We start from the raw sequence: 72,089 nt of genomic DNA, 5'->3' as shown, positions 1-72,089 counted from the left end.
ATGCAATAATATCAGAGATTTCCTTCCCTTAGATGTCTTGCTCCCCCTGAATCTAACATGAGATATTGGAAGAAGATAGGGAACAGAAAATCAGAGCAATAGAAAATAAATAGCAGAGCTTGAGCTAAAGCAAGCAAACAAGTAAACATGTCTTTCCCCTCTTAAAGACATGTGACATCTTCTCTCCTCTTGAACACCAAGCATCTGGGGTCATTGATGATATTACTTCCTCTCCCCCTGAGTATTCTCTTTTTCTCCCCCTATAGGAAAGATTAAGCTTTGAGGTGATCTCTCTCTCCCCCTTTGACATCAATTTCCAAGAAGGGTCTTCTGGACATGTGATACAAATGGGTTGGTCCTTGAGTCACAGAGCAAAGCAGCATGTGTAACATGATGCTGGTAGAGGACAAGAATCATTGAGTGGAGCTGGAGCAAAACAGAAATCAGGAATGAGTGGCAAGTTGGTTTTCCTGTGATGAAATCAGTGACTCCAAGTTGTGTGCTTCGGTTGCACCGAAAGATTTCGGTTAGACCGAAGGAAACAAACCGGTGTGACCGAGTTCATCAGAGTGGAACCACTTGTCCTCTCACCTCACTAGACAAGTAAGATCTCACAAGGATTTGCAAGGAATTAACTGAAAGATTTGCAATGAATTGGATGCAGAAAATGCAGAACAAAAAGAAAAGAAAAGAAAAGAAACTTAAAGATCTAGATGAAGTTTTTTGTTTTTTTGTTTGAAAAGGGGAAACAAATATGCAAGGGAGAAATGCAATAACACAGAAAAGAACACAAGAGAACTTCATCTAGAATTGGGCGGCGACAAAGTCACCTATGTTAGAGTATATTGACTTAGGAGTCAAGTGAGAGCACTTGATCATAGGTCATACTCATCGTTTAAGCTCAAAATGGGATTACCAATTTTCGTTTAAGAATCTTGATGTATTCACATCTAGTCGAGTTGCTTTGGCTCATGACTTGGAGTAAAGCTTCTCTAAGATGGAATAACATACCTTGGGTGGTGGTATCGATCTTGCTCATGTAGTTGAACTTGTGTGGGTAGCTCAAGGTTGATGTAGTTCATCAAGAGTTGGGAGCACCACTTGGAGTTTGAGTTCATCTACCTACATGGGTTAGTCTTGCAAGGAAGAACACTTGTGTATCCAAAATGACAATTATAGGATTTAACATAGAATTTGTCAAAGGATATGTTTGAATGGCTTCGTGCTTCCTTGTCTTCAACCACCATTGAGTAGAGACTTGGTGATGTAGAGATTGCTCAAGATGTGAATGAGTTGCAATCTCATAGATTTAGATTCAACCAAGTACCTACACGGGTTAGATAACATGCAAGGTACAAATATATCCAAGACATAGGAATAGCATCATAAGAGCAATATCGAGGATTAGTCATAGGCTCATGCCTCACATGTATCAAATGGAGTTCCTACTCCAAGTTTGAAGCATCAATGGTGTTCAATTCACCTCTTAACCTGCAAAACACTTTCTCATCAAGTGGTTTAGTGAATATATCCGCCAATTGCTTATCGGTGCGAACATGCTTAACGTTAATGTCCCCTTTGGCAACATGATCTCGAATGAAATGATGACGAACTTCAGTGTGCTTAGATCGAGAGTGTTGCACGGGATTGTGAGCAATCTTAATAGCACTTTCATTGTCACATAGCAATGGAACATGTTTCACATATATCCCATAATCTTTAAGAGTTTGGGTCATCCAAAGTAATTTAGCACAACATGAACCAGCGGCAATGTATTCCACTTCGGCGGTGGATAAGGATACCGAGTTTTGTTTCTTGGAAGACCAAGACACTAGAGATCTACCAAGGAATTGACAAGTACCCGAAGAGGAATTTATATCAACCTTGTCTCCGGCATAGTCTGAATCGGAGTAGCCAACAAGATCAAAAGAGGACCTCTTAGGATACCAAATGCCAAAATTTGGTGTATGGATTAAGTATCTCACTATCCTTTTCACAACCTTAAGATGACATTCTTTAGGAGCATCTTGATATCATGCACACATGCACACACTTAGCATAATATCAGGACGAGAGGCACATAGATATAACAATGAACCAATCATAGAGCGATAAACTTTTTGATCAACCGGTTCACCATCATTGGTTAAATCAAGATGTCCACTAGTAGGCATGGGTGTAGTCATACCTTTGCATTCCTGCATATTGAACTTCTTGAATAAGTCTTTGGTGTACTTCATTTGTGAGACAAATGTACCTTCCTTAGTTTGCTTGATTTGCAAACCGAGAAAGAATTTGAGTTCACTCATCATAGACATCTCAAACTTCTCCGACATTAGCTTTCCAAACTTCTCACTAAAATGAGGGTTAGTTGAACCAAATATGATATCATCAACATAAATTTGGCACACAAATAGTTCTCCATCGACCCTTTTAGTAAAAAGAGTAGAATCAATTTTACCAATTTCAAAGCCTTTTTCAGTAAGGAACTCGGTCAAGCATTTAAACCATGCTCTAGGAGCTTGTTTAAGACCATAAAGGGCTTTGTGAAGTCTATAAACATGATTAGGTTTCTTAGGATTGACAAAGCCGACATCATGGTGTTTAAGACCATAAAGGGCTTTGTGAAGTTTGTAAACATGATTAGGTTTCTTAGGATTGACAAAGCCGGGGGGTTGCTTAACATAAACATCCTCCTCAATTTTGCCATTTAGAAAAGCACTTTTAATGTCCATTTGGTACAAGGTGACATCATGGTGATTAGCATAGGCAAGTAAGATGCGAATGGACTCAAGTCTAGCAATGGGAGCATATGTCTTACCATAGTCCATACCTTCAACTTGTGTATAGCCTTGGGCGACGAGATGTGCTTTGGTGTGAACCACTTGTCCATCTTCATCTTGCTTGTTGCGAAACACCCATTTGGTACCAATGATGTTGTGATTGTTGTCGGGCTTCTCGACCAATGTCCATACTTGATTTCTCTCAAAGTTGTGTAGCTCTTCATGCATAGTGTTTATCCAATCTGGATCCTTCAATGCTTCTTCAACCTTCATGGGTTCAATTTTAGAAATGAATGAGTAATGTTCACAAAAGTTAGCTAAGCGAGTTTTAGAGCGAGTAATTCTCCCGGTTTGGATATCATTGTAGATTTGTTTGACGGGGTGATCTTTGGAAATTCTTGCTCGAACTCGTGAAAGCTTTTGCTTGGGTCGGGGTGGAACATCCTCTTAATATTGCTCTTCTTCTTGGCCTTCTTCATTGTTGACGTTGTCGTTCTCTTGTCGTGGTGGAGAAGGAGGTTGTTGATGTTCATCTTGGTGTACTTCCTTGTTTTCTTCATCTTGGTGTGTCCCACTTGTGGATGCTTCCGTATCAATTCTTGGTTCACCTTGTCGTGAGGTAGAAGCTTCCACTTGGATGGACGAGGTACTCTCCTTCATTTCCGTTGGACGAATCTTGCCAATGGACAAGTATTGAATTGCTTCCGAAGGGTCTTTGTCTCCTACATCAATTGGCAATTTATCTATTTGCGAGCCGTTAGATTCATCAAACTTCACATCTACCGTCTCTTCAACCTTTCGGGTGAAATTGTTGTAGACACGGTAAGTGTGAGAGTTTGAGCCATAACCAAGTAGGAAACCTTCATGAGATTTAGGAGCAAATTTAGAACGATGATGCTTATCAAGAATTTAGCAATTTGAGCCGAATACTCGAAAGTATCCAACTTGGGGTTTGTTACCGGTGAGGAGCTCGTATGCCGTCTTGCCGAGTAGCTTGTGAAGATACAAGCGATTGCATGACAAGCTGTCTCAACCACTTCTACCCAAAAGTGATTTGGCGTTTTGTACTCATCAAGCATCGTTCTTGCCATCGCGATAAGAGTCCGGTTCTTCCTCTCAATAACTCCATTTTGTTGAGGTGTATACGTAGCCGAGAACTCGTGTGAAATCCCTTCTTCGTCAAGAAAGGTCTCCACATTTCCGTTCTTGAACTCCGTTCCGTTGTCGCTCCGAACCTTCTTGATCTTCACGTCAAACTGATTTTGGGCCTTCCTAGCGAAGTTTTTGAAGATATTTTGGACCTGCGACTTGTCATCAAGAAAGAACACCCACGTAAATCTTGAAAAATCATCAACTATGACTAGCCAAATGAGTTACCACCGAGACTCATGTATGCATTTGGACCAAAGAGATCCATGTGAAGTAGCTCGAGTGGTCTTCTTGTGGTCATGATGTTCTTTGCGCGGTGACTTCCTCCAACTTGTTTCCCTGATTGACAAGCATTGCAGAGTCTATCCTTGTCAAATACGACATCTTTTATTCCAAGGATATGATCACCTTTAATAAGCTTATCAAGATTTCGCATTCCAACATGACCTAGTCTTCTATGCCACAACCAGCCTTTAGAAGATTTAACAATTAAGCAAGTTTTAGGTTGAGCCCTTATTGTGAAATCAACAATGTAAAGATATCCTCTACGTATACCGGTAAAGACCATTTTATGATTGTCTCTATGAAACACTTGGCAATCTACTTCAGTGAATAGGACATTGAAACCAAAATCCGCAAGTCTAGAAACTAAAAGTAAATTGTATCCAAGGGATTCAACGAGCATGACATTTTGTATGGAGCTATCGTGTGAGATGGCCACCTTACCAAGGCCAACCACCTTACCCTTTGAATTATCACCAAAGGTGACATATTTTCGAGGGCCGTCATTTTCAGCAAGCTCACGGAACATCTCTTCATCTCCGGTCATATGATCAGTACATCCACTATCAAGGACCCATTCCTTTCCTCCAGCCATGTAGCCACGAAGATTTGCCATAAGACAAAAATGCCTCATTGCATCATCAAGATCATAGTCACTATCGTCATCTTCATCATAGTATCCATGTTCAACATCATCTTGTGACTGATCAATTCCTAGAGAGGGTAATTCATTAGATAAATGATCATCACAATGGTTACCTTTATGAATTCTAATAGCTTCGGATATGATATCGCTAATGATTCCAACGTTTCCTTTAGCATGCATGAGATTGGTAAGCTGAAACAGACAATCACCAAAATTAGGATCACTAGAGTTCATCTTACTCAAAGCAATAGACTTACGGAGAATTTCGTCTAAATTCTTTAGGGAATAATCGGGAAGTCGATCCTCAAGAAATTTCCATATAGTATAGGCACAATTAAGAGTAGGCAAACTAGCAATCAAATTTTTGGGCAATCCTCTAATGATGAGCTCAACAGTTCTAAAATTGCGAATCATGTCAATATCTTCATCTAGGGTAGGGTGCAAAGGATCAATATGAGGTGCACAAGGACTAGCAATGTACTTGTTCAAATGATATTCATTGAAAATCTCAAGCATTTCATTTTTCCACTCATGAAAATACTCTCCATCAAGAATGGGCACTCTATGTATAAGACTCCCTAAAGTAGACACATCCATCTTCCTCCAAAGATGTTTAAACCAAGGCAATGGAGACCAAAGCTCTGATACCAATTGAAAGGATCGAGAAGTGGTGTCTAGAGGGGGGGTGATTAGACACTAAGTGCCAAAAGTTGCAGTTTTTAATATTCTTAAGTTTAGGTGGAGTTTAGGCACAAATTTAACAAATACAATACATATCAAGCAAGCATGCAATTGGAGACACGGATGAGCAGCGGAAAGTAAAGCATGCAACTTGCAAGAATGTAAAGGGAAGGGTTTGGAGTATTCAAACACAATTGGAGACACGGATGTTTTGGCGTGGTTCCGATAGGTGGTGCTATCGTACACCCACGTTGATGGAGACTTCAACCCACGGAGGGTAACGGTTGCGCGAGTCCACGGAGGGCTCCACCCACGAAGGGTCCACAAAGAAGCAACCTTGTCTATTCCATCACGGCTGTCACCCACGAAGGACTTGCCTCACTAGCGGTAGATCTTCACGAAGTAGGTGATCGCCTTGCCCTTACAAACTCCTTGGTTCAACTCCACAATCTTGTCGGAGGCTCCCAAGTGACACCTAGCCAATCTAGGAGACACCACTCTCCAAGAAGTAACAAATGGTGTGTTGATGATGAACTCCTTGCTCTTGTGCTTCAAATGATAGTCTTCCCAACACTCAACTCTCTCTCACAGGATTTGGATATGGTGGAAAGAATATTCGAGTGTAAAGCAACTTGGGGAAGGCTAGAGATCAAGATTCATATGGTAGGAATGGAATATCTTGAGCTCAACACAAGTGTAGGTGGTTCTCTCTTAGAAAATAGGTATTGGAAGTGTAGATGTGTTCTGATGGCTCTCTCCACGAATGAAGAGTGGGTGGAGGGGTATAGATAGCCTCCACATAAAATCTAACCGTTACACACAATCTGCCAAACTCGGTGGGACCAAATCGTTAAACTCGGTCGGACCGATTTTAGCAAACCTAGTGACCGTTAGGATTTTCGGTGGGACTGAGATGCAACTCGGTAGGACCGATATGGTTAGGGTTAGGGCATAACGTAATCTCGGTGTGACCGATTACACAAACTCGGGGGGACCAATTTTGGAAATTAGCTAACCAGAGAGTTGGTCAGGCAAACTTGGTGAGACTGATTACACAAACTCCGTGGGACCGATTTTGGTAACAAGATGACCAGAGAGTTTGCATTGTAATCTCGGTAGTACCGATTGCGCAAACTCGAGGAGACCGATTTTGGCAATGGACATACACAGTGAGATTACAATCCCATCTCGGTGAGACCGAGATCCCTATCGGTGAAACCGACTTGCTAGGGTTTGTGGCAGTGGCTATGACAAGTGAAACTCGGTGGCGCCGGATAGAAAAAATCGGTGGGGCCGTGTTTGACTTTTGGTTGTAGGTCATATGTGGATGTGGGAAGATAGTTGAGGGTTTTGGAGCATATCACTAAGCACATGAAGCAAGAGGCTCATTAAGCAACACCTCATCCTTCCTTGATAGTATTGGCTTTTCCTATAGACTCAATGTGATCTTGGATCACTAAAATATAAAATGTAGAGTCTTGATCTTGAAGCTTGAGCCAATCCTATGTCCTTAGCATCTTGAAGGAGTTCCACATCCTTTAGTCCATGCCACTTCATTGTTGAACTTATCTGAAACATACTAGGTAAAAGTGTTAGTCCAACAAGACATATGTTGACATTAATTACCAAAACCACCCAGGGAGCACTTGTGCTTTCAGCAGGTATGAAAGAGAATACTACTGCCATGTGCCATCCAGCTTCATGGATAGCCCAAGATACAAAGCATAAAACTACCAAGATGCTATGGCAATATGTTAGTGGGATGGATACGCATACCTATTTGTGACATTCATGTTGAACACAGCTTGGCCGGAGATACAGTCTATGCTACGTGAAGTAGGCCAAGCTGCATCAGAAAAACCTGATATTGTTGACCGAGTGTTCCACATAGTTCATGAGTGACATAAGAGAAAGGGGGTACTCAAAACACTTGCATGTAATATCATGCTGACTTGATCAGACCTGTTATTTTCTTTTCTATAGCAAATGAACTAATAACAAGGATAACCATAAGTAGATGGAAAATTAGTACAGTGCGAACTATCCTCAAAATAAAAATTGAATTTTCTATGCTAACATGATATGGCAGAACAAATATGATCACCTACTCCTAGAAGTATTGGAAACATGCATCAACATTCGATCGAAATAGCTCAATAATACCAATTGTCGACTCTATATATTATCTAATATTTAAACCTTATTCTATTGTACAAGTCAATAGCAACAACATCCACAGATCGTTATAGTTTATATGTAAAATGCAATAGCACCCATTTTCATATTCACTTATTAAAATTAATTCTATCTTTGGAAAATAGTAAAACTATACCTAATTACAAATAAACATATTAATTTCTTAATTTTTTTAAATATGAATGGGGACAAGGGGCCTAACACTTCATATGCCACTCCCAAGTACGGAAAAAGTGTATGGGGGCATAAATAGATTTACATATTTCACTAACAAGTCGTACCTTAATGTACATTATATGAAACAAGAAAAAAAATATACGAGTATGAGATAGGCTGGAAAGGAAGAAGGGGGGACCTGCAGGTGAAAAATGAGCCGCCGAAGTAGGATGAAGATGACCTGCTAGGGCGCCTCGCTCCGGGACGGCCACGATGTGATGGAAGACACGCCGCCAGCATCCTCACAATTGAGGTGGATTCAAGCTGGATGTGCGAGACGAAATCAACGCCCACGTCGCCTCCAAGGACGCCGACGACCGCGGCACTTCAAGATCGACAAGCTCGCCTCCTCCATTGCACAGTTTCTCATCGAGCCCTGCTAACCCTCCATCGCCGTTCGGCTTAGCAGATCGAGGAGGCGTACAGGGAGCCAAATTAGGCACACGAGATGGCCACCCCGTGCGTGCAGGTGTGTAAGAGCAATGTCACGGCAAGGAATCAAGAGGGGAAACCGTGGTGGTGTTCGGAATTAAATCCGTAGCGCTCGGGTGGAACAAAATTTTTACAGAGGGGATAGAACAAGATGAAAAGGGGATCAGGCAAGAGCACCGTGTGAGACTCATTTTTTTCTTGAGCGGTGAGACTGAATTTTTTTAGGAATGGTGAGACTGTGAGGTGTGTGATGTGTGAGTGCGAGAGAAGTGATCTTATTGGGCTTCCACCAGAAACAATGCGTGCACGCTGTCTAAACTTGAAACACCCACTTGGGCTTCCACCAGAAAAAATCATTTTTTCTAAAAAAACCAAAATTTCCAACTATTAAACAGTGATTGCGTACAGTATTGTACACCCCTAAAAACAGGTGGAGTTCACATAAGTGCGCTCAAACTAAATACTAAATTATAGTCTAATTTTCTATGCTGCAAAATGTTCTGAACAAATCAAAATATATATTACATGATCATAAAGAAAACATATTAAACCTGTACCAATCATTGATATTTGAAGTATGCATATGAAAGTACAATTTCATGTCAAGTCGGTACAAACTATCAACAAGATCCTACGGCCACATCCGGCAAACCCACGGGCTGAGGAGGTGCTCCCAAAAAAATTCGATGAGAAAGTCTTCACCCAATATTTCCAAAAAATGAAAGAGAAATTATTCTCATCTTATCATGAAAAAATACCAAACATATGTCTAAGGGTAATCATGTTTACAATCATCCTTGCCAAACAAACGATAATAATGACAAATGATTATAAATGTCATCACACTTGGTTCCAAATTTTCTTTACACAAATAAAATAATTTGTTTTAATTATTAAACTTCAAAGAATTCTAGCCCGCACATCGAGCGGGCCACTTTGCTAGTTGAACTCAAAAAGAAGTAACTTCATGTCAGGATGCAGTTCCTGCGAGGAGGGAAGTATGGTAAACCTCGAGATCATGTTTCCAAAATGAGGCTGGATTACACACAAGGTTCCAGTTCCCTAATGATGCTGGATTAGACACAAGGTGCAAATTCGCAGATGATGCTGGATTACACACAAGCCAGGTGGAGTCGTCAGATGTTCGTGTTCTCGTGGCATTAGTAAAGGCTGAAAGAAAGCGTGCAGCAACCCTTGAGAATGTAGTTGAGTTCCTGAAGAAGCGAAAAGAGCAATCAGATGCTCTCTTCACCCAAGCCAAAGAAGAGATGGAAGAAGCCAGAAATAAGCTAGCAGAGGCAGAGCAGGCTAGGCGTCTCCTGCTATCTAAAACTGTTGTCAATACAAAATTTCCTTCATAATAGCTAGGTTCAAATGTTTATCCAGTCAGCATGCCTGTTTTGATGTCCGTGCATCTACTGATGTGGCACAAAGTGTTTTTTTTCAGGTCATGTAATAACAGCAATTACTTTCCAAACAATAACAGACGAAGCATTGGACATGGTATAGTTCACGCGCAAGCCCGACGTTCCAAGTTCAACTTCCACATCAAACTCATGTTCACAGATATCTGCACATTCATACATAATGTCCACAACAGTGATTCACTTCAAAGCCAAAACAAATGTGAGTAGAGTTATAAATAAAGAAAATCCTCTACTAGTTCCTGCTACCAGTGCGAGCACAACAAGTTAAGACCATGCGTAAATTAATTATATTTTAGTCACTTTTTACGTTCTAAAATGCCTGTCGGCTCATGGAAGGACGTGTTGCCGGCACACGCGTGGATTCAATGAAGGCAGGCGGGGCAGTCTTAAGTTGGTTGCACGCGGCGAGGAGGCGTGCTCAGCGGGGCCTGCAGCGAGTGCGGCCCTCTTGGCCGGCGCGTCGGTTCAATGCCTGCGCTATGAGAGGTCGCGTCCGTGTCAGAGCAATCACTCCCTCCAGTCCTTTTTTGTTTGGGTATAACAAAATCTCGTTTTCCATTCACATTTTACAAGTAAAAGTCGTCGACAAACTTTGACCCAAAGTATGATGGGGACTAGTAAACCAGAATGGAGGTAGTAGTTTTTTTAATCAAAGAAGGGTTTCCCCTTCCGATTTTCATTACTGAAAACCAGCATCTAAATCTAAACCATAGTATTTGCCCTAGAACTACCAGGTTGAACATCTCGCAACATAAACCCATACAACCTCCATTGCAAAAAAAAACCATACAACCATACGCCAAGGAGGTACGTAGTACTATGGATTCCATTTTCGCTCCATACCAATCGTTCTAAAAACTACTTACTACTTATAATGCGCCATTGAAAATCGGAACTCTTAACCCCGCTAAAAAACGATATTTTAAACATGGCTACTCGATCTGTGGCAACTGGCGAGCCACCGCGCTCCAAGTCGTTCACCTGTGGTCCCGACCATCAACTCCTACGGATCAAATTATCACGCGAGCTGACTATTCCTACAAAGGTGCTCCAGCATGTACCCGGTACCCACGAATGCAGCAATCGTGCACCTAGGGTTTTAGGTTTTATTTCTTAAGGTCGCCTTTACGTAACACTCATGTGTGCGAGAGAGCGAGAGGCCGACTACGTGCGTGCGCCTCTTCTCTTCGTATATGTACTCCACCGTTTGTCTGGTGTCCAAAAAATTATAATAACTACTAGCAATGTGCCAATGCGTTGCCACACGATCAAAGTAGATTAATACATATTCACCGATTTGTTAGAAAAAAAGTCTAGTTTTGAAATACGTATATCACTAAAAATATGTTATGTTTCACTCAAAATATATTCCTTTGGCGGTTTTGATGAGATAAGGGAGGAACGTTGTTGGTTTCAAGATTCGAGAAGTGGTATATGTATAATTTCTACTCTTACTAGCAAGATGCCCGTGCGTTGCACGGAACATCAAGATCTTGTGGGAGAAAAGGATGAACGAGGGAAGGCCTTATCTGCAAATGTGGTGAAGAGTGCGGGTAAATTGCCATATTTTCCTTCCTATCCGTCAGATATAAATCGGACGACCTACATTGCAGGATGGCAGGCCCACCATCGTCACCAACTCTATTTTTTATCCCTACTCTTATCAAAAGCATTGTCGGTGATGATCGTGTGCCTGCCATCCTGCAATATAGGTCGTCCGATCTATATCTGACGGATAGGAAGGAAACTATGGCAATTTTGCAAAAAGATACCCACACCCCTCTCCACATTTGCAAATAAGGACTTCCCTCATTCATCGTTTTCCCCCACAAGATAAACAACTCATACAAATGCATCTTGATGTTCCATGCAATGCATGGGCATCTTGCTAGTTGTTGCAAAAAGCCCATGTGTGTGTGAGAGAGAGGGAGAGTGGAGGAGGACGGAGTGCATGTGTGACAAAGACACAAGGAGTGTGTGTGCGATAGGTATCAGCTTAAAATGAGACGATAGTGTGTGTGTGTGCACGATCAAGAGGGCGTGTCTCAAGAAGGGAAGAAAAATCTACATAGATACAAGGAGCGGGAGAGAGACATGTATGCGATGGTGGAAGCACGAGTGTGCGGGTGTATAAACCTATCTAGAGGCTAGCTAGTCGATAAATGTTTGTGAGAGAAATACGAGTCGGGGTGCGAAAGCGAGAGTTTTGTGTGTGTGAGAGAGAGACGGTAGTCGGAAAGGGGAGTGGAAGCAGGAGTTGTGTGTGTGTGTGTCTGTGAGAGAGAGAGAGGAGACGATAGTCGGGGTTGTCTGATCGGTAAACAAATGAATAATGTCAGTCTGGGATGGAGACGAAAAGGAGACCACAACAAATGTTGTGTCTACAGGAGAGAGAGAAGAGAGAGAGAGTAATTTTAGTGGTATGAGTCATATGTAGAGACGTATAGGGTGTGTGAGAGAATCCCATAGAGAGAAAGACAAAGTGAAAGACGAGTGGAGACTGTGTGTGTGGCGGTGAAAAAGAAAGCTTAGGTACTGAGTGATACCAGAGAACAGTAGAGACGTGAGAGATAATGAAAACCGTGTAATGTATAATGATAGGGAGAGTGTGACACTTCTCAAGGGAGACGTCGAGAGACCATGTTTGCGAGGATAGGAGAAACATGAAGTGAGCATGCGGGTGAGCTGGAGAAAAGAGAGTGATAGCTACCTGAAGGAGCATGCATGCGAGAGAGATGGGCATGAAAGGAGTGAACAAAAAAGGGATTCAAATATTTCAATTCGAGATGATGATACATGTAATCCATACTCGAACCAAAATTGATCTATCAAACATGCATACTCATATGAATTCACGCACATCTATGTTATTTAATATGTAGATATTACTGATCCATACATTTTAGTAGAACATAATTTGGTTAATTTTTTTCGATTTCAACCTTAAGATTTCGAGATCGCTGTATTCGTAAATCATATTATACATATAAAGAAGCAGAATTCTTTGTTGTGCTTTTGAAAGTATATAAAAAAATGATGTATATAGAATGTAATTCCAATTGAAAATGGATCCCGCCCGAGAAAAAATAGAATACAAACGGGATTCGAATTGAGTTGGCACGGTAAACGTGCACTCTGCAAAATTTGAACGAAGCGGGGAAAGTCGCAGTAACCGTCCGAAACCAAAATCTGCGAGATGGAAATCACTACTTCCTATCCCTGTCACGCAAAGCCTATCTACTGGATTTCTATAGGTTTCGATAGGGGTAGGTTTGTAATTTCACCCAAACGTGACGTAACCGCCTCTCACCTGGATTCATACACGGTGGGCGCCAAAACACATTGTGTCCTCGGCCGAAATTGACTCCCTGCCCGATTCATATTCATACACGTTGGGCGCCAAAAACAAACTCTCGTCCGCAAATATTCGGTGTATGCGAGATTACCGTCCTATCCCCAACCGACTAATGTTGCTGTGATGTAGTAGAAATTTGAAACGGGGGCTAAGTTTGTAAATTTCCTCGGATTTGAGACAAGCGCGCTCTGAATACATCGTTCCCCCCTCGTCTCTACCTCCCTTTTGCCCATTCGTACTCCGTGGGCGCCAAAACACCCTCTCCACCCCACCCTCCTCCGTCCGCCGCCGTCCGCCACCCCATCCACCGCCGTCCTCCTCCACCATGCCGGAGCTGATACCCCGACGCCGCTGTCCATTACAAGAGATCAACCTCTCTCATCCACGGCTTCAGACCAGGATCCTTGCATCCCGTCCTCTCGGTTCATCCCCGTCGTCGTCCACCTTGCCGGCGCCGCTCCTACGACCGTCTCGTCCACCGCGCCCTGCCGCCACTGTCTACCCTCCTAGATATGCTTCCACGCTGCCGACAGCCATCACTACCGCAGCACCGTCAAATTCTCAGAAGATGCCTACACGGTGCCGCACCAGAGGCGGTATTCTTTCGTATCTGCTCAACTTATTTATCACAGCAAGAAAATAGATCGCCACTGCTTTACTCCGATTTCTTGTCTTGGTTGCGAAGTTGCCTTTGTCCGGTTTGCACCTTCAAATCCGCCATGGCACGCTCAACACTATACTCCCAATGCTTATGGTTTTCCCCTTTTATATTCCACACTAGTTAAATCACAGTAGACTAAATTTCAAAATTGGGTCAGTCGATGTTTCAGAGCTCGCCGGAGTTCGCCGGTGCGATCGAAGGGGCTCGGGTGGTTGTGGGGCCTCGCTGAACGAAGAAAACTCGACGCGGGTGGGGGCTGGGGCGGGGGTGGGGGTGGGGGTGGCGGAGGAACACAGGCGGTGGGGGCCGGTGGTCCGGCCGGCAGCCCGTGCGGTGTTCTGTATGGGAAGAATCAGAGACAAGTAAGAAGAAGGGTTAGGAGACGTAGGATCTTCATCCAACCGCCTGAAATGGTCGAGAGACAGCTGGCAGTTGCATTCTTAATGCGCTCTGGTTCATCATGTGTGGGCTCTGCGCAACCAACATTTTATTATCCAAAATCTTCTTGCTCTTCTTTACCATGTTCCTCTTCCATTCTTCTTTAATATGTACTCTCTCTATTCCTAAATACAATTCTTTGTATAGATTCCACCATGGACTACATATGGAGCAAAATGAGTGAATCTACACTCTAAAATGTATCTGGATACATTTGTATGTGATCCATAGTGGAAATCTCTACCAAGACTTATATTTTGGAACGGAGGGAGTATGATAGTAGTACAGTATGTTCCTTGTACTGAAGATGAGCAGGGACATTTGCAGTGTAGAGGTCTATACGGTCGGTTGTGATGGACACTTTGAGCCTATTTGATTCGTAGGATCTTGTAAACATAGGAATAGGATTTGTAGTGGCGTGCCCACTTGAATCCTATAAGGATAGCAAGGAAATGCGGGGAGCTGTGTCGCCTTTGAGAGTTACACTGATATTAACAGTATCGCACCTTCACTTGAAGAGAGCTGGTATCCGAAGCCATTCTAGCCGTACCGGCAATACTAGCACATATATTCCAGCAAGTTCCACTTTGCTGATTTTACTCTGATGCTTAAGGTTTTCCCATTATATCTACACTATGATCTGTGTAGCTGCTTTGTGTCGCACTAGCAGCAGTCCACTCTTGAAGCTAAACACTGGAATGACTTACAAAATTGGCACCAAGGCATTGAGTGCCATTCTGGATGCAATGAAACTCATACGCTCCCCACCTATTGATTCTTGTTCAGAATATGATCCTAATAACTATTCTAACCTCGAGGAGTCAAAGGCAGATGGCCTGTCCTGTTCACCCATCAAGGTGACTGTTCTAATTTGGCAATGTTTTATTGATTGCGGGTATCTTGCATATGTTGTCTTGCATTTCTTCTACTTTGTTGCACCGCCATCTGCTTAGTTTACTCATCATATATGTCGAGATGCCATGCCCATCCATTATCAATACATATTCCATCTGTCATCATACCATGTTTTTCCACTCAAATGCTGTTCTTGTGCATCAGACATCAAAACACTACTAGAAAAAGGGCTATAGATGGGATTGATACTGAAGGCGCACCAGACAAGCGGTGCGCCATTAGTATATACTAATGGCGCACCACCTACTGATACGCCATTAGAGTTGAAACTACTAAAGGCGCACCTGGCCCCGGGTGCGCCATTAGTATCAAAAAAAAATTTAACTAGTGCGCCTGTCCAAACATACTAATGGCGCATCCAGACACAATGCGCCATTACTAGTTGTAACTAGTAACGGCGCACCAGTCGGAAAGTGCGCCACTAATGTTGTTTTTTTATTATATTTTTTATTCCCTTTTTTGCAAAACTACTAATGGCGCACTGTTCCACCGTGCGCCATTACTATTTTTTTTGCAAAACTACTAATGGCGCACAGTATTTTTTTTGCAAAACTACTAATGGCGCACCACCAGGAGGTGCGCCATTAGTAACCTGGATAACTAATGGCGCATTTAGAGTTGGTGCGCCATTAGTAAGTGGGCAGCAACAAGATATTTTGGACAGCCTCTCCTACCCACACTCACTTTCTCCCCACTTCATTCTCTCCACCTCCTCCTTGTCTCGGGTGCCTCCTCTTTTTCACCTCATTTCCACCATAGATTCATTCAATTTAAGTGGTTAAATTACCTTGTTTTGATAGGTAAGTAAGGGGGAAGCTATATTTATGTTGTTCTCCCTACAACAATGTGCACATGCACTTTTTATGGCCTAGCTAGATCTATGTATGTTCGTGGTGTTGCATATGTTTGTGGTGTTGCATATGTGTTTGTGTTTGGAGGTGTACCGGTATTTGAAATTCGATAGTTGCCAATATTTTGCCGGAATGTTGATTCATTTCCGTTTCGGCGAGAATTTTGGCATTAAGCATTCTTTTTGGTCCTATTTTTAGGGAAAGTCATGCCAAATTTTTTCTTGGTTCTAAAATATCGTTTTGCTCTACCCCGCAGGCGACCATGGTCCGCATGATGACCGAAGGCATCGTGAATAGGTTTTTGAGGTCCGCGAAGGCCGAGATGCTTCAAAAGAACGAGACGGGGATAAGATGTCCGTGTCGAAGATGCAAGCTGAAGAGCCTTATTGCGGACCCGGAATCCGGGCAGGTGCGGGACCACCTGCTCTTGCATGGTTTCATGGATGGCTATCGGTGGCAAGGTGATGAAGATGACTACGAAGTCGTCCATGGGGGCCGGGCAAGAAATGAGGAAGGGCAGCAAGACAACCACCGGGGCTCGGGCGGGCGAGAAGACGAAGAATCCCCATGAGATGATCACAACGGTGATGCTGTACACAGTCATCATGTAGAAGATGCAGGACATGATGATGAGGAAGATGCCGGAGCAGTCGACGGGCATGATCATGAAGATGATGATGCTAGCGGAGCAGACGACGCTGGACCATCGATGGGCTGGGTGCAGGACCCTCATATTCAAGAGCTGCTTCTCAAGCAGACGGATAACGCAAGAGCAGCCGCCCGAGAGAAAGCCAAGATGGATCAACTTGAGTTAGACGCGGTTACTCCATTGTATGAAGGATGCAGGCCCGAGGATACCCTCCTGAAAGGAATGCTCATGGCTCAGGAGATGAAGGTAAAACACAAAATGACCGACGCATGCTTCGACGAGAACATGTCATTCTGGCACGAACGTCTTTCCGAGGGGAACAAGTGCCCGACCAGTTTGGAGGAGGCGAAGAAAATCGTGTGTCCTCTGGATTTACCGCACGTGAAATACCATGTGTGCAAGAACAATTGCATCATTTATCGGGACGAGCACGCGGAATCTACCATATGTCCGGTGTGCGGCGTCACTCGATACAAGAAGAGGAAGAAAGCTCCTCGAAAAGTGGTGTGGTACTTTCTGATCACTCCTCGTCTGCAGCGGTATTTCGCGGACCCTAAGGTAGCAAAGCTCCTGCGTTGGCACGCGGATAGGGAGGAGAAGAAGCGAGAAGATGACGCAAATGATCCGGAGATAGATAAAAAAGACAAGATGCTGAGTCACCCTAAGGATGCGAGCCAGTGGAAAGCGTTGAACTTCGAAGACCCAGAATTTGGGAATGATCCAAGGAACATCGTGCTGGGCGCGAGCACCGATGGAGTCAATCCGTTTGGCAGCCAGAGAAGCACACATAGCACCTGGCCTGTGTTTGTGTGGATGTACAACCTTCCGCCCTAGTTGTGCATGAAGAGGAAGTACATTCACATGAGTATGCTAATTGAAGGACCGAAACAACCAGGGAACGACATCAATATGTATCTGGGGCTGCTGAAAGAGGAGCTTGACACGCTGTGGAAAACGCCAGGCAATACGTGGGACGCCGCAGAGAAAGAATATTTCCCTATGAGAGCCGCGCTGCTCACGACGGTGCACGACTATCTTGGTTACGGATATGTCGCGGGGCAGGTGGTCCACGGATTTTCTGGATGCGTCAGGTGCATGGATGAGACAACGTATCGCCAGCTAGATAGAGATCCCGGGTCTTTGAAAACCGTGTTCGTGGGACATCGAAGGTGGCTTCGCGACGATGACCCGTGGAGAAAACGCAAGGATCTGTTCGATGGTGAAACCGAACCCCGAGGATGCCCGCGTACGAGGAGCGGCGAGGAAATAGACGAGCTGTTGAAAAATTGGAAAGACTGCCCACTGCCGGGAAAGAAGCAAAAGGTGCCAGAGCCGGGAAAGAAGCGAAAGGCGCCAGAGCCGCTGCTGAAGGTATGGAAAACGAGGTCTGTTTTCTGGGACTTGCCGTACTGGAAGATCCACCGTGTGCCTCACAGCCTTGATATCATGCATATCACGAAGAACGTGTGCGAGAGTCTGCTTGGTACCCTGCTCAACATGCCAGAGAGGACCAAAGATGGGCCGAAAGCAAGGGCAGACTTGAAATCAATGGGCATCAGGCAGGAGCTTCACGCTATATATGATGATGATGATGATGATGATGATGATGAGGCGAAGCAGGACACGGAAAGTCGTCACAAAGGCAAAAAGGCCAAGAAGACCAGAAATGACTACCCTCCCGCGTGCTTCACTCTAAGTCAGGAGGAGATCGAGCAGTTTTTCACCTGCCTCGTAGGAGTAAAACTTCCTTACGGTTACGCGGGGAAGATAAGCAGATACCTAGACCCAGCGAAGCTGAAGTTCAGCGGGATGAAGTCTCACGACTGTCACATGTTGATGACGCAGATACTTCCAGTTGCAATCCGTGGGATCATAGACGTGCACGTCAGTGAAACCCTATTTGGCCTATGCAACTTTTTCGACGTCATCTCTCGGAAGTCTGTTGGCGTGAGGCAACTCAGAAGGCTACAGGAAGAGATCATGGTGATACCATGCGAGCTTGAGATGTACATCCCGCCCGCATTCTTCGACGTTATGGTGCATCTGCTGGTCCATATCATGGACGATATCATCCAACTCGGGCCGACGTTCCTGCACAGCATGATGCCGTTCGAAAGGATGAATGGTGTCATCAAAGGATACGTTCGCAACATGTCACATCCAGAGGGAAGCATAGCCAGGGGCTTTTTGACCGAAGAGTGCATCTCCTACTGCACGAACTATCTAGGCATCGAGAACCCCGTTGGTCTGCCCGTCAACAGGCACCTCGGCAGGCTCGCTGGATGGGGTCACCGTGAGGGTCATCGCGAAATGCATGTCGACTTCGAGGGTCGACTCGCCGACTTTGAAAGAGCAAACCTAGTCGCGCTACAACACATAGACGTGGTCGATCCTTGGGTGGTACAGCACAAAACCTTTATTAAGAAGACGTACAATGACCGAGGCCAACAGAGGACGGACGGAGATATACTCAAAGAGCACAACTCATGTTTCACGCGTTGGTTCAAGCAGAAGCTTCTGTCGTACCCTTTACATGAGGATTCTTCCGCGGAAGAACAACTCATATTCGCCTTGTCATAGGGCGCCGAGCACAACCTGATGACCTATGAGGCGTATGATATCAACGGCTACACATTCTACACCGAGGCCAAGGACATGAAGAGCGATGGTTATCAGAACTCCGGGGTAACGATGGAATCCTACACTGGTAACGACAAGGACAGATACTACGGAAGGATCGAGGAGATCTGGGAGCTGAGCTACGCTGGAGAGAAGGTCCCGATGTTCCGTGTCAGATGGGCCAAGAGCGTCCTAAAAGAAGACCGGTATTTCACCACCATGGTTATACCCGAAGCCAAATCCAAGACCGCGGGCGCAAACGTCACGGCGAAAAATGAGCCATGGGTACTGGCTTCCCAAGTGGACCAATGCTTCTTCATTACCGACCCGTCAAATCCCAGTCGTGTTGTCGTGAGGAGAGGCAAATTAAAGGAAGATCATCGGAATGGATGGAGTAGCCAATGAGCAAGACTTCGACAAGTACGGCGACCCGAGGATCGAACATGACGACGATGATGAAGTAGCAGCATACACCACAAGAAGAAGCAGGACCACCCTACCTAAAGGACACCCGTTCCACAGAAGAACTCCATTTGCGAAAAAGAAGGGCAAGAAGATTGTGAACAGATAGCTAGCTAAGATCGATTGTATTTAAATCGTAGCCTTCATTTCTCGATTGTATTTCATGGGCACTTTTTGAACTATCATGAATATTTTTAAATTTCATGGACACTCGATCTCGATCCCCCTCCATCTCGATCGCTATCCCACCTCGCCAGATCCGGTCCCCCTCGCCGCCGAGCACCCCCGGTCCACCGGCCGCCGCCGCCGACCCTCCGCACCCTCGATTCCCCTACTCAACCGCCGCCGCTGACCCCCCGCACCCCGCGCACCCTCCCCCGCTCCACCGGCATTACTGTTTGATGATATTTTTTTAAAAATTATTACTGTCTTATAAAAAATATTACTGTTATGATTTAAACAAGTTTGAACATATTTAAACACAAATAAGTATCAAACAGCATTTTAAATGCATAAAAAAAATTTGTGGAGCCTGGGAATCGAACCCAGGACCTCCTAGTGTGAGAACTGGCTGCTGACTAGTCGAGCTAGTAGAGGGAACTTGGTGTGGATCAGGTCAGGTGGAAGATAACCTGTTGGCTCGAGCAGAAATAAAAAAAATACTAATGGCGCACCACAGTGGGGTGCGCCATTAGTATGGATGTACTTATGGTGCACCGAGGGGTGGTGCGCCATTAGTATTGTGCCATTGGTAACAAAAAAGGTCAGCGCCCACGCCATCCTCTTTCTCTCCCCTCTGTCTCTCTCCCCTCACTGCGCCGTCCCCGTGCCCGAGCCGCCCCCGTTGCCGCCGACCCCCACCGCCCTCGCTGCCTCCCCACTTGCCCCCTCGCGCTTCCCCTCGCCCTTCCCCTTGCCCTCTCGCCTTCTCCTCTCCCCTAGATCCGCATCGGCAACCCGCGCGCGACGCGCCCGTCACCGGCCACCTCGCACCACCGTGGCAACCGTCGACCTCATGCCACACTGACGTGCCCAAGCACTCCACCTCCCTCGACTACGTCTCCCCGGACAAGACGCAGGACTCCGGACACCCCCGCGACACCTTCCCCGCCACCGGCTTCCTCTTCGGCCCGGCGGACTCCGTCGACAATTCGCTCGGGCGAGATCTCCCCCGAGCCCGCTTTGCTCACCTGCAGGTGACGGTGAGCTCCTCTGTCGATCCCCTCCCTTTCCCCTTCGGTTCGTCGGGAGTACAGCTTAAGTGATGCTTGGATGTGTAATCTGCTCTAGTGAGTTCCTGTTTGTGATGTGTAATCTTCTCTAGTGACCACTCCATCTGGTGGTGGTCAGCTACTTGTCCAAAGATCCGAGGAGTAGGCTGTCATCACTTAATCTGCTCTAGTGACCCGCGATGTGTAATCTGCTCGATGTTGTTGCTGCTGCTGCTTAAGTGATGCCGGTGCTTGTTCTTGTAGTTGCACTCTAGTGATGCTGCTCTAGCTCTAACTTCTAAGTCCACTGAATTTTGTCAACTTGTGATGCTGCTGCTACTGTAGATCTTGTGAACTTGTGATCTTCTGAACTTGTGAATTTTGCTTAGAAACATCAATGAATTTGGTGATGGAGTACAATTTTGTATAAAATGAAATGCAAGGTTGCTCATACTGTAACCCAGATCACACAGATCAAATTTTTTTCAATTTATGTAACTGTAAGTGTACCAACCAGATTACACAAATCATTTTTGATCTGCAAGGCTGTTGTTGCTGTGATGGAGTAACTCTGTAAGATGGAGTACATGAGTACTGTAGTAGTAACTCTTGATTAATTATGGCATTGTGTGTCATAATTTAAAATTGCCATGTTTATTAGAAGTGTTAACCATCACTTCTGGGTTGTAACCTTAGCTGTGTTTCAATGCTTAAAGACTATTAGCTGCATAGTAATTTCCCTGTCCTAATTGTTGTTTTTCCATGCATAGATGAACATTCTATAATTTCCAAGGATCAATTAGACCAGATTGGGCTCTCCTTTTTATTGTTGTTTTGACCTTTCTGTTGTGAAAAATAAAGCAGGATTTTAGACTAATGTGGGCCTATGGCTACACCAGCATGGTGTTTTGATTCAGAAGTGATGATTTGCTACAACCAGTGCATGCATGCCTTTTTTCTTCTTCATTTTTAGTAAAGTGCTCTGTTCTGGGGAATGGACTTTGTGCCATGGACCAGTGCATGCATGCTGCTGCTGCTGTACTACTTGTCAAGTGATGCTGCTGCTGCTATCTGCGAGTTGCTGCTGCTAGTTGTGATTTTGTCAAGTGATGCTGCTGCTACTTGTGATCTTCTAAAATGACCCCTTTCTCCTGAAACGTTGATTAATTTCCGTTTCGGTTGAGAAATGGGGCACTCCAAGGTCAAGAAAATTGGCAAAGGTCATGCCCAATTTTCTTGACCTAGAAGGTGCCCGATTCTCAACCGAAATAAAAATTAATTTGCTTTAGTGGTTGGATTAGTTTAGTATTTTTTTCACACACTCAGACACCCTTGCTTGCCATGTGTGTGAGAGAGATAGTGAGAGGAGACAAGAAGAAGGGGGTTAGGAAGATGTTGCCTGCTCATCAAAGCTAACCATCTCCCCCTTTTCACCCCTTTTCCTTTGTCTTTTGTGGGTTGCAAGGAAGCTACTGTCTTAGCTAGCTTAGCTTGTGCACAAACCCAGTGTTACAATCTAGAAAATTAGCCTGCAAAGATGAGGTCCCATACTGCCTGTACCACTGCATCATGCAACAGTGCCTTCAAGATCCAAGGCAATATCACAAACATCATAGGCAATTTGACCAAACTCACAATGGCTAGCAACTCGCAGAACGCAATGGCGGGGCCATTGGTGTCTCCGGCGGAGGCGGCATTGGTGTCTCCGACGCCGGCATGGGAGCTTAATGCACCCGGGTGTACGTCGTCTGGCACCTCTGCAGCAAGCGGCCCCTCCGTCAACTGCACGCCCGCCGTTGGCGGTGCCTCGACATTAGCCGAGCTCGACGCCATCATCACGGTAACTAATTAAGCCTCTCTCGGCCGAGGACTTCATCTCCTTGCCTTTGACTGGGCAAACCCTGACGCCCTACATGTTTTCGCAGGGCGCCGCCGACGTTCCGTGCACTCTCCTGCACTTCGTGAACAACGAGTTGGTCGATGTCGCCAAGGGCAAAATTGTTCAACCGGGCAACCCCTTGTTCCAAGGTACCCAGATGCCACCCAACTTGTTTAGGGTTCAACTGGTTCGGGTGCTGCCAGGCTACGACGAGTTGTTACCTCCGATTCGACCCGTCGGGGCCGACGATGATGACGTGATGAACCTCAGCACCTGCCTGAGCTGGCCCCTACTTTGGCCGAAGAGCCAGATTCGTTTGGGGGCGGGGGACACCACCCCAAAGACAACACCGCCAGTCGTGCCAGCGCCAAGTCAGCCCCATGGCAAGACCGCCGCAACGGTGCCGGACATCCCTATGCCACTGGATCCAAACATGCATATGGCACAGGATCAGAACGACGACAACGACGATACATTTGCCAACGTCGATCAGTACTTTGCCGATCATGGGTACGGTGGCGACTTCATGGGGCCTCCTTCTCAAGAACCCAACCCAACAAAAGACGTGCGCGATCTAGCTGGTACCGCGGAGAAGCCAAGTTGCAACAGGCGTCGTCTGTAGTTCAGCTCTCAGGAGACGCCTCCAGCTGCCGACTTCACGGAGCCTCAGATAGGCGAGGTGCGAAATATGATCAGCCCCAACACACTCAAGAAGGCGGTCTGTGAGCAGAACTCGGTCCCATTACAGGAGAAGAAGAAGGCACGCAAAAGAAAGACTAACAAGGGTGCGGGCCAGCCGGCACCGAGTACGATCCGTGCTCAGGACGGGCCACCTTCACCTGAGGATATCTCAAGGAGGGTGCATGTGGCGGGTAGGCCGATGCTACTGAGAAATATGCTCGATGCTGCAACCGGTGCTATGCGGAGTGTGCATGACAGTGTTCTTTCTTTGGAGAAGCGGCGTCTCGGAGAGAAGGATGTGGCATACCCGGTTTTCGCGGCCCAGGTGCCAGAGGGTAAGGGCTTTGTGTATAACTCGATCGGGGGTACAATCGTCCTGCGGTTTGATGACATCCACGCTATGTTGAACCTTCATCCTCTGCACTACACCTTCGTTCGGCTATTTTCGCTGAGTATGGAGATGCGGATCATTCGCAACAAGACCCCGGACATCGTGATAGTCGACCCCTTCTACATGCGTTCCAAGATCTTGGGCAGCGCTGGGGACCGGCAAGTCGCGAGTTCTTACCTCGAAGGCATCATTCTGGCAAACCAAGATAAGGATAACTTCCTCGTGCCTTACTTTCCCAAGTAAGTCCTCCCCTCAACCGCCCCGTAACATATGAATTCTTAGATTTCGATCGTTTTTCTTTTAACATTCCGTGTTTTCTGCAGTGACACACGTTGCACGCTCATCCTCCTAAGCCCCAAATATTCCATGGCCACGTATTTCGACCCGGACCGTCAGTCGAACGTAGACTACACAAATGTCAAGAAGGTTCTTGATGATGTTCTCCCCGGCTACGTCAAATCTGGAGGCACCTTCACCAGGCCTATTCGTAAGTACGGCAAGCACATGTTCTCCCACAATACGATGTTCTGCTGCGTCAAGCAGCCGCCTGGCGGTCAGAAGGGTGCCTACTACGCCATCCATCACATGCGGGCGATCGTACGGGACCATCATCAACTTCTGCTACTGAGTAGACTCAAAGATTGGGCCGCGAGCGTGTCGGCAATCCAAGATGCGGACATCAGACAAGAATTCTTTCGCATCCAGTCGGAGTTTGCGGAAATCATCCATCAAGATGTCCTTCGTACCGCGGGGCAGTTCTACCTCAAAAATCAACTGTCCAACAGTGACATCGACACAATCCTACAAATGCAGGCTGACAACGCCCGTTCTTTCATGACTCCCACGATAGACAGCGGCTTCATCCACGCTCCGGTCCCTTGAGTCTCATGTTGTAATTAAACTTTAATGAACTTGTAGTATGTCTCTTTGGTTTCGAGAGTCGTTCAACTCAAGGTGTAATCGATGCTATTAATGTCTTGCTTTTCTCTTCCGATCGTTCTGTTGCATACTTATATATTACTTATGTATTGTCTGTGAATTGGTACTAACATTTCGTTTGGCTACTGCATAGCGATGCCGTGGTATGTCGTGTACAAGGGTAAGGTTCCCGGAGTCTACGACGACTGGGAGGAGTGTCGGAGACAGGTTCACCGATTCAGCGGTAACAGTTACAAAGGGTACGCCACTAGGGCCGAGGCCAAATCTAGATACGCCCGCTATCTAGCGGGAGAGGGGAGGGAGTGTTGGAGGAACCGGATGAAGACGAGTTTCATCGTGATGATGCTTATCGTGATGACCGCAGCTCTCTTCTATGTGATGGTAGTTTAGATGATCGATATCGACTTGTAATGTGAAGACAAACTCGCGGTCTCGAGACTTGTAATATAATGTTCTATCTTTGTTCGGTCTTTTCAATTCGGAGACTAATATGATGACTTGTATTCGGAGACTTAAATGATGAATTGTATTCAGAGACTAATCTTATATTGTATTCGATGAATCTGTTGTTGATGTGTGTTGTCTATATTTTGTCCAATTATACATTTTGTAACCTGTGCAAAAAACAGAAAATTAAAAAATAAAAAAACCTAATATTCATACTAAAGGCGCATCACATCATAGTGCGCCATTAGTATGCCAAAGGATACTAATGGCGCATCATTAAAGAGTGCGCCATTAGTATGCCGAAGTTACTAATGGCGCATCTTGCTGTCGTGCGCCATTAGTATGCCAAAGCACCTGGGTATACATGGCCCCTTGGGAGGCATACTAATGGCGCACTGTTGTATATACTAATGGCGCATCTGGGGTGCGCCATTAGTATACCATATACTAATGGCACACCTGTGGTGCGCCATTAGTAAAATATACTAATGGCGTGCTACTAATGGCGCACCACTAATGCACCATTAATGGCCAAATTAGGTGCGCCATTGGTAGGCCTTTTCCTAGTAGTGAAAAGGAAGAGGGTGATTGCCGAACCTAAAGGAGCACCAGCAAAGTCCTTGAAAAACATGGTGGTGCCGGAGAAATCAGACAGCACCCCACTTATATTGGTTGTACAGCCAGTGACACAAAACGTAGGACCGACTCAAGCAGACTGTACCCTTACTTCACTGGCCACACCACACTACTAGGAAAACGGCTATAGATGAAATGGACACTAATGGCGCATCACGTGTGTGGTGCGCCATTAGAATATAGCAATGGCGCACCACATACAGGTACGCCATTAGTAATATATTACTAATGGCGCACCTGGTGTGCGGTGCGCCATTAGAAGTTTTGAAAAAAAAATAAAAACAAAATTTGTTACTAATGGCGCACCGTGGGTGTGGTGGGCCATTACTAGTGACATAGTAATGGCGCACAACACCCACGGTGCGCCATTAGAAGTTTTTGAAAAAAAAAGTAAAAAAAAAATTGTTAGTAATGGCGCACTGTCCACTGGTGCGCCATTACTAAGTTTTTTTCAAAAAAAAATTTAAAAAAAATTCAATTTTTTTTTTCAAAACTAGTAAATGGCGCACCGTGGGTGTGGTGCGCCATTACCAGTTTAACTACTAATGGCGCACCACCCCACGGTGCGCCATTACTAGTTTGCCCGGCTTCCACCGAATGCACCCCCCGCCCCTCGTGGACCGCCTTTTCAGTTTTAAAAAAAATAAAAAAATGATAAAAATGTCAAAAAAATAAAAGAAAATAAGTTTGCCATGTGATATGTGGTCTAGTTGTTGAGAAAATTTACAAATATAAATTTCGACTTTATTTGCAAAATCTCTCTGGAAATTTGTAAAATGGGCATAACTTTTGCATACGAACTCGGATTAAAAAGTTTTATATATGAAAAATCATCTACTGGAAATTTGTAAAATGGGCATAACTTTTGCATACGAACCCCGTTAAACATTTTCAAAATCCCAAAAAACCTAACACAAAAAAAGTTACGGGGCTTTCAAGATCTAGAGGCAAAAAAATTCAAAAAAAAAGGTTTTGAAATTTTTTTTAATTTTTTTTCAAAAAATGATACGTAATATGACCGGGCAGTTTGAAATATTTTTCAAAATTTCATCATAGTCATGAACATGAACAAAGTCCTAGACATCAACAAGGTATAATAGGATTGATATGCTAGATATATCAACAAGTGCTTGTGAAGTGAGCTGTTGTTGGGGTTGGATAGAACTTTGAAGTTAAGCGTGCTTGGGTTGGAGTAGTGTGAGGATGGGTGACCTTTCGGGAAGTTTTACCATGGAGTGCGATTTGACCTGAGATTAAGCATATTAACCTGAGATTAAGAAAAAAACGAAAAAAATTGAAATTTTTAAAAAAAAATTTGAAAAAAATTTTTGAAAAAAATTGTTACTAATGGCGCACTTCTATGTGCTGCGCCATTAGTATACCAGATACTAATGGCGCACCATGGGCCATACTAATGGTGCGCCATTAGAAAAAAAATTCTAATGGCGTGATGCTAGTGGCGCACCAGTAGTGCGCCATTAGTAGCGAAAATAGGTGCGCCACTAGCAGCCCTTTTTCTAGTAGTGCCACTAGCCCCACCGCACAGGACCTGCACTCCAGCAAAAGGCATACCGATTTCATTTTCCATAGCACCAGCTGTACCACAGAAAAATCCCACTCCAGCAAAAAGTAGAGCAAGTCCACCGGCCGAAGACCTATCCCAACTGCAGAGACGGCCAATTCCTGCAGATTGGAACCCCATTCCATTTATTCCCAGTTTAAAAGACAATGCTTTCAATGTTGTTAAGGACTATGTGCATATATTCCCATCATGGGAAGATTATTGTGAAGACAAACACTATTTTCACATCTTCTTGTACAACTTACGTGTAAGTGCTATTATTCATGGTTATTATTTTCCTGTTTTCTGCTGATTGAACACATCAATGATTTACATTACATTGTTGTAACTAGGTGAGGGTCAATATGGATAGTCATGACGAGCAAAGCTTGCTTGTGCTTTTCAAGGAAGCATTGCAGCAGTATCGGTGTTACCTGAGGAAATCACACTTTGATGGCAAGTCTATAAACGAATTTCCGGTGAAGTCTCCTGTGCTAAATTTCGATGACATTGAATGGAAAAACCTTGTTATGCACCGGTCTCGTTCCCAGTATGAGGTACTGCCTATGAAATCACATGACAATTTGAACTTCTACTTTTTCGCATGTGCCTTACGGATCTTTTTTGCAGGAAATCTGCTCGAAGAAGAATTCCGATTTGACAAGAACGACAAGATATCGCAAATATGCTGCCCGCTGCTTTGTTTTTGTTAGTACCTGTTGTCCTGTATCACTATACTTGCATACATACCTAGTTCATTATATGACAACAATATGCATGATAGCTTGCTTATCAATTGTTCGCTCCAAATTATCTCATCTGTATGAATGGTTACATTAGTGTAGAATATATCCAATGCCAATGTTTTCTTAGCTCTGCATTGTTCTTGTAAGTACATGTTGTCCTTTATCAGTGTACTTATAATGACAGGTAGTTATCCATGTACCATCACTCTGCAGCTTATTTTCCTTTACCCTCCATTTTCTACACATCAGATCTATATTCACTCTTACCATAAGGTTGATACTGAAGAAGTTTAGCTGTGCATTGCTCTTGGCTGTACCTTTTGCCTATATCACTTCACTTACATTTATAGCTACTTGGTTATGTAGCATCACTCTTCATCTTATCTTAAATATTCTCCATTTTTTCGTATATTATCACATCTATATTTACTCTTAACAAAATGTAGAATAAAGGCAATTCTTTTGAAGAAGATTCTGTGGTAAACTTCTTGAATTGCCCCCCCCCCCATCAGCATGGACAAGGCCTTTATAGAGCCTGTCTTCACCAATAATGTAAGTTTGTCCATCTCAAGCCTTCAAACTTTGTTGTATATATTTGGTTAGGCATGACTGCAACAGCTGTTTATTTTTGGTGTTTGCATGAAATTGCTTGTTTAAAGTTTATTATGTAGTTCATAAATAGAAGTTTGTCCTTTCTCAATTTAAGTTTTTAGTTGTACAACCAAGTTCCTTCTTCATACCATGTAAATTAAACTATACAGAGCAAGTGATCTTCTTTTGCACTGCATGTATGCTTTTGTTCTTCATCTGTAATCCAGTGGTGTGGTGAACCTACCCACTACAGCACAATGTCATATTCTTCAATGTCTTAACTATGAACAATGTGATATCATTCTAATATTATTTAAACCGTCTCTTTATTTGCTAATCTGAAATGGTATAAATTCACAGCACACTAACCATTGATACTTATGAGTTCTTGATCTGTAATCCAGTGGTGTCATGAAGCTGGCAACTCCTTCACAATGTCATTTCCTGCCATGTCTTGACCTGAACAATACCATATTGTGTTAATGCAATTTTAAATTGTGTCACTTTATTCGTCAATAAGAAATGTGATGAATTGTCATCACTGATACTTTTATGTGCAAAACCTGTCATCTGTCTGCTTGTTTATCTTTCAGAGTGAGGAATATATAAGTGGTGAACAAGCGCAGTCTCATCATCTTTCTCAGTTGCTTGCGCTGTAGCTCCCCAGCAGGGCTAACCTTTCTTGAACTCTATTGAAGTGCTGTCGGTTTTGTATATTATTTTGTCGGCGTGTTTATTTGCACTGGTGGCGATCTTAGTGTATGTAATCTGCTGTCTGCTTGTGCTTTATTATCATAGTGGCGAACTTTGATGCCCAGTGGATGTAATATGCCGTAATTTCTTTATTGTATAGTCTAGGTTTTTTCTTATTCCCGATGCTGCAGTTATTTTACTGTATATATATCCTGTCTTCGTAGTAAACCGGCCAAACCGTAAAATTACGGTACATAATCAGGCCGTCATGTAATCACGATGTAGGTTGGTGTAACACCCCAAAAATTTAACCATGATTTATTAATTAAAATTTTGCCATGGTAAATTTAATTTTTATTCTCTGGATTTTCTTTTGATCCAGAACCACTCTTTTCTTCTGAATTGTAGAGTTTTCCCTCCAAAAAGGAAACTTCTCAAAAATGTTGTTGGACTTGTATACCCTCTCAAGAAATATTTCTTTTTATCAGTGGAATTATTTCTATGATTATTTTTCTGAACTTTACGTCTTTTAAAATAATTTTTCATAAGTTTTAGAGCCTCTTTTTCACTACAACCCTTTGATAAATTTATTAAAAATTCCCACCAAAATTTGGGGACGTTATGTGAAGTTCCTACATCACTTTTATGCAAAAATATCTTTTAGTCATTTGGAGATTTTGAGCTTCACCCCAAATTTTCAAATCTGGTCCAGTTTGCAATTTTGCACTACAACCTATTTAAATATTTCTTTAAAACTTCCACCAAAATTAGGGGATGTTAGTAGTAGTGTATAATTCAACTTTATGCAAAAACCCACTGGTGTTCTTTGAATTTTTTTGAGCAAATCATCCTCTTTTGCTCTCTGGCCCAGTTTGGTATTTTCTACTACCACCCTATTTTGTTTTGCTCTAGTGCCCTTGAGATCTTTCCTGCTTATAGTCCACCCTGCCAAATCCTTAAGTCCAGGAGATTGGACCCATTGGAATATTTTTGGTCTATGCAATAATAGCCTTCATTTTCTGTCCAGATTTGGTTTTCTCAAAATTTTGCACTAACAAGTTTCTGTTTTTGTCAAACTAACCTTACCACCCTCTTTATCATCTAAAGAGTCTATGATCTGGAGTTTTTGGCCATCCCAAGAGATGCCTAGATGACCATAGAATTCTGTCAAACACCTTGAGTGCATGAACAGATTTGGCATGAACCCCGGTTTGATTTTGAACCTGCTTGCTTTGCCAAACCAGCATGTCTATTAGCTCTCTTATAATCATTAGCCTAGTCATGTGTAGTTGCAGAGGCATCCGAGAGGCCTAGAACGCGTTGGCATTTTGTTGAACGCCTAGCGTGCGTGCTCTGGGCGCGGCCAGAGCACACGTTTCGCATGTGTGTCCGCCCGAGTCGCCGCGTCCCGCTGCCGCCTCCCCGCGTCCGTTCTGGTTCCTTCCCACTCACAGCCAATGCACACCGACTCCACCCACATCACAGAGCCGCCCTTGCCAACTCCTGGCGCCCACAGCACCACCACCGCAAGCCGCCATGGCCGCAGCAGGCTCGTGCCATGGACGACACCGCCCGAACCACAGCCGCGTGCCAGCTCGCCCCTGAACAGCTCGAGCTCATCCCCTCGCCCTACCAGACCCCGCCAGCCATCGCCACGCGCCCCTGGCTACAGAACAGCGGTTCGCCGTTCCTATCCACTCCCGCCGCGGGGACCGACCTCGACCGCCTATAAAAGGAGCCCCCGAGCTCGTCCTGACCCTCAGGCGACCTCATGCCATCCCCCTAGTGCTCCCTTAGCCGGCAATCAATGGAGGGAAGTCGTCTTCCCCGTCTCCGGTCAGCTCGGCCGCCGCCACGTTCCGGTCCCGTTCGTCGCAAGCAGGGCCTCCCCAGTCCATCCAGTGCCACCATCCTCTTCCCCTCGACCTTGCGGAGCCACCCCACCTCTCAAACCTGATCGGGAGCCACCGTAGCTCGAAGCCCCAATCCTCCTGAAGCCACCGTCCGCCGCGGAGCTCGCCGCCGGCGACTCCCTTCATCCCCGCCAGCCTTTCGACCACTTGGAGGACCGCCCGGGACTGGCGGATCCATCCCTGCCCTCGGAATCCCGTGGGGAGCCGTGGTTCATCGACGGCGATCGCCGGAGCCCCGCCACTGCTCGGACAGAGGAGGAAGGAGGCGTTGGCGACTGGTCAAACCTGACCAGTGGGCCCAAGGGACCCACTGTCAGTGACCCAGCCCCGCCAAAACGTGTTTTAAGGGGAAGCGTATTCCACCAAATACGCTTTCGCTAGAGGAAAATGTAAGTGTTGCTGAACCGTTTTCTTTTTCTGATTTTTATAAAAAATAGATTTTTGACTAATCTTTGACTAGCTGTAACTCTTTAAATATAAGTCCAATTGATTTGATTCTTTTTCTATTGTTTCTCAAATTTTGTCTAGTTTATTTTCATATTTATTTGAAAATTTTCCAAACAACTTTGTTGTACTGTTTTGAAAGTGTGTGTTAATTTAAATTTTTGTAAAATAGGATTTTGAAGAAGAAGGCAACTTTCAAAAGGTGCACCCCCACTTGCATACTCTTGAAGGCAAGCATTATGAACCCTGGCATAATATTGTTGTGTGTTGTTTTACAATGGTTATAACACCACCTTGACACAGAGTATTCGTTATTTTATGTGATGATATGATCATACTCATGAGCGCATATTTGATGATTTCGTACTGTTGGATGTGGATACGATTGTGATAGTAATCACCCTCGTATGACTCTCATGCCTAACGGAAGGAATCCGAGAAAGCCTCTGTCTTGGGTAGACACGAGCTTATCTCTAGATCCTCGTCGAGACGGTTGTGTCCGGTATGGCATGGCAAGGTATGATGAGTGGTGATTCAGTCTGATTGGTCTGAAATATGTTCCAACGCTAATCATGCAGGAAATGCTTAAACCTCCTGAGTCGGCCGCAGATCGAGTCTTGTTCCAGTAACCCCCATACTTATTTCGTACTACCACTTGTCCCTGCCACAGGTAGGGTACGGTTCAGTAAGTTGTCAACCCCTCCCTTAGCACACACCGTACAGAGAGGCCATGGTGGAAGATACCGGCGGCATCCGGTAGGCATGCCACCTGGTCCGGGGGCATGGGTGTTTTCGGTTGGAGCCGAAGGGGTAGCTCCCCTAGTTTGCGCGCGTTATAAATTTTGTGATCCCATGCTATTCGAGGTTGTAGCCTGCCCACTTAGAGTTTGGCTTAACGGGTGTCGTGGGTGATTCCAGACACTGGTAAGTTAGGCTGGTGTGTGCAGTCAGGTGTGTTTTCAATTAGAAGACCATAGACGGAATTAGTCCCGATGGACTAAAGGAATCCGTTACTCGTGGGTAAAGAGTACACCCTCTGTAGAGATTATATCTATTCGAATAGCCGTGTCCATGGTTAAGGACTACAGTCTGGGATGGGTCAAGTGTTGGTCTTGGTGTCGGTCTTTGGAGGAAAAACTGCTAAACCAGAACATTGATCATGACCTGTGACATATGATGATTATGATTATTATTATTGTGGACTAAACATTTGTATTGTTTATTGAGTATCCCTGGAACAGTTCTCCCTCCTGGATATTTACTGTGTTTATTCTTATGTAAGCCCTTTATGTGGTGTCGCTCAGACGCCCGACTGTGGCATGCTTGTTATTTAAACTATTTATAAGCCCTTTTTGTGGTGTCGCACAGACACCCGACTGTGGCATGCTTGTTATATCTTTTATTTATAAGCCCTTTATGTGGCGTCGCTCAGACGCCCGACTGAGGCATTCTTATACTATTATCCTTTCGAGGCGTCGCTTCAGACACCCGATCGGCGCATTCTATCTTTGCTCTCTGATGGCATATTCATATTTGACATGAATAACCTGCTTGCGTGCATCATGGATTGCTATTTCGTGACTGACATTGTGATCATGGAATATTTTAGAGCATGATTATCATTTGTTATATTATACTTGTGTTCATGATGTTTGCGAGTACGTTCAAAGTACTCACTGGCTTGTCCCTGGCTATTGTCTTGGACAGATTTCTTGCATGGAGAGGAGCATTGCGATGACAGCCCCGGAATCTATGCAATGGTGATAGCAGCCTCGTGTAGATAGGAGTTATCTAGGTCAGCTGTTCCTGTGGGAAATGGAGTCCCATAGACACTGATGAACCACAAACCGCTTCCGCCAGCAGCCACTAGACACCTTGTGTTGTACTCATAGGCCAGAATGGTCTTGTACTCTATATTTTGTATTTTTGCTTGGAATTTCTGTATCAATTTGGTGCCTCATCATCTAACAGAAATCCTGGGGCTGGTGAGCACAAGGGCCATTTTATGGGAAATTGATATCCTGAAAATCCGGTCCTGACAACCTTGGTATCAGAGCCAGGCTGACCATTGGCTAATCCTATCTTAGCTAGGTCGAAAAAACCTAGGTTAACCAACCCACCAGACCTTAACCTAACCCCGGCCAAGCTTCTCGTGTAAGATAGCCACACAATGACCCGACACCTTTTGGCAGTCGATGCCCAACCTATCAGTCTAGCCTGTCGATCACGCGCCAGTGACCGGCACCTAAATTGTCTCTTTCGCAAGCGTGCAAAGGAAGACATCGTCCCCTTTTTCTATAAAAAGGGCACGCTAGCCTCAACCCAGCACAATACAGCCTCTACCCCAAACCAAGCCAAGATGCCTGGACCCATTGTGCACAATGAGACCACAGCAACCAACCTTGGAGGTTTTGTGACCGTGCTAGCAAACCTCACCCGTCATGCCTTTGCATTAGAAGAGCCCCCAGAGTATGTTGTGTACCAAGGGCACATGAGCAATGAGAGCCGTCAGTTCTGGGCCACTGTGCACGTCTATGGCAGGGGTCTATCGCCAGAACACCCCTACAGGTTCACCAGAAGGACTACTTCCTTTGAGCCACAAGCCATCCAACTAGCTTCTCGAGAGGCTATAGTTCAACTCCGGCACTTGTCGCCCAGAGTTAACTGTCGCTCATTCTACTACTACCCCAGCCGTGACGGGTATGGTAGGCCACCCCAAGTTGCCAACAGAGATCATGAGACGAATCCTGCATTGTTGCATCTGGTGCGCTATGTAAGTGCACTAGAGGAATTATTCGATCAAATCACCCTTGATCTGATCGTAGCTCGTGGAGAACTGGTTCGCCGAGCCCCAACAAGAGGAGAAGATGAGCCCGACGACGACAACCCAGTCATGCTATTCGGACAACCGATCGAGTCCTTGAGGTCTGCCCCAGCCATCGACCAAAATGTGTTGGTGTCTCCAGAAGTGCTTTATTGCCTTTTGGGAACACGCTCCAACGGGATTGTGGCCAACAACCCCCGCGATGGTCATCATCGCTACCCCGACCCTGCAGCCCCTCAACCCTCTCCAGGTAACCCCGACGGTGAAACCTGTGGAGAAGCCTCGACGTCCATAAGGCACGCCCACTTAGATATAAACGAGGTAGACTAAGTCACTCGAGTAGTACCGAGTCTTAGTATGTCCACACCCTGTAATTGTGAGATCTTGTGTCGCCATAATTAAATGCTGGCTGCTTGTACACCCCTATTTTAAACAGTAGCTATGCATAAGTATGTGGGTGTACGGTTGCATTTTTAATTCCGGGCGTAGCTACCAAAAACCACCCCGACGACACCCACATAATACATCACTTTTGTGAGATATGTGTATCTGTGGCATTGACCCCAACCCCATAGGGAAAACCGACAAACTAGTTGCCGCTCACCGTAATAAATAACCAAGCCCAGTTGCTATATAAAAGGCCACCTCGTGACCTTGCCAAGTAACCCTCACCTTGTGCACAACTCTCACAGCCATTCCTTGCCATGCCGAGCCCTAGTATTTATCTGAGAACCCCAGATGCCACCCCGAGTAGTTTTGTTAAAATATTGTGGGACTTTACCTGGAGTACCATGAGTTCTATCTATCCACCCCAGTATGAGTTGCTCAAATCGAGGATCACCCCTTCCACCTCGAAATATTGGGTAGTGGTGCACATTCCTCCCGCAAACCCAAACCAAGACCCAACAGAAGTCTCCTTCGTGGGGAAACCTATGCCGACTCCGCAAATGGCCGTGGAAGCTGCTGTGTATGAAACACTTTCTCGCCTTTGATTCACGGTATCCTATGCCAGCGAACGAGGGTATTATTACTTCCCGAGTCGTGCAGCACCCGGAGAAGTAGCAACTTTTCCCGGTGGACGAATTGAGAGAGACCTAGTACTGGCCAACCTTGCCTAGTATGTTATCACTCAAGAGCGTTTGACTCAGCGGGTAATGGGTTATCTCCAGAGCCCCGCTGATTTAAATCCTCAGATCGCCATCGGCAGACCATTGAGGCCCGACCAGGAGAGACGCATTCATCAACTAGTCAATCTGCTTCCCCCGATAGAAGAAGAGTGTGCCCCAGTGCCAGAGACGTTTTCTCAGGACCCTGTCTATTTACCGTTTTCATTGTAGACGTCACTGCTATGTTTATTGTCCCAGCATTTATTTATGTGTTGCAACTTATGCATGGTATCCTAAATTTGTGCGATGAATTAAATGTTTGGTTTTCAATTGATGTGAGTAGTTTTTACTACTGTTAATTTTCATTAACTAAATTAGCTCTTGGTAATTTCTGAAGTGAGATTTTCCCCTGAGTTGTTGCAGCATATATCTCTTCACGACATAGATTTTGATTCACGCAGCACCACGACAGCAGACTCACAACTCCAACCACTCGACCACGTGCACTAATTGCAAAAGCACGTACCCATGTTGCATCTAACTGATCACCTCCCTAACACACCATAGTCTCTGAAGGAGAGATTTGTGGGTAATTATTCGGGTGCAAGTTGCCTACAGCACACTGACAACAGTTAGCACCCGGCACCAGCACCTAATCCTCATGATCGCCGCCACCGCGAAGAGCTAACACTCAAGCAGCAGCATCACGACGATCATCGAGGATCATCGCGCACAAGAGCACGGAGAACCCCCAACAATGCCGCCAACCCTACGCACACCAGGATCATGCACCAGTCCGGCATCACCTCCGCCATTAGAGCCTCGTCTCGAGCTCCTGCAAACAGAAATGGAGGAGAAGGAAGGAGAAGGAGAAGCAAGGCTAGGTGTGAGGAAGAAGAAAGGAGCACCTCGGTCATTTTATAGCTTGAGATCGGTGTACGATGGGCGAAGTCTGCCAGCGCCGCTCGTCGCTCGATCATCGGTGTTCGAAGGCAAATCCGCGAGCAGTGCCGACAGCGCACTGGCCTGGGAGGAGAGTGCACGCTGCACCGGCAGCTAGCACGCCGCGCACTACCGCAGTACGGCCTAGATGCCCTACGCGCTAGATGTCGCCGGTGGAGAAAGCGCGGGAAAGCACGCGAGAGAGAGGAAGAAGAGAGAGCCAGAGGTAGAAGAAGAGACTGACAGTGGGCCCCGGGTCCACCTGTCAGCCAGATAGAGCATTGTGCTCTCGGGTGCGACCAGCGTATTTTAGAGTTTAGAATTTTATTCTAAATTCACTGTAACCAAAAGTAGAAATTTCTCGTTTTCCCCAACCATAGATTTTTTCACGCAGCGCCAATTTTCTACACTGTAGTTTTACACCACTTATTTGCCCTCTCACTGTAGCCACATTTTATTGCATGAATAGGATGGTTATTTTTGTGATTTTACTTTGTGATAGTAGGAGTAATTTTTTTTTCAAAGCATCCCTTAGCAAATCTCGAGGACGAGATTTTTCCTAAGGGAGGTAGTGTTGTAACACCCCAAAAATTTAACCATGATTTATTAATTAAAATTTTGCCATGGTAAATTTAATTTTTATTCTATGGATTTTCTTTTGATTCAGAACCACTCTTTTCTTCTGAATTGTGGAGTTTTCCCTCCAAAAAGAAAACTTCTCAAAAATGTTGTTGGACTTGTATACCCTCTCAAGAAACATTTCTTTTATTAGTGGAATTATTTCTATGATTGTTTTTCCTGAACTTTACTTCTTTTAAAATGATTTTTCATAAGTTTTAGAGCCTCTTTTGCACTACAACCCTTTGATAAATTTATTAAAAATTCCCACCAAAATTTGGGGACATTATGTGAAGTTCCTACATCACTTTTATGAAAAAATATCTTTTAGTCATTTGGAGATTTTGAGCTTTACCCCAAGTTTTCAAATCTGGTCCAGTTTGCAATTTTGCACTACAAACTATTTAAATATTTCTTTAAAACTTCCACCAAAATTAGGGGATGTTAGTAGTAGTGTATAATTCAACTTTATGCAAAAACCCACTGGTGTGCTTTGAAAAATTTGAGCAGATCATCCTCTTTTGCTCTTTGGCCCAGTTTGGTATTTTCTACTGCAACCCTATTTTGTTTTGCTCCAGTGCCCTTGAGATCTTTCCTGCTTATAGTCCACCCTGCCAAACCCTTAAGTCCAGGAGATTGGACCCATTGGAATATTTTTGGTCCATGCAATAATAGCCTTTATTTTCTGCCCAGATTTGGTTTTCTCAAAATTTTGCACTAACAAGTTTCTGTTTTTGTCAAACTAACCTTGCCACCCTCTTTATCATCTAAAGAGACTATGATTTGGAGTTCTTGGCCATCCCAAGAGATGACTAGATGACCATAGCATTCTGTCAAACACCTTGAGTGCATGAACAGAATTGGCATGAACCCTAGTTTGCATTTTGAACCTGCTTGCTTTGCCAAACCACCATGTCTATTAGCTCTCTTATAATCATTAGCCTAGTCCTGTTTAGTTGCAGAGGCATCAGAGAGGCCTAGAACGCGTTGGCATTTTGTCAAACACTTGGCGTGCGTGCTCTGGGCGCGGCCAGAGCGCGCGTTTTGCACGTGTGTGTGCCCGAGTCGCCGCATCCCGCTGCCGCCTCCCCGCGCCCGTTCGGGTCCCTTCCCACTCACAGCCAACGCGCCCCGACTCCTCCCACATTGCAGAGCTGCCTTGGCCACCTCCTGGGGCCCCACAGCACCACCACCGCAAGCCGCCATGGCCGCAGCAGGCTCCTGCCATGGACGGCGCCGCCCGAGCCACAGCCGCGCGCCAGCTCGCCCCTGAAAAGCTCGAGCTCATCCCCTCGCCCTACCAGACCCCGCCAGCCATCGCCACATGCCCCCTAGCTACAGAACGGCGTTTGCCGTTCCTATCCACTGCCGCCGCAGGGACCGACCTCGACCGCCTATAAAAGGAGCCCCTGAGCTCGTCCAGACCCTCAGGCGACCTCATGCCATACCCCTAGTGCTCCCTTAGCCGGCAATCGATGGAGGGAAGTCGTCTTCCCCGTCTCTGGTCAGCTTGGCCGCCGCCACGTTCCGGTCCCGTTCGTCGCAAGCAGGGCCTCCCCAGTCCATCCAGTGCCACCATCTTCTTCCCCTCGACCTTGCAGAGCCACCCCACCTCTCAAACCTGATCGGGAGCCACCATAGCTCGAAGCCCCAATCCTCCCGAAGCCACCGTCCGCCGCGGAGCTCGCCATCGGCGACTCCCTTCGTCCCTGCCAGCCTTTCGACCACTGGGAGGACCGCTCGGGACTGGCGGATCCATCCCTGCCCTCGGAATCCCGTGGGGAGCCGCGGTTCGTCGACGGCGATCGCCGGAGCCCTGCCACCGCTCGGACAGAGGAGGAAGGAGGCGCGGGCGACTGGTCAAACCTGACCAGTGGGCCCATGGGACCCACTGTCAGTGACCCAGCCCCGCCGAAACGTGTTTTAAGTGGAAGCGTATTCCACCAAATACGCTTTCGCTAGAGGAAAACGTAAGTACTGCCGAACCGTTTTCTTTTTCTGATTTTTATTAAAGACAGATTTTTCACTAAACTTTGACTAGCTGTAACTTTTTAAATATAAGTCCAATTGGTTTGATTCTTTTTCTGTTGCTTCTCAAATTTTGTCTAGTTTATTTTCATATTTATTTGAAAATTTTCCAAACAACATTTTTGACCTGTTTTGAAACTATGTGTTAATTTAAATTTTCGTAAAATAGGATTTTGAAGAAGGCAACTTTCAAAAGGTGCACCCCCACTTGCATACTCTTTAAGGCAAGCATTCTTAAACCTGGCATAATATTGTTGTGTGTTGTTTGATAGCGGTTATAACACCACCTTGACACGGAGTATTCGTTATTTTATGTGATGATATGATCATACTCATGAGTGCATATTTGATGATTCCGTACTGTTGGATGTTGATACGATTGTGATAGTAATCACCCTCGTATGCCTCTCATGCCTACCGGAAGGAATCCGGGAAAGCCTCTGTCTTGGGTAGACACGATCTTATCTCTAGATCCTCGTCGAGACGGTTGTGTCCGGTATGGCATGGTGAGGTATGAAGAGTGGTGATTCTGTCTGATTGGTGTGAAATATGTTCCTACGCTAATCATGTAGGAAATGCTTAAACCTCCTGAGTCGGCCACAGATCGAGTCTTGTTCCAGTAAACCCCATACTTGTTTCGTACTACCACTTGTCCCTGCCACAGGTAGGGTACGGTTCAGTAAGTTGTCAACCCCTCCCTTAGCACACACCGTACAGAGAGGCCATGGTGGAAGATATCAGCGGCATCTGGTAGGCACGCCACCTGGTCCGGGGCATGGGTGTTTTCAGTTGGAGCCGAAGGGGTAGCTCCCCTAGTTTGCGCGCGTTATAAATTTTGTGATCCCATGCTAGTCGAGGTTGTAGCCTCCCCACTTAGAGTTTGGCTTAACGGGTGTCGTGGGTGATTCCAGACACCGGTAAGTTAGGCTGGTGTGTGCGGTCAGGTGTGTTTTCAATTAAAAGACCGTAGACGGACTTAGTCCCGATGGACTAAAGGAATCCGTTACTCGTGGCTAAAGAGTACACCCTCTGCAGAGATTATATCTATTCGAATAGCCGTGTCCATGGTTAAGGACTACAGTCTGGGATGGGTCAAGTGTCGGTCTTAGTGTCGGTCTTTGGAGGAAAAACTGCTAAACCAGAACATTGATCATGACCTGTGACATATGATGATTATGATTATTATTATTGTGTACTAACCATTTGTATTGTTTATTGAGTATCCCTGGAACGGTTCTACCTCCTGGATATTCACTGTGATTATTCTTATATAATCCCTTTATGTGGTGTCGCTCAGACGCCCGACTGTGGCATGCTTGTTATTTAAATTACTTATAAGCCCTTTATGTGGTGTCGCTTAGATGCCCGACTGTGGCATGCTTGATATTTAAATTACTTATAAGCCCTTTATGTGGTGTCGCTGAGACGCCCGACTGTGGCATGCTTGTTATTTAAAGTATTTATAAGCCCTTTATGTGGTGTCGCACAGACGACCGACTGTGGCATGCTTGTTAAATCTTTTATTTATAAGCCCTTTAGGTGGCGTCGCTCAGACGCCTGACTAAGGCATGATTTATATTATTATCCTTTCGAGGCGTCGCTTCAGACACCCGATCGGTGCATTCTATCTTTACTCTCTGATGGCATATTCAAATTTGACATGAATAACCTGCTTGCGTGCATCATGGATTGCTATTTCGTGACTGACGTTGTGATCATGGAATATTTCAGAGCATTATTATCATTTGTTATATTATACCTGTGTTCATGATGTTTGCGAGTACATTCAAAGTACTCACTGACTTCTCCCTGGCTATTGTCTTGGCCAGATTTCTTGCATGGAGAGGAGCGTTGCGATGACGGCCCCGGAATGTATGCAATGGTGATAGCAGCCTCGTGAAGATAGGAGTTATCCAGGTCAGCTGTTCCTGTGGGAAATGGAGTCCCATAGACACTGATGAACCACAAACCGCTTCCACGAGCAGCCACTAGACACCTTGTGTTGTACTCATAGGCCTGAATGGTCTTGTACTACATATTTTGTATTTTTGCTTGGAATTTCTGTATCAAGTTGGTGCCTCATCAGCTAACAGAAATCCTGGGGCTGGTGAGCACAAGGGCCATTTTCTGGGAAATTGATATCCCGAAAATCCGGTCCTGACAGTTGGGCCTGAAACGTGCCGAACAGCTCACGGGCCGGCAGCAGCCCGAAAGGAACCCCGGCCCATGATTGTGCGAAACAAATCATGGGCTTTTAACAGGCCAAAATTGTCTCGGTCCTTGTTTGGCCCAATCAGATATCGGCTGCGAGCAGGCCGGATGCAAACCGGGCCATAGTTAGGCCCAACTATATGACGGGGTTTTAACAGGCCAAAATTAATATAGGGACGAAATGATAAACGGGCCCTTAACAGGCCAAAACTAATAGCAGGCGGAATTACTAAGTGGGCCTTTAGCAAGGGGACCCAAAAGCATAGTGTCCAGTTGACGGGCCGAATCTGATATGGGCCATAATCGAGCCCAAAGCCTCTTAAAGGGCCAGACCTGATCTGGGCCATAATTTGGCCCAGAACATGGTAGGCTTTTAACGGGCCGGATCTCATATGGGCCAATATTAGGCCCGGAGCGTGGCAGGCGATTAATGGACCCGATCAAATATGGGCCGACATTTGGCCCAAAACATGGCAGCCAGTTAATGGGCCGGCCTACTAGGGTCCTCAAAATCTTGTGGGCCTACAGCTGGGCCGGCCCATTAATGTCGGTGAAATCTTGTGGGCCTTTAGCTTGGCCGGCCCATTATGATCCGCAAGAATCTTGTGGGCCTTTACCTGGGCCGGCCCATTATGGCACACAAAAATCTTGTGGGCCTTTACTTGGGCTGGCCCATTATGGCCCGCAAAATCTTGTGGGCCTTTAGCTGGGCCAGCCCATTATGGTCCAGAAAATCTCGTGGGCCTTTAGCTGGGCCGGCCCATTATGGTCCGCAAAATCTTATGGGCCTTCAGTTGGGCCGGCCCATTTAAACTTGATGGGCCGGTCCACGTGTCAACATATCATAGGCGCGTCTCGCCCATTGGATGAGTGACACCTGTGCCAACGCGGACCTGACACGTGTCTCCTCCAGCCAATGATGATTTTACACGTGGAAAATCCCCATTGGTCGTGGCTTTTAACAGGTTATCGGATCCAAAACCCGACCTGGTAGCGTAACGGCGTTCCGTTACGGTGGATGCCATGTGTCGGTCACCCTTGACGAAAGCACTTCTATTACGCGCGATTTATCGTCATGGAAGTGGACACTTCCGTGATGATAGTTTTGGTGATGTCATGGAACACTTCTACGACAGCATAGGTATGACTATCTTGATTCTGTCATAAATTTGTCATCGATGTACTTGCATGACAAAAAACGCGACCTACTGTGACAAACACGTATCATCATGGAAGTGTATTTTTTTTGTAGTGCAAGGGATATAGATATCCGGCTACGCAAAAGTGAATTGACACCATTAGGGATGCGGGGTATGATCTTCCTGCTCATGAGCGTGTAGTCATACATCCATCCCCCCCCCCCCCCCCCCCCCCCCCCCCCGCGGACTTGCTATGGACGGTGGCACGTCCACCCATTGTTTTTGGTACAGTTACTCCTCTACCGGAGTTGAGCCGGCAGGCATCATCTGCGCCGGTGACTGATCCAGTTTATGAGGAACTTTCCCCCGTGCATGTTGGGTTTTCGCTCGCACGTTTGACGGAGGCGGGATTGCCACCCTTTCAAATCAATTGTCGGGATTCCGACCCAGTGGCTTTGGAGGCCCACCAAACCTCTACCCCAGCTTTGTTGCTTAGCCCAACTGCTTTTGGGCCTTCCACGCCTCCGGGTCCAAGTCCTCTAGGCCATTGTCAAGATATCCCCTCCTCTCAAGAGGCTACGAGGCAGTTTGAAGCTATGGTCGATGACATGGTGGACTGCGTGGTTACTTGCACTATTTGCTCGCAGAGGGGCCACTTGTCACCGACATGTGGAATGCGAGCAGTCTGTTCGGTTTGCTCTCGCCCAGGTCACTCTAGCCGCGACTGTAATGATTTCGCGCGCTCCAATGGATTGGTTTGGAGACCAATTTCTGTGCAATAAAAAACGAGTTTATCGGAATCTGCTGCTTCTCATGGGAACAGAGCCGGAGTTATTGGGATAGACTGCCCAGTCCCATCGCCGCCGCCCCCATTGCATCTTCCCTCTTCCCAAGCCAAAGAAAACCCCCGACAAGCTTCTGGCTCTTCCATGGAGAACTACGAGCTCGATCCTTAGTGCTTTGTGCCTCCTTGCCATCACATCATAGATGGTGGTGATCGTCGGCTCCCACGCACCTTCTTCACGCCTGCCGCTCGTCCACCCCGTCATCATGAGGACTTCATGGTTGCCGAAGTGATGCCGCCGCCGGAGGGGCCGCTGGGTCCGGTGCGGGAAGAGGTGGTCCAGTTTCTGCAAAATAGAGGTATTATGGTCTGATCTGCTCAGCCGTGGTTTCATGGGGTGGGATTGTTTCAATTCAGGGATCCGTCAGTTAGATATACCTTGATTCAGCATGCACCTTTTTCGCTGGGAAATGATCATTGTTTTAGATTTATGAAGCATGATGAGGGAGAAAATTTCAAGGGAACTCATGGTTTTCGCAAGGGCTGGTTAATGTTTATTGGGATTCCATTGGATTACCGCACTACTGAATACATCTCGCAGGCAGTAGGCACTTTTGGAAAGTTTATTTCTTGGGATAGTGAGGATCCATATCTCGTCCGGACTTTGGTTGAAGCTAGCTTCCCAGATACACCGTTGGTTCCAAGAGATGTGGTTTTTGGCGATTATGAGGAATACGGAGGTGCTCAAGTGTCTTGGACTGCATCTTGTTATGTGCTTGGTGCAGACTTTGCATATCAGATGCCGAACAACGAGGACCCAATGCCTCTGGTAATCTGGTTCCGGATAATTTGATGTTTCTCTTACCACCATACCCAATGTTGGGATGGAATGATGCACCTGTCGCTCCTCCTCCTCCACCTGTAAATGATGCAGCGCCAGGTTGGGGTAATGCCATGTGGGGAGATGAAGCAGAGAATGAGCAGCCCCCCAGCGGGCTGCTCCTGAGCAGGATCAAGTTTCAATAGTGATTGATCAGCCTGAGGGATCAGCTTATCTGGAGCAACAGGAGCAGGGTGTTGAGATCCAACAACAACATGATTTGCCACTCCCAGATCTTCAGCAGCATCCTGTCTTTGAGGAGAATCAGCTTGCAATTGTGCCTTACCAACCACCTGTGATTCAGCAGCATGAAATCTTTATTGGCATGGCACGCATTGTGGCTGGACCTCCTCTCCCTCCAGAGATGATTTGGAAGAGGTCTTTCCAGAACCTTATGTTTGATTTCTCAGTTAAGGAAGTGCCAAGGTCTATCTTCTTCAAACCCATGGGCACAATCTTTTATTCCAAGAGGTCCTGGTCCATTGCTTTTGATGAAACAAGGAAGATGTCTTGCTTGACTGCCTCTCTGCCTATAGTTGTTGCTGTCAGAAAACCTGTCATGGTGAAGCGTCCGGTGGCCAAAGCTTTATTTGAGGAATTGCCGGCTATTCCAGTTTCTGTGTCTGAAGAGGTTGCATCTGCTAGTTCTGCTGTTTCTGTTTCTGTTTCTGTTCAGTCATAACCTTTGTTTTTTTCTGTGGAACAATTTACTACGAGAAAAAGAAGAGAGAAGAAGACGGCTCCGGTTGTTGATACGTCATTGAGACGTTGCACTCAGAGCGCGGCAAAGTTGGATGGCTTCAAAAACGTGGTTTTTGAGCAGCTCTCCCTACAGCCATCTAAGAAGTGCTCCCATGCCAAGCCCATGGAGGACAAGGCCCAGCCCACTTCTGCGGTTGATTCTGAAGATGCTCGGCCTACTGCACCATCACATACTCCGATTCATGTTCTTCAGGCTGTGGGCGCGGAGCTGGAGATAGATCCTTCTCTTCTATCAGTGGTCAAGCTTATGGCTAATCCACAGGAGGATTCTTCTGCATCTTTAGCTTAATATTTATGTTAGCTTTTATGTCGAGGCCGTGCGTGCCTGTTATGCTTGTTTTCTTTTTGGTTGAACTGAGTCCGGTCTGGGATGTGGCACATTGTGGTTCTGAACTTTGTTATCTTTTGGATGGTATGGCATTATGTGTCATGCTCTTTATGTTCTTCTACGCAATGGTCACTCATGAATCGCGTTACAACGCGTAATTGGAAATTTTTATGTTGGAATGTTCGCAGACTGAATTCTGATGCGAGGCAGCGGTCTGTCAGGGAGAAAGTAACTGAGAGTTGGTGTGCAGTGCTTTGTCTGCAAGAAACTAAATTATGTTCATGCTCGCGTTCAACCATAAAAAGCGTTTGTCCCTATGGTTTTGATCAATTCGTTGAGTCTCCCTCTAGAGGAGCTTCTGGGGGTCTTTTAACAGTGTGGCGATCTGATGTGTTCCACGGCACTCTGCTTGAAGTTAAGCCCTACGCTATCGTGATGCAATTCACCTCTGTTCATAATAACGAACTGTGGTTTCTGGTTAATGTGTATGGTCCCTGTCAGGGTGAGTTACGTGATGAGTTTGTTTCTTGGATTTACAATTTGGACATCGACCCGGACCAGAAGTGGATGTTGATGGGGGATTTCAATGTTATTCGTTCCACTGAAAATAGGAATATCCCCGGTGGTGATATAAATGATATGTTTATTTTCAATGAAATTATTGGCCATTTGGGACTGCTGGAACTTCCTTTAAAAGAAAGAAAGTTTACTTGGTCTAATATGCAGGACATGCCTCTTATGGAACAGTTGGACTGGGATTTTACTTCTGCCAGTTGGATTAACATTTATCCCATGACTCAAATGACCCCTTTGGCCAAGACTGCGTCTGATCATGTGCCTTTCCTGGTGACCATCAGTACAGCAATTCCAAAAGCACATATCTTCAGGTTTGAAATTTTTTGGGTCCATCAGGCTGGTTTCATGGATTCTGTGCAGGAGGTTTGGACTCGTCCCTCTCGTTAGACTCATATTTCAGCAATTATTGTTGACAAATTAAAGGATTTGCAGTTTGCTTTGAAGAAATGGCAGAAAGGTTTATCACATATTAAAAGGTTACTTGAGAAGTGTAACTGGGCAATTCTTTGGCTGGACAATCTTGAGGACATGAGATCTCTTTCTAGACCTGAGTTTAATTTCAGAAAAATCACTAAATTGCACCATGAACATCTGCTGCACATGCAATATATGTACTGGAGGAAGAGATGTACAATCAGGTATATCAAAGTGGGGGAGGAAACCTCTAAGTTCTTTCAGGCCATGGCAAGTGAGAGATATAGAAAACACTCTATTGCTAGCCTGTTATTGTCTGATGGCTCTGTAACGTCAAACCATGAGGAAATGGCCAAAGAGTTCTTGTTATCTTTCAAAAGCAGAATGGGGACGGGTCGGCCAATTTCTTCGGATGAAAACATATTGTCTTTAATACCTAGGGTTCAGGGCTTGGAGGTGCTCACCAAACCTTTTGATCTCAAAGAAATTGAATAGGTTATTAAAGAATTGCCTATTGATAAGGCCCCTGGGCCTGATGGCTGCAATGGAGATTTTAAAAAAAAGTGTTGGCACATAATTTCTACTGATTTTATTCAGTTACTGAAACAGTTTCATGATGGAACAGTGCAGTTAGAATATCTCAATGATGCATACATTACTCTGATCCCAAAGAAGCAGACACCTGAGAGTGTGGGAGACTTTAGGCCTATTTCATTAACCTGTCTTGGCCTGAAATTCCTTACAAAGGTTGCTGCTAACAGATTTCAACATGAGGTCACCAAATGTGTGCATAAAAATCAATATGGTTTTATAAAATCGAGAACAATCCAGGATTGTCTTGCTTGAATCTTTGAGTACATCCATCAGTGTAATCAGTCTAAAAGGCACATCCTTCTGCTTAAGTTAGACTTTGAAAAGGCTTTTGATTCTATCCAGCATGAGGCTATCATAAGGATTCTAGTTGCAAAAGTTTTTGATGAGAGATGGATTATTTGGATTAAGCAGTTGTTGTCTTCTGGCACTTCTTCTGTACTTCTGAATGGAGTTCCTGGTAATCACTTTAAATGCAAATGTGGAGTTAAGCAAGGGGACCCAATCTCTCCCTTGCTCTTTGTTATTGCGGCTGATCTCTTGCAGACATTGATCAATGATCTTCTTCAGCAATGTTTAATAAGCAGGCCTCTGCCTACTCATGATCCTAATTTCCCTGTTGTCCAATATGCTGATGACACACTGCTTTTCTTAAATGCTGACAAAGCTCAATTGGGGGCAATGAAGTCAATATTACATTCTTTCTCAAAAGCAACTGGTCTTTAGATTAACTTCCATAAATCCTCCATGTATCCTATTAATGTGATTGACCAGGATGCTTCTGATCTTGCTGCCTTTTTTGGATGTAAGTTAGGCAAAATGCCATTCACATATCTGGGTCTGCCAGTGGGGACTACCAGGCCCAAGATTGTGGATCTTCTTCCCCTTGTGGATTGTATGGAGAGAAGATTGACAGCAAGTTCTTGGTTCTTACCTTAGGGGAGCAGATTGCAATTAGTAAACTCTGTCATTTATTCTTTGCCTATCTTCTTCCTTTGTAGCTTGTCAATTCCTCAGGGTATTTTGAAACAATTGGAAAGAATTTAGAGGCAGTGTTTATGGAGGAAATATGGTCAGGAAAGGGGTCATTCGCTGGCTGCTGGCCACTTGTTTGCAGGCCTAAATCGAAGGGGGGGCTTGGAATCCTAAACCTTGGTTTGCAAAATGATGCTCTCCTTCTGAAACATCAAAATAAATTTTATAATAAGATGGATGTGCCTTGGGTCTAGTTAGTCTGGGATTCCTACTACTTTGAAAGGATTCCACATGATACTATTCTTTGTGGCTCTTTTTGGTGGAGAGATGTCTGCAAGTTGATGGATAATTTTAGAGCAGTTACTTTGGTGGATGTTCATAGTGGAGATACTGTGCTGTTCTAGTCTGACTACTGGCAAATTGGAAACAGTTTTTTCCCTCTTCAGGATCGATTTCCTAGGCTCTATTCTTTTTGTCTCCACAAAAATCTCTCAGTCAGGGAAGTCTTTGAGGCTAGTAGTTTCCAAGGCCTTTTTTACTTGACTCTATCTGAACAAGCTTTTCAGGATCTACAACAGCTTTCCTCCTTAATGGGGTCCTTTCATTTGCACAGTACCTCTCATGACTACTGGGGATGGAGGCATGGCAAGAAGTTGGAATATACTGTAAAAAAGTTTTATGACTTTGTATATCAGCCAATGGTAGCCAACCCAATTCTTGGGTGGATATGGAAAAGCTGTTGTACAATGTCGATCAAGATGTTTGCTTGGCTTGTTATAATGGACAGGGTTAACACTAAAGACATGATTCAGAGGAGGCATTGGAAGATTAATGATGGACCAGAATGTGTTCTGTGTCCAATTGGAATACTGGAGGACAGAAACCACCTCTTCTTCTTTTCAACTTCAGTGTTCGCGTGTGGGTTTACCTGCAAATTCTATGGAAAGATTGTGATGATATGGTGGAAATTGCTTGCCATGCTAGGAAGGATTTCAACAAACCTTTCTTTGGAGAGGTGGTTTTCACGGCTTGGTGGAATATTTGGAAGATCAGGAATGACAGAGCTTTCAGGAACATCCAGCCATCTTTCAGGGCATGGAGAAATGGCTTCATTCATGATCTCACTCTGCTCTCTCACAGAATCAAACGGGAGTATAGAGAGGCCCTACTTAAGTGGATTGATTTTTTACCTCCTTGAGGAGAGTTGATTCTTTGTCACATTGTAATTATTAGGTATAGTGCTCCCCTTCTTCGTATAGCCTTCTTTAGTTTCTTCTTTTTTCTTTTTTCGTGTTTTCCTCACCTTGAGGAAACTCTGTATGGTTCCTGCTCTCTTTTTTAATAAAATGCTGTGGGGTGTAAGCCCTGCAGTCTTCATGGTAAAAAATACATAGTCCTATCAACATACAACTAACCCTATGGTGTGATCCATGCGCGCGCTCATATGATCGGCACCAAAGGACAACAACATAACCACAAGCAAATTAAATCAATCATAGCAATTCATCAACCACCGATAGGAAAACGAAAATCTACTCAGACATCATAGGATGGCAACACATCATTGGATAATAATATGAAGCATAAAGCACCATGTTCAAGTAGAGGGTACAGCGGGTTGTGGGAGAGTGGACCACCGTAGATAGAGGGGGGAAGGTGATGGATATGTTGGTGAAGATGGCGGAGATGTTTGTGAAGCTGGCGATGATGATCATGGCCGTGGCGGTGTTCTAGCGCCACCGGAAGAGAGGGGGAGAGGGGCCCCCTTCTTCTTCTTCTTCTTCCTTGACCTCCTCCCTAGATGGGAGAAGGGTTTCCCCTCTGGTCCTTGGCCTCCATGGCATGGGAGGGGCGAGAGCCCCTCCGAGATTGGATTTGTCTCTCTGTCTCTCTTTGTTTCTGTGTTTCGGGATTCTGCCCTTTCGCCGTTTCTTATATATCCGGAGATCCGTAACTCCGATTGGATTGAAACCTTCGCCAAGATTTTTTTCCGAAAATTAGTTCTCCTGCGGCCAAAGAAGAGCAGCAACCGCCTTACGAGGGGCCCACGTGGGTCAGGGGCGCGCCCAGGGGGGCAGGTCCGCCCCTAGCCTCGTGGCCACCTCGGGCACCATCTCGCGTTGATTCTTCCTCCCATATTTCCCAAATATTCCAAAAATATGCTCCGTCCATTTTTATTCCGTTTGGATTCCGTTTGATATGGGGTTTCTGCGAAACATAAAACATGCAACAAACAGGAACTCGCACTGGGCACTGGATCAATATGTTAGTCCCAAAAATAATATAAAAAGTTGCCAAAAGTATATGAAAGTTGTATAATATTGGCATGGAACAATCAAAAGTTATAGATACGACGGAGATGTATCAAGTGACTATACTATTCTCTTGTGCAGTTCAACCAAAATTGCGGTCACTTTGTTTGTTTGCCAAATAGCAACGGGCAGACATCTCTGTCTGCACAAATATCAAGTAGCTAGTAAACATATACTCCACCTTGTATTTTCGGTTTAAACACGTCTCTTCCGCTTAGCATCTGTCATGTTTTGCACTGGACAATTTGATACACTCATTTTTTGCCCTGGACAATTTTATACTGAATTGATTTGCTGGTTCAGAGCATAAATATAGTACCTATTCTTCATCATACCAAGGATATCCATGTACGCAGTGATGGAAGAGGTGAAATTGATACAACCGAAATTGAGCATCCAATCATTGAATCTTGTCCTGCACCTCCAATGTAGGTCCACCCTGCCAATAAATTCACATGCAAACCACTAGTATTACTATCTAATGACAGTACAAAAAGAGTAGCAAGATAGTAGCAAACCATATACCTTCATAATGAACAGCTCATAGTTCCACCAAGTGGATATAAAGGTTTGGAAAAAAACATGCTCCTAATGTTGAACCATTTGGACTTTTTGTGCAGTTGCACTAAAATCGAGCATCCCTGTTTGCATAGATATTGAAAGTGTGATTACTATAAAAGTGGCACTAGTTGAAGCATAGACTCACAAATATAAGCATTCCAATTTCTTAATGGGAAAAGGTAGCAAGACTGTTTCTAACCACCTGTTTGAAGGAATAAATAAGGCAACTGCGGCTGATGTCAGGAAGGCATACATAGTTTTTCTGAAAAATTGAGCCATTCTTGACCTTTCCTCTTCTTTTAATCATATTTTGTGCAGTTCAACTAAAATAAAATGCCATCACCGCCTTGACAATTCAGTGACACTGTACAAAAGGAAATGACTTAACATTACATCATGATGTCAGGTATGTAGTCGACAGGCATTAGAGACAAACATACAGACCTCCTCCGATAATATAATGAACATTAATTTTAACAAAGGTGTGACTAGCTTTACCGGGATAATTTGAGTGAATTCTACACCCTCTGTTCCTTAATATAAGACGTTTTTGCAGTTCAATTTAAAGTACCCAAACGTCTAGTATTTAGAAAAACAGGTAGTAGTTTTCTTGAGCACATATCTGGGAAAGCTTGCCACACTTTATATATGTCCATACGCTAATGCAGCACCATTCGAATAGTAAAAATATACAATAATCCAGTTGCTAGTGCAACAATATAATAGTTATTTTATGGGACATTTACATCTGTGCCCCTAACTCGAACCCACTACTAAGATTTACCCCTAATTTTGAAGCATGCTCAAATTTGCCCCTCCGCCGTTATGTCACTACTCAGAAATGCCCTTCCGTACAGTACTGTAGCACTTTCCGTCTAATATTGTAGCACTTTCCAACTGCTACAGTACACATGGGCCTCTGACGGTCAAAGGCCTTTGACTAGACGGAAGGGAATTTCTGAGTAGTGACTTAACGGTAGAGGGGCAAATTTGAGCATGCTTTGAAATTAGGTGCAAATATGAGTAGGTGGTTCAAGTTAGGGGCAGAAATGCAAATGGCCCATATTTTATTGCAGGGTACAGTACAATGGTTTTACTGAACAGATTTCCATAAGCTCTAGCACTGGAAGATTTCTATAAGAATTAACAATACAAAATGTAAAGGTAACAAGTTTCAGCATTGGTATACTCGCTGTGCAAGAGCATTAAACCATTATTAACTAATGACAGTATAAAAACATTGCAAACCATGTACGTTCAAGGTAAATATCATTTTGAACTCGAGGGGACCAAAAAATTGCTATCCCAATCTTGATAACCGGTCAAACATAAAAACTTGATCGAACGAATTAAGAGAACTACCGGAGGAGGAGGTGCCCACTCTTGACCTTTCCTCTTGACACTGTACAAAAAAGTTGACTTTTCTCATGAAAGTGAGGTATGTAATCTATAAGCATTAACAATGCAAAAATCTGAAGGTGGTAACAAGATTCATCGTACTGGTTGTGCAATAGCATTAGAATGCCTTAGCTGAAAAATCTTTAATACATCCACAATCAATAACTAACCCTGAAATAATCCAGTGACATTAAATGGCATTGCTTAAATTTATCGGTGGCATTAGACTGAGTGTCGCATTAGTTAAATGTGGCATCACTTTAGCAGTAGCATTGCTTGACTTGACCGCTGGCGTTATACTAAAAGCAAAAAAGTGGCAATAAGAGCATGGGAGGCCCATTCGGACAGTGAGCGCACGCGTACGATGTACCTCCACAGACGCATAGAGTGGTGAGGGAGGTATGGTTGCCCAGAGCAACAAATATCCAGGCAGCATATGTGGATTACGTCCCATTTTTGTTCTCTTTAGCCACCTTTTTCCTATGTGAGCACAACAAACCGATCGACCTGGTCATTCTCTATTGCGTTGTCATGTTTTTTTACCCTTCTTCAACCAAGAGACACGAGACTCGTTCCTTAGCTATTGATTTTTCCCTTTTCAACCTAGATGCGGGTTCGATGCCTACTCTCTTTGACAGTACAATCTCCCTTCCCTTTCTTATTCAACCCAGACATGAATTAGTCTGCATGAAGTAGGGTTTCCTTTAATAGTGCAAATTAACGTTTTCGTCTGCATGACCAGTAGAGCTGAGGATAGCAAATTGGGAAGAAGGTGGAGTGGAAAAAGATCCACATGCAGTGACGTGGCAGATGGGGCAATAAAACAAGGGTATGGTTTGAAAAGAGGTAGCATACCTGAGGGTCGGCAGGAAGTGGCTTCGCTCGTGGTCTTCATCCTCTGCACACACTATGGCAGCGAGCTTGGGGACGAAGGCCATCCCACGCGGGCGCTAGGTCTGAGAGGACGGCCTTGTCGTCAGTGCGTGACCTCGTTCGCCGATGACGAGTGCGTCAACACTGCACGTCCTTTTCTTCCCCGGCGGATCTGTGACCACCGGTGAGGAGGGGGAGAGAGGCCATATTTTTTATATCTGGAGAGAGGGTGATAGTGTGAGAAGCAAGTGGGCAGCCCTTAACAAGAAAGTGTTGAAGCTCCAGCCTATATATCTTTTTTATACTACTAGGACTAGAGGTGGAGTAGTGGTAGAGTAGTTTATATTTTCTCTACATACAGTACTAGTTAGTCGTGCTTCAAAACTGAACTTGCACGCCATTAAAAAAATAAAGGTCGATAACTAATGTGGCACCTCGGGAAAACGCGGCCAGATCGCATTTTGCACGAGAAATAACACACCATGTTTCGTTGACATGTGATCCCGTTCCCACATGTCAGTGAGACGATGGCGGGTCCTTTTGTACAATTTCTGAACGGACGTCTATGTAGGCCGGGGTGCCTCTTCGTGTACCATGGCAACCGTGCACCGACTCTTCGCCTTTCCCTCTTGATTTGGAACTGCCGTCGCACGCTCTTCCTCCGTCCTCCATTTGCCTTCACCCTTCCTTCTGCCATTGTTCGATCGTCTTCTCCATGGAGGGAACAGGCTGGAAACGACCCCGTTATTTTGGCCTGATGTGAATGATGACATGGTGGAGGAACTCATTGATCGGTGCGACGTCATCACCTCGGCTAGCATGGCAGGTTCATTCAAGACCATTCTCGACTCAGCTAATAACATCATTACAAGGAACCCAAGGGTACAAGAGCGGTTTGATCTCCCCTATCTTCTTGACCGTGACCCTGGTCACTGGCACGCGGACGACGCAGGCCTCGCCTTGTGCAAGTTGATGCCGCTTGATAATGATATGTGTGATGTTAAGATGCCATCGCTTGAGGGTAAGGCTTGGGCAGGTGCAAATGGAGATTGGTTTGTTTATATTGGGTACAACTGCGAGTGGGAACTTGTGAATGTGTACACTCGTCACCTTGTTCCACTTCCAAAAATCTCAGACTGCCCAGAGGTTGAGCACACCGGTATTCTACGTACGTTCAACTACAATCATGGTGACTGTCGTCTACGGAAGATAGCAATTTGTCGAGTTCCCGACTGCTCTTGGGATTACACGAATTATGAAGTTGTTGCTATCTTCGACAAGCTTGTTGCCGTCCTTACTTCCACGCCTCGATGGATATTGCTCGAAAATCAATTTCTATACACGGATGATGAGTACTATGATGCAATTCAATACGAGGGTCTTGTGTTTGCTGCCACCACTCGTGGCACTGTTTTCGCATCGAATCCTTATGCTTTCGGTACGTTTGTATTCCACCATAATTATAATTGTTTCATCCACATGTGTGCGAGTTAGCTAGTTTCCCTTTACTAATTAACCTTCTTGTGTTTCCAAGGTCCTGTGAACATTCCACCACCTATACTTGAAAAAAATTATAACCAAGGGGGAGATGATGATGATGATGATGATGATCACGAGCATGAGGACCCATATACTCAGTGGCGCTTGACAACTTATTCCGATGGATCACCTCTTCTTGTTTGTATACAGGGCACCGCTGATGTCACTAAGGAAGCAGGTGTTGTCTCCCATGGTCACATTCTCCGGACCTATTCCAACATCCGTTGCAGGGTATTCGGGATGGATACTACTGTGCTAGCGCCAACACCTTCTCCCTAGTTTAGTATTGATACTCTTGGAGGAAACTCGCTCTTCCTTGGACAAAACTATCCAATCATGGTGAAAGGCAATCCAGCTGCTCTTGACACAACATTACTACCATTTATGAGAAGCAACTGTATTTATACCTCGGACATTTCTATGGTTCCCTACCGTGGCTATCACAATATGCGTCCTGACCTAGGCCGCTTCATCCTGGATGATCAGTCCCTTGTTGGTCACGAGATTGACAGTAGCTGCCCCTTCCCAGAGAATCACTTCTGGTTCAAAGCAAGAGTTTCCAACGCCGACGAGTGGTTGAGCTAAAGTTTGTTTCATTGCTTGTTATTTGTTGTGTGATGAAAACTTTAGTATTTATAACGTATCCTCATTGTCGTTGTGGGTAGATGACATGTTGTATGGAATAAAATGATATGCCTGTGATAAACTTACTAAATTTATGAATGGCTTTTGAGTCGCTTCTCTGAGTGGGTGCTGCGACGAGGCAATTTTTTTCCAAATACATAATTGTACGTGCATTGCAATAGGTTATCGGATGAGGCCAATCAACAATAGTACTACTATTTGTACTAGCTTCACATGCTTCGCACGTCAGGCGGGTGTTTTTACTATAGCTGAGAATCCCATCATCCTAGGTCCTCAATGAGTCCAGTAGAAATTGCATATATTCTGATGTTTGCGTTCAAGCTTTCAAAACTGATGCACTATCTCTACGTCTACGTATACGTAATACGACAAGTTTTAAACTTGAGACCAGCCACCCACCCTCACAAAGAACACTTTTTAACCTAGCACAGACTCCGGGAAATTTGGTCACAGTGTGAGGTGGGCCATATGTTAATGTGTTCGCTGTACGTAACCAGCACCTCGAATCCTCAATACTACGTACTATATAGTAGGGTGGCATGGGCAGAATAAGCATTCATGTCCAGGAGTATGGCACACGCCACCAACACGACTTCCATCTGACACCATATTTCTTGGAGTCCGTGCTACATCTATCTCTTCAACCTCATCATTTCTCTAACTCAGCCACCGCGCGGCGGGCGAGGTGGGGGTTTGCCGATAGTCGGTTTCCTCAACTGCAGTCCCACTTGTAAGGCCAACTCCAACGCACGATCCCAAACGGACCTCTCTTTTGCCCGAATTCTGTCCGTTTGGGTAGGGCAATGGGGTCGTGTCCGGGCCATTTCTCGAATGCGGTGGCCGTGCGCCCAACGCGCGGACGCATCCCGGCCGCGTACATTTTTCTTTGCATACACATATCTTTTTTTCATCATTGATTTTTGGTACATGGAAATATATCACCAAAATTTGACAAGAAAAGCAGGAGCAAAGAAAACAAGAACTAGGAGAATACATTTTAGAAGATATCCAACTTCCATAACTTCTCCTGTAAGTTGGATTAGTGCCTTCTTGATGCATTCATTGTTGATCTGCGGAGGCTTGATCTTGCATGCTTCTTTCTTCTTCGAGTGTAAAGAAGTAGATGTTGCTTCCTCGCATCTAGTCTCATGTCTAGCCTCTATTCTATCAACAAGTACACTAGTCTCATCTCTAGCCTCTATGCTAGCTAAAAGTGCTAGAACATCTACTAAATTGCGGTCTATCAATATATCGATGTACTCTTCTTCCCAATACCAAAACTTGCATCCATTCTACACAATGAAATTTTAAGTTAGCACAACTAGTCTAATCCGAGAGCACAACTGAAGCTAAAGTAGCACATACCCCATCGGTTGAGCACTTGATGAACACCCATCCGGGATGTACCGACATTGTAGACACGCGGCGCAAGACCTTCTTTGGGTAGTCATCGCATGTAATGAGTGGCAACAGTGCGCCGACGAGCTTTTGGGCCAGCACCGAGCCCGGTCGACCGCCATTCATGTATTTGCCGGCGGACGGCCGACGATGTAGATCCGAGAGGCTAGAGGAGGATTCAGTACCTGCATGCGGCATTGCAGCCTTGCCAGGGCCTTCCGGCCCGGTGCCCGGCCAGTCCTTGGTGCGGCACGGCCTCCCACAGCCTGGCGAGCTCAAGCCCGACTGGATCCGCTCCATATCTGTCCGTCGGGTGCGCAAAACACGTAGTCGTGGTTGGGTAGCTCCGGGGCTTCGAGGGAAAGGGGGCTGAGAGAGCGGGCGTCCGAGCTGCATGCGCTGGAGTTGGCCTAGCGGTGTGGCAGACCAACCGTGTGGGGGTTGAAGTGGCTTCGCTCGTGTGGGGGACGGAAGCCATCCCGCGCGGGCTCTAGGTCTGACAGAACGACCTTGTCGTCAGTGTGTGACCTCTATGGCAACCGTCCGCTCCCCACTAGCCTCTTCGCTGACATGTGGTCCCGTTCCCACATGTTAGTGAGACGACGGCGAGTCCTTTTGTACAATTTACGAACGGACATCTATGTAGCCCGGGGCGCCTCTTCGTGTACTGTGGCAACCGTCCAGCGACTCTTCGCCTTTGCCTCTCGATTTGGAACTGTTGTCGCACGCTCTTCCTCCCTCCTCCATTTGCCTTCACCCTTCCTTCTGCCATTGTTCGATCGTCTTCTCCATGGAGGGAACAGGCCGGAAATGACCCCGTTATTCTTGCCCTGATTTGAATGATGACATGGTGGAGGAACTCAATGATCTGTGCGACGTCATCACCTCGGCTAGCATGGCAGGTTCGTTCAAGACCATTCTCGACTCAACTAATAACATCATTAGAAGGAACCCAAGGGTCCAGGAGCGGTTTGATCTCCCCTATCTTTTTCACCGTGACCCTGCTCACTGGTGCACGGTCGACGGAGGCCTCGCCTTGTGCAAGTTTGTGCCGCTTGATAATGATACATGTGATGTTAAGATGCCATCGCTTGAGGGTCAGGCTTGGGCAGGCGCAAATGGAGATTGGGTTGTTTATATTGGGTCCAACTGCGAGTGGGAACTTGTGAATGTGTACACTCGTCACCGGGTTCCACTTCCAAAAATCTTAGACTGCCCAGAGGTTGAGCACACCAGTTATGACCAGACGTTCAACTACAATCATGGTGACTATCGCCTATAGAAGATAGCAATTTGTCAAGTTCCCGACCGCTCTTGGGATTTAATGGAATATGTAGTTGTTTCTATCTTCGACAAGCTTGTTGCCTTCCTTCATAGTTCGCCTAGATGGATATTGCTCAAAAATGAGTTTCTATACAAGGATGAGTACTGTGATATATGAGGGTCTTGTGTTTGCTGCCACCACTCGTGGCACTGTTTTTGCATGTAATCCTTATGCTTTCGGTACGTTTGTCTTTCACCGTAATTATAATTGTTTCATCCACATGCATGTGGGTTAGCTAGTTTCCCTTTACTAATTAACCTTCTTGTGTTTCCAAGGTCTTGTGAACATTCCACCACCTATACTTGAAAATTTTTATAACCAAGGGGGAGATGACGATGATGATGATCACGAGCATGAGAACCCATATACTCAGTGGCGCCTGGCAACTTATTCCGATGGATCACCTCTTCTTGTCTATATATATGGCACCGCTAATGTGACTAAGGAAGCAGGTGTTGTCTCCCATGGTCGCACTCTCCGGACCTATTCCAACATCCGTTGCAGGGTATTTGGGATGGATACTACTATGCTAGCGCCAACACCTTCTCCCTGGTTTAGTATTGATACTCTTGGAGGAAACTCGCTCTTCCTTGGACAAAACTATCCAATCATGGTGAAAGGTGATCCAGCTACTGTTGACACAATGTTACTACCATTTATGAGAAGAAATTGTATCTATACCTCGGACATTGCTATGCTTCCCTACTGTGGCTATCACAATATGGGTCATGAAATAGGCCGCTTCAGCCTGGATGATCAGTCCTGCATTGGTCTCGAGATTGACAGTAGCTGGCCCTTCCGAGACAAACACTTCTGGTTCAAAGCAAGCATTTCCAACACCGAGGAGTAGTTGAGCTGAAGTTCATTTCATTGCTTGTTATTTGTTGTGTGATGAAAACTTTAGTATTTACTAGAATGTTTTGTTGGAACTAATCTATAATCTAACATGTATCCTTGTTGTCGTTGTGTGTTGATGACTTATTGTATGTAATGAATGGTACATTTGCATATGCATGTCATAAACTCAATTTATAAATGGTTTTGACTCACTTCTTGGAGTGTTAGTGCCATAGTAGTATAGCCAGCATCCATAGTAGTATGAAGTTGCCACATCACATAGAGCCAACCAATAGTTAGATCTAGTTAGATCAAGTAGATCTAGGTGTCGCACGGAGGCCGAGAATATGGTGATAGCGGTACTGCGTGAGGTGGGCTTGTACGTAGTATGATGTAGGCACATGGCTTGCCGTGTTTCCTACTCCTCCGGACTAAATGTGGAGAAGATTTTGTCGAGTTCTTCCTCCTTTTGCCGACACGTGGGACATCCAGCATCCAGGTCATGTCATGCAAGAAAATGGAGTGGTAGTGTCACGCCCAAGATGCGACCCTATCCTAAAGGAACTCGAAGGTCCCACCAAGGATAGAAGCGCATCTTGAAGACGCTTTTGAAAGGTGGATATCATTACATCAACATTACATAATAGTGGGGATACAAGCAAGACATACAATGTCACATGAATACAACAATACATCATACAAGAGAAACAACATCCAACTACAGATGAAGCATAAATAGAAACTCAAACAACATCCACCCTGCTAGCCCAGGCTGCTAACCTGGAACCTATCCCCTGAATCAAAGAAGAAGCAGAAGAAGAACTCCAACACAAATAAACATCGCTCTCACGTCATGATCATCGAATAACCTATACCTGCAACTGGTGGTGTAGTAATCTATGAGCCATGAGGACTCAGCAATCCCATTACCATGGGTATCAAGACTAGCAAAGCTTAATGGGAAAGGAAGGGGTAAGGTGGTGAGGTTGCAGCAGCGAATAAGCAATGTATGGTGGCTAACTTACGCAAATCAGAGCGAGGAGAGAAGCAAAGCAAGCGGTCGTCATCTAGTAATGATCAAGAAGTGATCCTGAACTCTTGATTACGTCAAACATAACACAGAAACCGTGTTCTTCTCCTGAACAACCCCGAAAAGAGACACTCACGGTTACGCACACGGTTGGTGTATTTTAGAAGAGTTTACTTCAAGTTTACTACAACCGGACATTAACAAATTCCCATCTGCCACATAACCGCGGGCACGGGTTTCGAAAGTTCAAACCCTGCAGGGGTGTCCCAACTTAGCCCATTATAAGCTCTCACGATCAACAAAGGATATTCCTTCTCCCGAGAAGACCCGATCAGTCTCGGAATCCCGGTTTACAAGACATTTCAACAATGGTAAAACAAGTCCAGCAAGACCTCCCGGCATGCCGACACCCTGATAGTAGCCGCGCGTATCTCGTCTCAGGCCACGACCAGATGAGCACTACGTACAACTAGAACCAGCCCTCAAGTTTCCCCGAGGTGGCGCTGCAAGTGGCTCTAGTTTGTACCAACACTTAGACAAGCATTGGCCCGGGGGGCTAAAATAAAGATGACCCTCGGGATGCACGACTCCCAAGGGAAAAGGTAATAGGCTGAGGCAAATGTAAAACCAATGTTGGGCCTTGCTGGAAGAGTTTTATTCAAAGCGAACTGTCAAGGGGGTCCCATAAATCACACAACCGCGTTAGGGACGCAAAATCCGGGAACGTAACACCGATATGACGGAAACTAGGGTGGCAAGAGTGGAACAAAACACCAGGCATAAGGCCGAGCCTTCCACCCTTTACCAAGTATATAGATGCATTAATAATATAAGAGATATTGTGATATCCCAACATAAACAGAGTCCAACATGGAGCAATCTTCATCTTCACCTGCAACTAGCAACGCTATAAGAGGGGCTGAGCAAAAGTGGTAACATAGCCAAACAACGGTTTGCTAGGAAGGGTGACAAAGGTTAGAGGTTCATGGCAATTTGGGAGGCTTGATAAGCAAGTGGTAGGTAACGCAGCATAGTGATAGAACGACGCAACTAGCATAGCAATGATAGTAATGAGATCCAAGGTGACGGTCATCTTGCCTGAAATCCCGCAAGGAAGAAGAACGATTCCATGAAGAAGATGAAGCCATGAAGACGAACCAAGCGTAGACGAACGAATCCTCACGATCGCAACGAAACGGGAACTATCGACAAGAAGCACACAACATGGTAAACACACCACACATGAACAAGGCATGATGCTTAACCAAGTATGATGCATGACAAGGCTACATGAGGCTACACATGGCAAGAGATGGTGCATACAAGAGCTACACATCAAAGCAAGTTTAAATGAGGCCGGAATCAACATAGGACAATTCCGGTAAGTCCCCATATGCAAATTTCGAAATTGGTTCATATATGAATAAAACTTATGTTCAAGTTGTTAAACAGCAAGTTAAGATGCACCACGATGATCTACACGAAATTCTAGTGAAGTCACATATAAAGTTCATTAGATTCGGAGCTACAGCCTAGAAGATATGCGGAAAACAAGATAAGCATGGCATTGATGCAAAATGCACTCAATCATCAAGCAAACACATCAAAACATGGATGCAACAAGGTAACATGAAACTACATGCAAAACTAAGCAAGTTTCATATAGAGCACACTCAAAACGGAGCAACGGTTCAACACATACACTCTATACAAGTCTAAAGGACAAGCTGTCCAAAACAGCAACTAGTCATCTAGCAAGCATCAAAACAACATGCTATAGAACCCCAACATGAAAACAAAAGACATGGACATGATGTACAGGTAAAGAATTACAAAACATTAACAATGAGCTATCTCCAGAAAGTACTAGAACATGCTAAAAAGGACATGGAAGATATAACATCAGGTTACAATGTTTAGAGCTATCAAACAGCATGCTACAGGAACATAACATAGGCATGGCTTGAATCTACTGATTGCATGGAACAAAACTCCCTTAGTGATAATGAGCCAAAAAGGCACAAAAGATATGATGGCACCCATGTAGACATAGCAAGTTTCATAAACAGATTCAGACTTAGCAGAAAAACAGAGCATGGCATAAACAGCAGCATGAAGGCAACTTTGTGAGCTCGATTCACAAATAAGACATGTTCATGAAGCTAAACATGGCAAGGTCAAGTTCATAGTATGCTTGGTTCACTAGCAACAACCTTGGCGAAATTGATTAACATGTAAACAATCTGCCAGGAACATTTTATGGCAAACGTAGATCAAGATTAAGACATGCTAAAGCACTCTATAAATGCAAACAGAGGCATGGATGGATATAGCATAACCATATGTCCAAAACATCCTTACTGAACATAATAAAAAGAGGCATGGATCTCACTATAGCAACATGAATACATGGCATGAAAATCAGCAACATGACGGAGGCTACTTTGCAAGCTTGTAACAATCAACACATGGCATACCATGAAGAATGGGTTGCACCACAGCAAACATGGCATATTGTAGCTCATAACTCATGTAGACTTCATGTTCCAAAGAAAATCACACAAAAAGATGCAAAAATGACAAATGAGCATGTTCTGATAAACTACAGCAGACAACATTACCTAGCACTCTTGCAACGATGATTAAGGCATCAAGATGAACTCAAATGAACATGGCACAATGGAACAAAATGAAGGGCACGACAAGATGAACATTTCGATATATTATATGCATGCAACGGAGCTACGCCCATGGATATATGGCATGATGAATAGTGCATGAAAATGTATGTATCTGGGGACTAGAGAAAATTACCCCCGTCGAAAACGGGATGGAGAGAAGCGGGACGACGGGATCCGGGGCGCGGGCGCGTCCATTTGGATCGGCGGGCTGGTGGATCTGGTCCAGCCCGGCCGGATCCAGCGCGAGGGAGGACGGGGCCGGCGACGAGGCACTCGCCGGCAGCGAAGGGTGGTGCAGCGTGGACGGGCGCTGGCGCGGGGCGAGGCCGGCGGCGGAGCTGGCGGCGGCGGGTGGTGCAGGCGGCGGCGGAGCTGCACACTGGTGGTGGGGAAGCGGAGTGGTGGGGCGGCGAACTCCGGGCCGCGGGGCAAGGCGCCGGCGTGGAGCAGGCGGCGGCTGAGAGGTGCGGGCGCTTGGGGCGTGGGCGGCGGCGAACCGGGCCGGGAGGGCCGCGGGCCGGCGCGGTGGGAGGCGGCGACCTGCCACGTGGCGCGATGCCACTGGCTGCAGGCGGAGACGCGCAGGCGTCCGGCAGGCGGCAGATATGTCCGGTGGCGCAGAGGGAGGTTAGGGTAGGGTTTGGACCCGAAAATTCGGAGTGCATATATTTATAGGTAGAGGGAGCTAGGAGAGTCCAAATGAGGAGCGTTTTTCACCCACACGATCGTGATCGAATGTCCGCGAGCATGGAGGGGTTTGGATGGGTTATTGGGCCATTTTGGACGGGTGTTGGGTTGCACACAAAAGAGGGCTTTACGGCTACCCGGTTAACTGTTGGAGTATCAAACAACCTCCAAATGAAACGAAACTTGACGGGCAGTCTACCGGTGGTGTAACAAGGCCGCTTGGCAAACCTCGGTCCATTCCGAGAAAGTTTAACACCCGCACACGAAACGAGGTAAAAGGGGGCGCCGGATGACATAGGGTGCCGGATTGCAAAACGGACAACGGGGAAAATGCTCGGATGCATGAGACGAACACGTATGCAAAATGAGATGCACATGATGACATGGAAAAATGCAACACGCAAGCAAATGACATGGCAACGACGATGAATAACTGGCAGACACCTGGCGCATCGAATCCGGGGCGTTACAGGTAGTTGAAGCCACGTGATGTGCATCTTTGGTTAAACTGTAAATAGAATCTCACTACTCTTGAGTAACTCCAAAAGCGGCCACCAAAGATCTTTATTGGATTTGTTTTTCATCACCAGCACGTCGAGGTGAAAGATGTGCAGGTTTAGTGGGTCCTCTTGCGTTTTCAATGACATGTGGGACCGCATGTGAGCAAACAGACGATGGGATCTACGCGTCTGTTGGCTCGCTGAGAAGAGAGATGGAGGAGGGCTGAGCACGGACTCCAGGAAGTTTGTTCTACGTAACCAACACCTCGATATAGGCTTGATATAGTGGGGTGGCATGGGCCATAACTAGCATTCACGTCTAGCAGTACAGCACACGCCACCCACACGAGTACCATCCGACACCAATTTTCTTGGAGTCCATGCTACAACCATCTCTTCTCCCTCCTGTTTTCTCAGCCATAGCACGGTGGGCAGGGTGGGGGTTTGCTGATAGTCGGTTTTCTCAACTGCGGTCCCACTTGTAAGTGAAAATGCAACACAGCACGCATTCCCCCTTGAGCGGCGTGCCGGACCAACCGTGTGGGGGTGCGACGTGAACATGGCAGGCTTTTCCTTTTGAACTTGTAACTTGTAAATTTTGGTTATGATCCATGGCGCGACCGATAGATAGAAATAACGATTTTCCCTAGAGTAATGAGGAGTTTGGTTCTGGCGCGGTTCATGCATGGAGTACGTATGAAAATTATGAAGTTAATGCGAAAGGTAAGATAATTACTAGGTATAGTACCATATACTACTACATGGATTTGACGGAAAGATAAAGATACATACGGATCCATCAAGAACGTCCTCACGCCCTAGTGCGCCGGGTCACCAACCGACATGTGAGGAGCAGCGACGTTGGCGGCAAGTTCAACGTGCTTCTGAACAATGCCGTCCAAGGTTGCCCTGCGATGCAAGAAGGCCAGCGTCCTATCGTCCTCCTCTTGCATGTACTAGTCCTTGTGGACGATTTGCACATAGACATGGGTGATTATGTCGATGGTGTCTTGCTGCGCCAGGCGTTGCACGGTGAGCGTGACCTTGAGGTGGACATTCTCCGGCACGACGGCGGGCAGTCGCAGGGCCACCAGTGCGTCGAAGAGGTTGTCACCATAGAGGCCTTTGAGGGTGGCGGGCATCGCAGATCCTAGGCGCGTGGGCTGGAGTCATACGTCAAGGTCATCCGCGAGCTTCTTGATGACGGTGAACTTGTAGAGGAAGCCGAAAAGGACCTCATCGAACAAGGAGACGAAGCTGTCGTCCAAGCGGCTCCTCGCCCTGGCGGCCTCAAGAACGACCTGGAGACGTTCCTTGGTGTCAGGCCGCAAGCCGGCGTCATGGACCATCTGGCACAGCCGGCTGATGCTCGCGCTCATCGCCTCCATGGGTCTAGCTTCTAGTCAACTGATCTTGCGATTCGAGTGATCACTCTTGCCCTTGGTTAGGGTGCGTAGGATTTCGTAGATTGGACAGGCGGGGAGCCTTTATATGAGAAGTGCAGACTGCATTGAATTCACGTGCGTGTTGGCCATCTACTCCTCAGCCCTCTACTGCACCTGCCTTTGGCTGTATGAAAGGTGGGCCAACCACCTGTTGGGCCAACGTGTCATACAACCAAAGGCAGGTGCAGTAAGTCAATGAAGCTGTGTCCCCCTCCGTGCCAGTGCAGTATAGTCATCTCACCGGACCTCTAGTTGGGGCCAAATGAGAGAACTTTGATGTTTACTGGTTTATTGGTCCCCTTTGCATTTTGTGCCAAGTTTTGACCTTTGATTTAACTAATAAAATGTTAATGCATGTAAAAAAATGTTGTGTAATCCCAAAACACTTAGGCATGGTACATTAACTCCCTCCTCATTTCTTATTTCGTGACATATCAACCAATGAGAGATGTGGGCCATGCATGCTTTCGATGACTTGAGACTACCAAACATGACATGCAGTGGTTAGTTCATTGCATGTAATCCTATTAATTAGCAAAAATACATTAAGTTCTCTCGCCGGTAGGAATAAAACAATACACCATGTATTTATTTACAGAGGGAGTAGTAAATTTTTTGTGACATGCATTACTAGATGTTGCTAGTCAAATACTAAATCCAGATGGACGTGGTAGTACTACTAAATCCAGACGGTGGAGCTAGTACTACTAGTAGTACAACCAATGTACTAGTAGCACTGTACTACCCGTTGGTCAAATTATTACGTGCTGCTCCTCACAGTGAAGTGAAAAGACCCTGTGCCGGAGATGACACCTGAGTATAGGCGCCGTGTTCGGCATACCATAGTCAGCCTCACCGTCTGCAGTCACTATCATCATGGCTGTAGAGCTAGCCTGCTTACAACTAGCCATGTTCGACATAATTTCCCGTGCGTAGATGCCCGTGCATTGTATGGAACACCAAGATTGGGGGTGGACGGCGCCGGCAGCGACCATCACACCAGATTTCTCCATGGCCTTCTAGATGTGGTGGGGAGGAGATAAGGCTGATTGTGAGAGACAAGGAGTTGTTTGTAAATAGGGAACAAGTGCGGGCATCTTTTTGCAAAACTAGAGAAGTTTGGTTTCTATGCGTCAGATCTAGTTCCGACGACTATTGGTGAAAGATGGCAGACATAACATCATCACCAACTCAGGACCTCTTCGATTCGCAGGATTTTGAAAACGCAGGAATAGGACACGGCAATATTACAAGTTTCAAACTGATATTACAAATTATAGGAGTAATGATGCACCTACGAAGAGGAAATTACTAGGAAGTTTACGTAAGAACTTTCGTTACTTTAGGTGGATGCAGCATTATCGTACAAACTAAAATCCACCGCCCTGACAAGTCACTAATGGGCAAATAAATTTTCAAGTCTCTGGCCACTTGATGTTTCAAAAACAAATTCATCTTCTGTGGAGACTTTGTCATTTAGGCCTAGACACTTGCGTGGATCTGCACGCCATTCATTCTTGGGCCAGAGCACCAAACTTCATTACCTTGAGCACACTTGCCTCCAGAACAAAGAACCTGGCCAATTTAATCTTATATGTGCTGCCTCGGTAGTCGATCAAATCAATTTCTATGAGATGGAGATCAAGGCATTCGATGAGATTGTTATAGTGCAGCACATTTTTCACTTTCGCGTCTTTTTTTATCTACAAAAGAAGAGAACATATTAGTGCAACTGGACGTATAAGATTGTCGTGTCATCAAGAGGTACCAATATCATTCGCTCATATGATAGGGTTGGCTGGCTAGTGAGATTTTTTCACTCTCTCTCTCTCTCTCTCTTTCTCTTTCCTCTCATTTACCTAGGAGCACGTGAAGAGCTTGGGCATTTGTTGCCTTCCACTATGTGGCCGATGCCATATTTCTCAAAAGTATGCTACATAATACGCATCGATGTCAAATCAAAAGATTTTGGCACCGCTCTTGCGATGTGAGAGAGTTGGCACCGCTGTGCACACAGACCCACATGTATAAAGAAATCAATCAAACCAACTACACCAGCCTCTCACTCTCCCAAACAAGTGTTTTTATTGCCTCAGTCCTCTCTCGCTCCCATGCAAGTGTTTTTTCATTGTGTGAGTTAATTTGGCACCAGAGCAAAGTAGGTGATCCAGATTGGGGCACCAGGTGAGCAATGGAGGGGCACCGATGCCAAATGCATCACAAGTGAATTTGGCACGACCTACATAGTGGAGGGTCGTTATAGCCCACTTTTGTACTACCTCGTATTTAGTGTAAAATTTTGACCACCAATTTACCTAAGAAAATGCCAATGCATGTCACCAAAAATTATACCATTTGAAATTATGTTCAAATACGAATCCAACGATATAATTTTTAGTGACATGCATTAACATTTTGTCAGTTAAATCTATGGTCAAATTTTGGTACTACAAAATAGGAAGAGTAAACCAGGACGGAGGTAGTACTTGCTCTTAGGGTAACCATAGAGTTACTAGTCTAAGTTACTTTCCACTATGACTAGCCTAGGCTACTATAGTAGTACAACAACAAAACAATGCAGGTGATCACGTGAGAAAAAATACTAAAAACATTTCTTTCGGTGCAGTGCATAGATGCAATTTTGAACACTACACTTGTCATCATAATTTGGGAAAATTACAAAAAGATTGAGCTACGTTGTGACTACCGTTTACTAATAGGAAAGAAGTTTCACCTCGATGAGTAACTTCTCCGTGCATGGAAAGCATGTAAGGAATCCAACAACTTGATCTAGATTGGGGCCGATAGATTTTATTGCCAAGATCTTCACTGTGCGCATAGACTGGGTCAAGATTGTGGTAATCATTTTCTGGAAGACGGTCGTAAATACATCAAGAAGAAATTTAAAAATGTGAATTTCAAGAACACGGAGAAGAAGATGAGTGATGTACCTGAACGATTACGGATCCAATAAAGAGTCAGAGAATTTGGCAGACGAGTACACCAACGCTGTCAATTTCGGCGCGTCAATGACCCTGATTTTTGTTGGACCTTGTAGATCAGATACAAGTATTCTCTCAAGGAAAGGCGCATTCTCAATGACCATAACGTGGAACAGCTGGAGTGCTCTTTTCCCAATTGATGTCTTGTTGCGGGGCCAGCAAGACACAAAAATCCATCAGAGATTTGTCGAGGCGATGTGGAGGCTAATGAACCCGTGGATCTGGTGAAGACGAAGGTACTCGAGCACAGTAAAGCTGCGGAGCAGGTGCTCCATAGCCTGCTTCGAGATGCCAACATCGAAGAGGTCGAGCTGCTTGAGTTGAGGGAGAAGAAGGGCGGACGCGGTATTAATCTGGGGAAGATAGCAGGAGCTGAAGCTGGCGCGGCGCAGCGTTGGCGTGAGGCGGAGCGCCGACGGCAGCAGAGAGTGACATCGTCCAGCTTCAAAGCTGAGCTCCTCGAGCTAATCTAGGGCGGGGGATAAGAACCACTTGTCGAACTTGGCTTCGACCTTGTAGTTGGTACTGAACATGCGGATGTCAAGGCGTCTGGCTGGCCCAGGATGTGATGAAAGGATCTTGGAGACTGCGGCCATGCGTTTGCAATCCCCGTCGCTGAGGCAGCTGTCGACGGTGAGGTTGAGGGGGACGCACCGCTAGAGGGGGAACCACCGCCGGGAGAGTAGGGCGGTCTGCACGGCAGATTTGGTGGGGAGGAGGCCGATGATGACGAGCAGCATGTCATCGGGAGGCTGCTGATGAAGTCCAGGCTCGCCGGATGTGGTTTTTGCTCGAGCCGCCTCCGCTTGTTGGCTGCCTCGCTGTCCATATCAACCATCGGCGACGCCGGTGTACACGTGTGCTGGTCTGTGTTGTGTGCTGGCCTGCTGGGTGTGCGTGAGTGCATCCTTCTGTGCATGCCGCCGCGCTGTGGTGAATTGTGTGCGAGTGCGTCCTTCACGCAGAAGAAGTGTGTCCTCAATGTGCCCTCAATTTACTAGCTTGCGGGGTGCTACCCCGAGTGGTTTCAACTTTGTTTACTTCACCGCATGTCAGATGGGCTTCTAGTTTACTTATTTCACCTAGTGCCACATGGGCCAGCACACAAAGATAGAGAACATGAGCTGATAAGGAAGCATGTACATTGGTTGACCGGTCAACTAAACAATATATGGAGCTATACGCTGACACGGTGAGTGTATAATCCGTCGGTATAGAGAGTTCGAGTGAGAGGGGAGGCCCGTGAGAGATAGCAGAGAGAGAAAGAGCTACTCCCTCCGTTCGATAATGTAGTGCCAAAAATTTTTTAAAGTCAAACTTTTGAAACTTTGACCAAGTTTATAAATAAATTACTTATATCTACAATACCAAAGATAAATGATAGTATGAAGTAAGTACATGTTGTGATGAATCTAATGATCGTTCCAGATGTAAATGTTTTTCTCCACATATACCGGGTAAAACTTTTCTGAGGTTTGACTTTTCAAAACATCCATATGCTTATGGACGTGAGAGAGTCCCTAACTAGAGAGAGAGAGAGAGTTTGTGTGAAATAGAAAGAGTGAGTGAAAAAGTGTGTGTGTGTGTGAAAGAGACATGGACAACACACGATAAAAGTAGAGAAAAGGCGTGTGTGTCTTATGCAAACATATCACACATGCATCGTCGACAACGGAAGCAAGGTGAGGAGATAGTGTGTGGTTGTTTGCAACCGAGAGAGAAAGAATCCTAGCACGTGGCCAACAGGGGTTTGACAAGAAAGAGAGAGACGTCGAGAGAGACGCACGGAGAAATTGCAGACATGGGGAGGAGAGAGTGTATGTTTGTGATAGAGAGATCCCTTGGAGATCGTGATGGGACTACATGGCTGGGAGATCAAGTGAAAAGGTGTGTGCGCGATAGATGATACCCCGAGAGATATCGAGATAGACGTATGGATGGAAGGAGATAATACGTGTGTTCCTGATGGCTAGTGAGAGATAATCATACTTAGGGGGGGAGTGCGTGCGCCTATGATGGAGTGAGGGATTATGGTACTTAGGGGGGTGCGTGTCACATAGAGAGAGAGAGAGAGAACAAGGGAAGAGAGTGTTGGATGGGTCTATATGTAGCGTGAGCGAGACATGTGTATGTGTGAACCAGGGAGATATAAAGTTTGAGAGAGATAGAGGAGCCCCGATAAGGCTGAGTGGTGTGTCAGATAGCTGAGAGGGGGAAAGAGATATTCCATCCGCTCGATAATGCAGCGCATGTATATTTTTTTAGAAGTCGAAATTGGAAAAATTGATCAGGTTTACGCAAATGTTATTTATATCTACAATACCAAAGATACATCATATGAAACTACATCTCATGATGAATCTAATGGTATATGTTTGCCGTTCTAGATGTAAATGTTTTTCTCCACGTACATGGTCAAACTTTGTGATGTTTGACTTTTCAATAAATCTATATGCTATGGACCGAAGAGAGTGCCTAAGTCGAGAGAGATCAAGTGCGTGTGAAGGAGAATGAGTGAGTGTGTAAAAAGAGTATGTGTGTGAAAGAGAAAGCAACAACAAATGATAAATTAGAGAGAGTGTGTGTGTTTTTTCGTTTCTTATGCAAACATAACACGCATGCATCTCTGAGATAGAAAAGCAAGGTGAGGAGATACACGAAGATAGCTAGTGCGTGATTGTTTGCAACAGAGAGAGACACCCCTATAGCACATATCGAATAGAGGTCTGGCCAACAAGGAACAAAGGTTGAGAGGGACACATGGAGAACATGGACACATGGGGAGGGAGAGAGGGTGTGTTTGTGATAGAGAGTTCCCCTCGAGATCGTGAGGGGACTATATGGGTGGGAGATCGAGGGAGATGTGTGCGAGATAGAAAGATGCCCCGAGAGAAATCGAGATAGACCATGCACATGTTTGTGATGGAGACTAAGATTAGCTAGTCATATACATATATGGGGGGGAGGACTGCGTGTGCCTACATTTAAGTGAGAGACCATCATACTTGGCTAGGCATGACCGCCTGAGATTGTGTGTGTGTGTGCGTGTGAGATGGAGAGAGAACAAGGGGGAGAGATCAAGTTTTAGATGGGTCTATCGAGTGCGAGTGAGATATGCATGTGTATGTGTGACCCGGGTAGATGGAGAGTTTGAGAGAGAGAGGGAAGAGCTCCGAGACGACAGAGTGGTGCGTGAGAGAGTTACGGGTAACGAGCCAAGGAATTTGTGTGTGTACAATGAGTGCACCCAAGATATTTAGCTTGGACTAGATAATCATACATAGCGTGCGAGAGAGACCTATAGATGGAGTATATATGCATGCGAACTAGAAAGACCCCCACACACAGAGAGAGAGAGAGAGACAGAGAGAGAGGGAGAGGGATCAACAAGGTTTGTGTGTTGGATGCGTGCGACAAAATTGAAGATTGTCGGAGACAAAGAGAGAGAGAGAGAGAGAGAGAGAGAGAGAGAGAGTAGGAGTCCGGGAGAGGGGGAGGGCGCGTTTTATGCACCAAAGACTGATATAAACCATGTTTTGATATAAACTTGCATTCAAATATTTAAATTGGAGAACATGTTGTCTGCAATCCACACATGAACGGAGATATGCGTATATCAAACAAGTTCATTAATTTGACTCTCAACATGTGAGTACTATAATACTGTACAACATGGTACTCGATTGAGGTGTTCAATTTTGGATTTAGTTCACTATTTTTACCTGGTGAATGAGCTATTTCATTGAATCGCGATATTTCATTTTGGGTTTGATTCTCATTTTGAG

Source organism: Triticum urartu, chromosome 4, assembly GCF_003073215.2.
Source record: "Triticum urartu cultivar G1812 chromosome 4, Tu2.1, whole genome shotgun sequence".
Classification (NCBI taxonomy): Eukaryota; Viridiplantae; Streptophyta; class Magnoliopsida; order Poales; family Poaceae; genus Triticum; species Triticum urartu.
The sequence above is the reverse complement of the archived record's forward strand: the minus strand, read 5'-3'. Positions refer to the sequence as shown.